The following is a 72,089-nucleotide window of genomic DNA, read 5'->3' as shown; positions in this document are numbered from 1 at the left end:
AAAATTTTTACCTTGAAATCTTGCCTAAAATCAAACGGCGAACCTTAAATGTGCCCAGATGGGGCTCACCGATAATCTAGGACAACTGAGAGTCAGTATTCTTTGTTTCTCCGCATCTCTCAGTTCATTGACAACAAGGCTCCTTTCAGCACTCTTTTTGAAGCTCTATTCAATCAGTGTGCCACTTTTTGCACACCCACAGAATTAAAACGATAAGTGCTATCTTCACAAAATTTTACTTGTGTACTCCGCTAGGCCTAATTAGACTGCCTACCTTTTTTTTTTTTTTTTTTATCAAAACTCCGACTTTAAAAGGTAGCGTGCCGGAAAGGGTTAAAGTGGAGTAACAGCTATTACTTTGCTGCCACTAGACTTCGACGGGGTTTAGATAACAAGAGTATCTGAGCCCTGTAGAAGGATTCTACTGCTTGCGAATATTTAAATGTTTAGTTCAGTTCTTGTTAGTTGAGTTACAGTTCGAGCGAGGCGTAGTTTGTTAGCGGCAAGTCGACGCATTTTGAATTTTTAAAGAATTTTAGTAAAGAGTTATTTTAACCCTTCCCCTGACTGGTTCCTGCACATACTTCAGCTGTCACACCAAAAACTAACAAGTAGATATTACACTGTAACTACTTTTTTTTCTCTGAAAGACATTCTCATCTCTTCATTAAGTCCGCCACAAAATGTTACATTTTTCTGATTACTGGTTTCGCTTGTAGGCAGCTTTGAAATAGGGTATAAAAGTAGGATTTATTCCCATATTTTTTAGCTAGAATGTTGTTTCTTTTGTAGGAAAAGTTAACCGTACACTGAAGAACTAATAAAAACGTGTATATATATCTCCAGTGATATGTGGACATCACAAAAAATTATCATGACCTATAAAATACCATACCTGGCAGTTATAGGGGAAGAAGGATAAATAATTTTCCTTTACTGCAGATCACGTCACTCTGTCTAAATTATAATGATATCAGATAGAATTTGATGAGAAAAGCGAGTCGATATCCAGTGCTGAGAAACCCGCAGGTGGCTTTTGTGTCATCAGAAGGAATTCGAGAGGGAATATATGAGGGCTTGCTTGCTCAGAGACTGAAATTGAATTACTGAAGTTTAAGTTAGCTTTCACTTGAGCTAGATTAAGATGGCAAAATAAACAACACGCAGAATCGTGTCAGTGATTCTTTTGAAAATTAAAAAGAGAACCATCATAAATGAAGAGTGTAAAAAGCTTACATTTTGGTACGAAATTAGAAAAACACTGATATGTTTTTCAAAATGATACGGAGAGTGTGTATTGGTATTTCAAAGTACTCTGTCTATGCAGCTTTTTTAAAATAGGTTACCCTGGTAATGGTAGTAGATATGTGTTTAAACAGTTTTTAACGTTGTGTTTTTATATCCAGAATAGCTACATTTTATTATTCTTGAATTATTCAGGGACGTTAAAAATCTGGAAATAAGGGAATTTCCTTTCTAACGCAAACATGATCAGAATTATTATAAGTACATTCCAGTACCATAAAGCCAAGATGGTTGACAATTTATGTAAATTAAACGAATAAATGTTATCAACAAATAGATGTTAATGCATGGTTTCGAACCGGTCATTTAAGTTTCTTTCTATTTCACGTTTTGGGAGACATATTTACAAAAAATATCAATTATGATAAATATTACGGTTTTATTATATGTTTAAAGAAAATATTTCTCCCTTTGTATGTATAGCATATAAACAGAACAAAAAATACGAATTGTACAGGACAGTTGTCAAAATACTAGACTTATGTATTTTCACAGATTAAGAAAAATAGTCAAAGAATATTTCTTTATTCATATGTAAAGTTAACGCATATGAAAAATAAGTAAGAAAGTTATTGAAGAATTGAAGAAAATAATATAATGTTAAGAAAAACTGAAATCCTGAGAGCTATGTATATCACAATACCTGTTTTACACGACACGTACAATTTACTGTAAAGGATTCTAATGAACACAAGCAAACTTCAAAGAAATGTATAAATCATGGCATATTATTAAGAACTTTTAGAATATCAACTTGGCTGTCTTTAGGTTAAACATTTTTTCTTCCAATGCATTAAACTGAAATAAAGGAAATGTATCGCAACTAGGCATTCACAGTTTTAAGTAGCAAATATACCCACCCCCGGTAGATTAATACCAGAGGTCCATGGTTCGATTCCCGGCGAGAGCGTTGCTTATTTTTCATCTCTCCTGCTTCCAAAATACGTAATGTCTCTACTGTGGCGCCCGAACTAAAAGGGTTGTGTATGATGAATCTCCACAACCAGGATTTGGCGAGTGCTTCTCCTGAAAACGCCAGTCGCCCTTTAAAAGGGGGAGTATATAAGATATTTCTTCCGCCTTCTTAGCATGCATTCGTAGTGTAGTGGTCTGCACGCAGGGCGCGTATTCAAGAGATCCGTGCTTCGATTCCCGGCGAGGACGTTGGTCATTTTTCATATGTTCTGCTTCCAAAATACCTAATATCTCTACAAATGAATTAACTTTAAAATGCTATATCCCTTAACATGGCTCATCAGCGGATGTGCGGTAAAAGCCGCTGAACACAGGTACTTCGTTTCGGGTTTCGAGTCCCTTCGAACGGGTTGGCTGCATGGGCGTTTCTGTGATTTTCCGCATGTGTAACGTAGTGGGTAGGAGCCAGTTTCCCTTAAAAAGACCCCCACGGGGCATCTCTCCCTATCTGTGTAGTGCCTAAGGGCGGAGCACATAATAAGTAAAAAATAATAATAATAAAGAAATCCCTTACCAAAATATAATTCTCCTAAATAGTACTCATATATTTTTATGCATTACGTTAAGGATATGTGTCTTAGAACATGAAACGTCTGATCTTCGAGCTGTATTTAACAGTTCGTGAAGTGTAGATCCGATAACTTTCTTGCTGAAAAATTCTTCTGATTTTTCTGCCATAATATTTCTGAAGTGTATCAAAATATCATTTAGTACTGGTAGATAAATTTCATATTTTATTTTTTCTTTAGAAATATTCACTCACAATTCTTTTTGGAACCGGTGACTCCCCACATCATTACCGATCCTTCTGCATTCAGGCTTTTGGATAAAATATCGTTTGATTTTTTCTTTTGAATGATAGGAGGAATCATTAGCAAAGCTATCTATCCCTTATGATAAGATTTCTTCTCATCTGCAATTCTTTTTCCCTTGGGTTACTCCTTATTTTCTTTTCCAAATCAAATTTTGTGTATTGGTATTTTTATGCAATGGAGATTTGCATGTGAAATATTTTATAGGGATATATTATTTGCTATACTATGTAATACGCTGAGCAATATTTGTTCGTGAATTTGTTTTTAAAATAAGAATGTCTCTTATTTCAGCCACAATTTAACTGAGATTGGCAATTGACATCAAATAACTCGAGAGTTCCTCTTTATTCAAAAGAATGTACCTCTTTAAAATAAGTATGAATGCGAGATGTTTTGAATTTGAAACTAATTATAATGTGATTTTCAATACAATATTCAAGTACGGAATAGTTACACACTGAAAAAATTTGATATTTTTGTAAGATTAAACATAATTAGCTATTAAACTACATTGGAATCCCGGAGAAGGCATGGATGTTTGTAAATGTATAGTGTCTTTGCGGCCTGGGGGCACTCCAAGTATGCAGCGAGCCGAAAATCCTCTCGGGAGTCTGATGGTAGAGGAAGAGAGGTGGAAGACTGTCGGACCCTCCCCGCCCAGGGTGCTCTTCATCAAAATTGGGGGGCGGAGGGAAAACTGAGCCGTCACCTATATGGTACCCAAGGTTTTGCCAACGACAAGTGCAATTGTGACTCCTTGCCACAATGAATTTCGTGCGCTTGATCTGATTCAGACATGCGAGGTCAGTAACAACAGCAACATGCTTTGTTTAACCTTCATGCGCTTCCGATGAATTTTCAGCTTCGCGTTTGATTAGATATTAAATCTGCAATAACAAACATTTTTGAAAGCTACATTTTGCGTTACAATTAAAAAATAATAACCCATCACTTCATGCGAGGTAACAGAAATACAGACCAGTTAATACACGCTGTGACCGAGGGTAATTCTCATTATAAACATGGTCAAGAGCTAACAAATACAAAAACTCATCAAAATTAGATCGGCACTCAAGTGGTTGACTCAGGAAATAAACTGCTTTCTGGTGTTTGTCACAGCTGTCTCTCTAAACTGAAAATTAACTCGCTATTTATTGTAAATCAACTTAAATTGCATTCTGTTGAAGGTTGAGCTAATAACAGAAATCACAGGAAAGAATTAACTTAAAAATAGCGTATTCCTAAAATAAATTTGCAATTTATTTTATCTGCGCGTTCTTTACCATTGACTTATAAGAGTATTTTCTCCATCCTTTTAGCATGCTTTCGTGGTGTAGCGGTAGCACACTCGGCGCGTATCGAGAGTCCAGGATTCGAGTCCTGGCAAGGGCATTGCACATTTTGCATATCCCCAGCATAAAAAAATCCTAATGACTCTACGAATTTTTCGAAGAAAATTAGATAAAACTTTAAAATTAATCAATAACTGAAAACTCAACTTGATGAAGTGAGATATAGAGCATTTAAACTATTTCATTCCAAGTTGTTAAATTTGCAGTATTTGTATTTTTAAAATTATAACAGGTAAATTTAATGAATCCAAAGTGACAAAAACTTACATCATGTTTTAAAATATTTTCTCTTCGAAAGTGCAGTGAATATTTTTACAGTTATGAAAGATACTTGTAAAGTATGCAAAGTGTGTTATCTTAGAGTTTATAATTTAGTTTCCCTTATTTTATCCTTAACGTGTTATAGAAGTAAGCCAATTAATGTGCAATAAGAGAATTAAACAGTAATATAATAACAGTTAGATTGGAGAGTAGGGTATGACCGATGTAGGCATATTTAATCAAATTTAATTATATTTGGAAATATTTGTTATATGAGATGGTTAATTATATTTTTTCAGAATTTGAGGGAAAGATTAGCAAAAATAGCAAACGTGAAAACTATATTGTAAATAGTTTTGTCAAATTGCAGTTAAAGAAAGCATTTAAATCTTATAAATATAAGCTAGTAATTATCAAAAAACAGTTTAATTACATCATAACGAACTATGAAATATTTTTCAAATTGATATCTGTGAATCTGTGATAGAAAATATTCGTATGATATGGTCGAAAACTTAATTAAAAAAATCTGATGTGGTTGATAGACCATATGATTTCCTTGCACGGCATGTATTATTATGCACATTTTTGCTGCATTTCGTTTAAACGTATTTACCCGAATTTCATTAGAAATATATTTCTCATTCAATCAATTCAGTTCTCACTTCGCGCCAGGCAGAAATGCTTAAAATGTCAAACATCTTCATTTAAAATTGTAAAATATAGAAAAACATAAAACACCAAATAGAGTTAAAAAAACCGATAAAAAACATTTTCTACATTTAAAATTAGAGTTTAAATTAATTAAAATTAGACAGAAAGACAGATTTTTCGGTGCACAAAACGTTTGGTCCCTCTCGGCAAAAAGATACTGAAGTTGGTGAAAAAACTGAATTCATTATAGTACTAAGTTTCAAACGTTAATAAATGGTGGCGGCGTTGGGCTTAGTAGAACTTAGAGAACTTTTAAATTATTTATAATTCTACAACTATTGCATGCATATTAACTAAAGGGATAAAAATTTTCACCGAAATATAAGAACAATATAATTCAATCATTTTTAAAGCAAAAAGTGCATAATTTACCAACTTATAAGAATAAAAATAACTTCGCTCAGAGCGCCGTGTAATAGAGTGGATATTCCAGTCCCCGTTCAAACATTTTTAACATTTTACTGTCAAGTTACTTCAAAACATCTTTCACAATATAACTTACTAGTATGGATTACTCTTTTAAGATAATCCTACTATAATTAAACTTAGGAGATAATATAATCAATTCATCAATATTTTTTAGTAAATAAATTATATATATATGTATAAATTATATATATAAATTATATATATATATATATATATATATATGTACTAGCTTTTGTCAGCAATAAATAGATTTTTGAAGAATCATAAATGTAGTCGTAGCTTAAATTATCAGACGATAAGTTTAAAAAACAGGATCCATTTATTATTGGACAGGAGAAATAGCAGTTACAAAATCAGATATCCTGAGTAAATATAAAAGAACTACTAATAATATTTTGTATGAAGGGTTTACTGCGTCGTGATATTTAAGAAAAAGCCCCGATATTCCTTTTGCGAGTCCTTTTATAGCCTCTGAAAAGGCGGAGCTGCCAAGAAATGACGTCAGCCTCGTCAGCCAAACCACTTCGCTTTAAATATTTCCAGAACATTCTATAACTGTACGTGTAGAAAAGGCGGGAAAAACAACTTGACTACGGGGCTGTAGATTTAATGCCACGTACTTTCAAATAAGAGAACGTCGCCATTAAAAATGAAAAGAACATACAGTTAGAATTTTAAGTGTATTCTTGATTGTGGAATTTTATTATTACATATATATATATATATATATATATATATATATATAATGTACATATATATATATACATAAATTTACATACTTTTGATGCGGCTGACTGCACAGGAAGTACACACCTAGATGTCATAGCAGTCCTAAACATAAAATTTCAACTTTCTCAGTGTAATCGTTCTTGAGTTATGCGAGATACATGCATACCAACGCGTGTACATATGCACGTGCACACAGATGTCACGGAAACTTCTATTCTGAATCTATTTTAAACCCATTTCGCAATTTATTTTGTGAGTCCTTTATTCTGTCCCTACGTGCAGATGTAACGCAAAAACACTGTTCAAACTGGATCAGAGCTCTCAAAAATGGATATTTTCGTTGAAATACCCGGAATTTTTCGTAATTGCAATACTTTCTTTACTTCTTACAAGGAAGTAAAAGAGAAATATTTGATAAAACAGTCAATTAGACTCATGTGTTAAATCTTATAACCATCAGCATCTTATAATATTAACCATCAGCATCTTATAATATTAATCACTTTTGCTGTTCATTCTACACAACAAGAAAGCTAAATTAATGAAACAGAACTTTCCTCACAGTTTGCCATAACGCAATTACATTCATGCTAAAGATTAGAGAAAAGACGTCAATTCAAATTAATTCTGAATATTTGTAGTGTAAAGCAGCAGCTTGAAATGAAATATATGCAATTTAAGCTACAGAAAATGCATTGTTTACTGAAATTACCGATAACGAATCACTATTAAGGTCTGTCACGTACAATTAATGAGCAGTTATCCCAATCGCGCCTTTTTGTTCACAAATAGCGTAGTGTTTGTGTTTTTGATTATATATTAACGGCTGAAACATTCTTTTCAATCGCAGAAGAGGTTTTACATTACTATATAATTTCAGATAGAGAAAATGAGCAGATTTTGAAGCTTGGGGCTTCAGTTTCGTCATGTACTATGAAGATACATATCTTGATACAAAACAAATAACTAAAGAACATAATTTCGAAGCCAAAGAAATTAACAAAAAGAAAAATGTGCAGCTGGGATTTTCATGAAATCTGAATTATATGTTCATGCTATAATAGGAAAGAATCATGATCATTAGTTTTCACTAACTGTGTGATCTGATTGAAAATTAAATATATATATGTAAGAAAAATAAAGAATATATAAATGATTAAATTAGCAACGTAACTTTTCCTTCTCTATTCTAAAAATAGTAACATCTATTTGCACTGCGTCATTTCGAGAAAAGTCTATGTCATATGATTCTTACGGAATTATGATGATGTAAATGGAACTAAAACTCAACCAGCCAATAGCTATTTTAGAACAATATTAACTGTCCAATCAAAATGCTTTGAAAATTGAAACTAAGTTTGATTTAATATTTCATCCTGAACATTAAGCACTTGCTTTCCACGCTTTGGACTAGCTAGACTGCTGTCTGTCTGCTGCTGCTTTCTTGCTACAAAGTTATCAAAAATGTAAGCCTTTTGGAACAGTCACATTTAATCTGCCGACTTGTGTGTAGCCCTAACATGTTGCTGAAAATAAAACTGAAGATTTAATCTGCCTTTGCCTCCAATTTCCTGGTCATTGCTTCTAAGCCTGAATATATTACACACACACACACACACACACACACACACATATATATATATATATATATATATATATATATATTAATTTTCAGTGATGCAATTTACAATGGAAAATGTGGCCCACGTATTTGAAAAAATTCCATTTATAATTCTTGACCTGAATGTAAGAAGAATTTAAATATACCTTTTCATTGCAAAAACGTTTGGTTTAAAATATTCTAAAAAAATTCGTTATCTTTTATCATTCCGGGAATTTATATCTCGTTTTTTCATTAATATTTCGTAATGTTCAAGGAAATTAAAGATTACCTTCCCCGCTTTTCTTCTTCTCTCCTGCCTCTCAATGAATGCCATTTTTGGGGTTGCATCTGGGAATTCATTATGTCACGTATCTTAAATGGGACTTTCGTATTGCATATATGCATCTTTTCCTAAATGAATGGATATTTTCACTAATCTTTGATAGTTCCAAACTTAATTGCTGAAGTTTTTACCTATAAAAATTTCCACTTTTATAAAAGGTCACGTGTTTAAGAAGAATTTAGACAAAAAACGAAGGGTTAATATAGTGCATTGTTTCGATCAATAATAGGCCTTTTTTTGTTTTACTTCAAATAAGTACAATTCTCACAAAAAAGTGACTTGAATGTAAAATAAATTAAGCCACAGGACCGGTATAGTGGTTAGCGTCGTTGAGTGCTGTGTCAAAGGGCCCGGGTTTAAATCCCGGAGAAGGTATGGATGCTTGTAAATGTACAGTGTCCGTGCGATAAGGGGACAGTCTAAATATGCGGCGAGCCGTAAGTCATCGCGAGAGATTAATGGTAGGGAAAGAGGGGTGGAAGACCCTCGTACCCGAACCCTCGGGGTGCTGTCCATCAAAATCGGGGGCAGAACTGAGCTAAATCGCATTATCACCTGTAAGTTGCTCAAGGCTGGTTGCCAACGACAGTCGTAAACTTGCTCTCCTTGCCACGAGACATTTCGTGGGCTTGGTCTGACTGTAGGTTAGACAAGTGAGCATTAGTAACAACAACAGCAAAATAAATTATATATTTCACCAAAAGCTGGTAAATGCTGTAAAGTATTGCTTATAAAGAAGAACACAAAGAAATTTCTAGCCATTTATCTCCAAATTGTTCGCAAATTTTGAAGAATTTGCTAATGTGATTTTGCCACCAATTAAAGAATTCGTTGTTTTGCTTAAAGTTAGCTTACATACCTTCATATTTTACAGGACGGATAATCGCATTTTGAAGATATTCCAAACACTATACTAGTTGATCGCCACTTGTTATGGACAGGAAATGTGTTTGCAAAATGCTGTATCACTTTGAAGGTTAGTCAGCATAACAGGGGAGTAGCCAAATACCCGTATGAAGAGATTATCTTTTCAACCATTAATGATCCATCAGTTTAATGCTATGCACCTATTACAGATAATCTCTGTTTTCGGTAAATGAAGCACCTGTATGCATTAATTAATCATAAGTTTCTAATCATGATACTACTGCCACTTTTGATGTCTGTTCATAACACAAGAGTTTCATGTAAGGCCTCTAAACCTGGGTTCATTATTCCGCTATATCAAGCTATTTCATGAGGTTGCAATCTATGTAGTGCCATTCTGCCTATAGGCGTTTGATTATAAGCTTTAATTCGAAACAAATAAATTCATTACTTTTCTCATAGGATAATTTTAATGCCACATTTATTGAGATGGTTTTGAATTCAAACACTTTTATCGCTTGTGAAGCCCCTTTAAAACTACAATATTGGCTTATATGTGTGGCCATGTTGCATTCTGTTCAGAAATAGATTTAACTTAAAAGAAGCAAATCATTTTTTTATGAATTTGATTGGATTAGATTATGTTGAACTGTGAGAAATGTTGCATTGGAAAAAATAAAGGTAGTGCAACAATCATATACAAAAAGTGATAAAATGCATAAATTTTAATCTTACTTCCAAATGAAATTTAGGCAATCAAGCAATTCCGAAGACATTTTACATTTTAATTAGTGCAATTAAGCAATCGCAAAATATTTAGAATGTATTCTAAAATCAGAATCACTATATAACAATTATTTAGATACCGCGTGCCTCACGGAATGGATACCTTCATGGGGATATTTTTAAGGAAACTGCTTCGGACTAAACCCGAGGAAAATTATGAGCGTTTTAATGCAGCTAGTCCGTAGCTTCAGGATTTTAATCCGACTCGAGTTACCAGTATCCAACGATTTTATCACTTCATTGATAGGCTTGTGTTTGTGAAAATTATGTGTTAATTTATGAATGATATTCTGATAATTTTAATTAATAATATTTAAATTTAAACGATTCATAGCCACGCCTGTTCTTCATAATATGCTCTTTCCGCATACGTTTTCCTCACGCAAAAACATAATTTTGAAATATATTAACTATTTAATTAACGGACAGGCCATCACTTATTAGTTAATTTTCTGAAAGCTTTCATTTTTCCGTTGTCATAAATATGAATCAAATCAATTCAGACAAGTATAACGTACTGCATTATAACTAAATATATTTTCAAATTAATAGTAGTACGAACATGTTTCTCCGAATAACAAAATGTAGTTCAGTAAATACATATTCTATCATATGAGAGAATAGTTCTGTAAAATGCGCATAAATTATTCAAACTTGTTATAAATAACATAAAATATTCGAATCTAATTGTCTGATATCGAAGCACAAAAAAATAACACAACACAAAGGAGCAATCAAATGAGACGTATAAATGCTTTCTTCAGCGAAATATTCATTAGAAAATGTGAATGAAATAAAAAGTAATTTTTTGATTAACTCAAAGTAAAAAACTACATTTTCATTAGTGTTTAGTATGTTGTAATACCGTTATATTCTTTAAAACGTTTTCTTATAATTCGCCATTGTATTCCAATAAAAATAAAAATCTGATATGTACACCACATGACTTCCTTGTACCGAATATTAAATTATGCGCATTTTTGCTAAATTTCATTTGAACTCGTTTCGTTGAATTTCATTAGAGATATATTTCTCATTTAATTCATTTAGTTCTCACTTCACGGCAAGGCGAAAATACGTAAAACCTCAAAATAACTTTATTAAAAATTGATAAATATAGAAAATTATAAAACACCAAATACAGTTAAAATAATTAAAAACAATGTTTACAGTTAAAATTAGAATGTCTACACAAAAACAAGCTATTTGGCTTAGAACTAGAATGCAGATTTTTTGCTCCGCAGAACTGAAAGTTTGCTTTTGGTCTCATTCGACAAAAAGACACTGACTTAACTCACTATTCTGCTAAGTTTCAAATTTTAAAAAATACGGCTGTAGTAGTAAAAAAACATTAGACTTAGCTACACTTAAACAACTGTTAAATTGTAGATAATTCTAGAACTGTTGCATGCAGATTAACTAAATGCATAAGAACCTTAACCTGAAGATATGAACAACATATTTCAATCAATTGTAAAGCAAAAAAAAAAAAAAGGCACCATTTACACAATATATGAGAATAAAAAAACCTAGCACGCAGAGCCGAGTAGCAAAGTGGGTATATATATATATATACTTTTGACGCAGCCGATTGCAACCAAGCCGGAAGTGCACAAGTATAGATGGTATAACAATCTTATATACAAAATTTCAATGTTCTGAGACAAGTCGTTTTCGAACTGCACTGTATGTAATACAGTTCGTACCTACATAGAGACGTCACGAAAAAATCTCTTCTGAATCTATTTTAAATACCTTTTGCAACCCGATTTGAGGAAAAAGAGTCCTTTATTCTGTCCTTACGTACAGATGTCACGCAAAAACATCGTTAAATTGCATTTGATAGCAGTCAAAATGGATATTTTCGTTGAAATACGATGCCCGAAAATTTTCGCAATTACATTACTTCCTTTACTTCGCGCAAGGAAGTAAAAATATTTCTAAATTCAAAATTTAAAATTCGATATATACATCTCTTTGATTTCGAATCAAAAGCAGATTGCAAAGAATATAAAAATATCTAGCATTCAACTATTTTATACAAAATATTTATTACTAATTTAAGTAAAATATAAAAGTTTAATAATTGCGACTATAACCTACTTTTTCATTCTTCATTTCAAATGATCAATGCTGATTTCGTTGAAATTTATTTATAACTTACGTGCAGCTTGTTACTTCATTTTACATTTCCTGACTTCAAGATAAAAATAACATATTTTACATTTTCTGACTTCAAGATAAAAATAACATTTTACATTTTCTGACTTCAAGATAAAAATAACATATTTTACATTTTCTGACTTCAAGATAAAAATAAAATATTTTCAATCTAAGAAAAAGGTCATGGAATCATCTCTCTCCCTTTTTCATATTTCGAAATAATCTAATTGGTTATCACTAAATTCAAAGTTTTGATAGCGGAACTCCTCCGAGAATTGAGTTTTACTACAAAGTCTGGATAAATATTTACTCTGATAAAATTGTGTGTTGAAACACTCCCTTTTCTAGCTAATCAATAACTTAGTTCTACAAACATAATACATAAACTCTAAGTCTTCCAAACTAATGGATGCCTTTAGGATACACTGTAAACACATTTTATTAAACCGATTTCAAATGTAAGTGAAACGAAAGCTGTGCATTATCATGCAGTTTGATACATTTAGAAGAGTTAACTTAATAGATTTACATAGGTATATCAGTTTATACCTAGCTCAAGACATTCAGACATTTCGCTTCTACTGAATTTAAATATGTAGGACTCTTAGAAGACGACAGATGTCTGGCTTGTTTTAGCATGCGTCATTAATTGTATAAGTTGTTTCTGTTGAACAACTCATTTTAATAAACATTGTGATTATTATTAGCTTAAAGCAGGGGTGCCAAACCTTTTTGTGAATAAGGCCACATTCTGGAATATCTGTTGGACGGCGCGCACCATTTACTTTTTCAAGGTGAATTGATAGTTGGATAGAGTGAACTATCCAACGATAAATTCACCTATAAATTTACTAAATAACTATAAATTTATAGTTGGAGGATACATGCACATGAATAAATAGATCGGTCGCATTTCGCTTTGTGCTGGTATCTGTATTGGAAGCAATTTATTTTTTATTAAAAATGAGAAAACATTCACATAGAATTAATTTTTTGAAAATTAAAACATTTTCATTGTGATTTTCATTGGCGTTGTGGTGCCCGCGGGCATAGGGTGGGAAACCCTGGCTTAGAGTATTCATGAAAATAAATCTGTTATTCCAAATTTTTGCAAACTGTCATTCTTTAAGTGAATATTATATGTAAAAGGTTGTAGGGTTTATATTTATTTTAACAACCATTTATTTTAAGTTTAAACTATCTTTCCTGTCAAGCCTTACTTTCCCCTGGAATTGCCAATGCCAGAGTATGTAAATTTTAGTAGAACGCGCAAGGATTCAAATTATCAGCGGAAGTATTCTGCGTTAAATAGAAGGGAAACGAGTTCGAAAGTGTGCTTTCTTGCTTCACGAGCGTGGAGGTAGCTAGTTAGAAATTGAAGAACCACGCGTTTCGGCTTGGGTGCTTGCCTCGGCAGATTGTTAAATCGTTCAACGTAATATTCAGAAGTTTGCTGAATTATCAGCGGTATCTTAGAACGCGGTGAGGTTAGTTACGTTTAGAGAGCCTCGTAGTTAGTGACTTGTTATTATTCTCTTTTTAGTTTCTTATTTTTATTTTACCACCGGGTCGGCGTAGTTTGTGAGCATCAAGAGCACGCATTTGTAATTTCTAAAGTTGAATAAAAAGGGATTTAAACCCTTCTCAAGACTTTGTGTACTTTCCAGTTCTTAGCAGTCACCACTATTGTTGCGTGCAGGTTGGAAGCGCGCAACATTACAAGGTATTAATTGCAAGTAAGATAATATTCTGAAAATTCATTCTAACGATAATCTAGGCTCAAAATTTGTAACGCTTTCTATCTAGTTGAAGTAATGGTTGGAGTTTCTATCTAGTTCTATCTAGTTGAAGTAAAGCTTTCATTTAAATCCAAAGTATTAATTATAATTTCTGTGTGAGCTAACTGTAGAAAACAGTCATGAATGTGATTGCTAAATAACTGTAATCATAGGAGCGTTCAAGAAAAAAGTAGACATTCTAATTTTGCACATTGATAGCGGTACACTTGGATGGAGAATGAAAAGCCTATCCAACGGACTGTAAGAAAGAAGATAAAAGTAGCAGCTTCGGTAGTAAAGCGTTACTTTATTTTCTGGCAGTATCTCATTCGTTCCTACAAGTCTTCAGATACGTCAAGATCCTGAAATATTCCTCTTGAAAATACTAGAGAAGTATAGCTGGGGCGTGAACATTTCACAGAATGAATTGACAATAAGTGTATCATTCAAATTGTAAGGATTATGTTAAGTTTATTAACACTTAAATTTTAAGTTAAAGTTCCTTTACTGTCAAATTCTTAACTTCACCTTACTACTTCCAGCCAGAACGTAGTTTTGGAGTCACTCTGAATACTTAATGAGGAGGAGCGGTATTTAAACTTCGAAGTCTATTTGCTGAGTTAGAGAGAATCAGAGTTTCTGATTTGCACGCGTCTGCTTTTTGGCTACACTCTCTCAAAGCTGCTATTACGCTCGGCCATACTGAGGCCCTTGATAAGCTTCGTAGTCAAATAGAGTTAAGGGGCCAACTCGATTAGAATCTTGATAGCTTCGGCTATATCCCTTTAGTTAATCTTAGTTTTATTTTATTTCTTAGTCTCTTAAGTTCAAGCCCAAGTGTCGGCTTTTATTGTACACTCCAAGACGGAGTTTTGTTAAATCTTATTGGAATAATAAGGGGTTAGTTACCCTTCGATCTTGTTGTTTCTTGTCACACGAACTTAAGCGATTATTCGCTAACTAGTTCTTAAGGTTACTCACTTTTGACTGCAATTACACAGTTGTAAACCTCACAAAGTAAAACCAGAAATGCTAACTTCCGAAGTTTTTATTGAATCAATAAATTTTTTCAGTAACTTCAGGACCGAAAATAAGGAGTAATAATTTAAAATTTAAATAAAAGTCTAAAAGGAGAATTAACTCATAACTTAAATGAGTATGAAATATATTTTGATTGTATTAATTATTAATACATAAGTTGATTTGTAAATCTTGCATCAGTTATAAATAGTAACATTGTATCATAGGCTCAACGTCTTCTACTGAAAGTTCTCCATTCCTATTAATGATAACTTAAAAATCATAGGGGAGAAAAAATTAAATTGCATTCACCAGTTTTTGAAAAAAGTTGCATTTTATTTGGAACATAAAATTACTTTTATCTAACAATTACATTTCATCCAAAATACGCTTTAGACAATTACTTTTCTTATTTAGAATAACAATTAAGCGGACCAATTACTTTTTATCTAGAACATAAAAAAAAATACTTTTATCTAAGAACTACATTTCATCTAGAATACGGTTTAGACAGTTGAATTTTATCTAAAATAACTGTTTCCTTTATCTAGAATACGTTTAAGCCTTTAAGTTGAACATTTACTTTTTGAACACAAAGAAAATTACTTTTATCGAAGAATTAATTTTTATCTAGAATACGTTTTAGACAATTAAATTTTATCTAAAATGACAAATAATTTTTATCTAGAATACATTTTAGAAATTTTTTAACTAAACTAACATTTAATTTTATATAGAATTAATTAATTAATTTTATCTAGAATTAATTAATTAATTTTATCTAGAATTAATTAATTAATTTTATCTAGAATTAATTAATTAATTTTTATCTAGAATAATACATAAAATTTATCTAAACGGCAAAAGAATGTGAAGTAAGAAAATCTTAAAAGTGTCTTCCGAAATGTTTCATTGATTTCTTGCCATTTTTATGAATGGAAGATTCTTTTAGCAACATTCCAGTTGATAACTGAGGCAAGAGTTCAGCATGCTTGACGAATGAAAATTCACAAACATTATAGCTTCCTTTGCATTGATTTTTAATTAAATAAATTCAGCTTTTTTATTTGTAAATAACAAATTAAATTTTCATTCATAGTTAGCGAATTACATTTTACTAACTATTATTTAATTAATTAATTCAATCTTTTTATGATAATTAAATTGCTTTTAAATAAAATGTGCATAATGCATGAAAATAATAAATAATAATTTTATTTGAGTTAAAAGTTAAGATATAAATATTTATATTTTAAGATTTTTACAACAATTTGATATATAATTATAAGATAAATTTTAAAATTTAAGAAAATATTTTTTAAGTTCACTTCATAAGGTAATTCACTCGCCTTCTTAGAATGCCTTCGTGGTGTAGTGGTCAGCACGCTCGGCGAGTATTGGAGAGGTCCGTGGTTCGAGTCCCAGCGAGGGCATAATTCAGCTCATTTTTCATTCTCTTGCTTCGAAATAAACTAATATCTCTGCAACTTTTGTACTATGTTTCGGCTTACTAAAATCGGAATTTTCAAGTTTGCGAGTACGAATCTGTAATTAAAATTTTGATATTTTTCACTAGAGAACCATTACCAAACTAAAAGAATTCACGGCACGAGATACATCCGTCAAAAAGTACTTTTCGCATTTGAAACAAATCAGTTTATCATTTAGGGAAATAGTATTACTTCCCTGATTTTTTATTTAGTTATTCTTGTACCTAATTCTTTTTTCTCATTCTCTGTACATGAGACCCGTTTGAATATTTAATGATTATAATGAGTTGTCGGGTCCTGTTTGGACGATGTCGCAGATTAACTACGCTTTTGATGCCTATTTAATTACGAAATCATAGATATTTCATTATGAAGACGAAAACAGATTCAGAAAAATTCAATCTTCTGAGATTTTGCACAATCGCTCTGAACAGGATTTTAGAGAGGATGCTAATCTGAACTGCAATTAGGTTTTAAAATGTCTAAAATTGATGAGTTTCGTAATTTTTAATTAACTTGTCCAGAACTGTCCTTTAATGATTCCGTACTTTTTGTTTTCTTTTCTACTAGCTGATAATTTTTTTAGCTTGAAAGATTCTTTCAATGTCAAGAATGGACAATGGTGACTTAAAAGGGAGCCTATGTTAAATTTGTCTTTAATTTACGAGGCGCATGTTCTTTGCATTTGCTTTTTTATTTATTCTAAGAAATACCCACGGCTTGACTGTCATTAAACGTGCTGCGCACTATTCGTGTATAGATTTTTCCAAGGCTCCAGGCTAAACTTACTGGTCAGCATCTGCTTGAGAGTTGTTGATCTTTATCGAGATATGTATATAATACGAGTATTGTAAACCTCAACTATTTAGGGAAAAAAATTCATTCCAGGATTTCGTAGCGAAACTTCTGACTATATGCACAATTACATTCTTCGGCAACGTTTTACTGGATTTATTATTAATTTTGACGAAATCAAGGACTTCAATTATAACAATGAGGTAACTCATTAAATTTAAGGTACTAAATTATTTCCTGTATTTAACTGTTTCTGGAATTATTGCAAAAAGAAGCTTCATGATTTTTGTCATTGTATTATTTGAAAAAATCTTCTTCAGATTCTGTTAGGTTCTTGTTTGATAAGTTATTATCAAAATTTAGTATAGCCTGATGTTGTCTGGAAATGTTCTGTGGCTTGTAGAGAATTCAGTAAAAGAACTTTTTCATATTTCTGCATTGAGTTTCTATTTTTGTCGACTTTATCATTATGAATGCTTTATGATTCATCGTTATATGCGAGAATAAGTTTAAAAAAATTCTCGTCTCATTGCTTACTCTGCATTTTTCATCTTAGGTCCAAAGTATTCATCCATGCTTATATAATTTGTTTCTTTCATTATTTTTCCTTTTGGTGCTATACGAAAGATTAAAAGTGTTTCATTTTCTTAGATTGACTGATGGTACAGTCTTTGTCCGTTATGGAATTGTAAATGCTTTTGCTCTGACATCATAAAAACTCTGTAAATGTTATGATATATAAAATCTCTGAAAATATATGATGTTTTATGCATGCCACGGAAGTTACAAGTATGGAATTTGACCTAAAGATTTAGGTGGATTTAATTTAGGCATGTAACTAACAACATAATGTTTACTAATAAAATTTCAATCTTCATTACGACTCCATTGGCATTAAAACGTAGTGTTTGGATAATAATTAATTGTCTTAATTGTAATAGGTTTAGTATTCAAGGCAATTTCCGATTAAATCTTTAAGGATTTTCATAAGACAGCTAACCGTTTCCAATGCCAACATAAAGGTCGTATCACACATTCAAAACATTTCGAAAGCAAACTCTTTAGAGCAATTTTTATGCTTTGACACACTAAATGAAACAGCCAGTCACGGCGATTCGCTTTAGGGTTGCCATGTAAGCGAGGAACTAGCGAGGAAGAAAGGTTGTTTTAACCAATTTTTTATCTGAAATAAATGGATATGTGGTACCGGCTTAGTGACCTTTAATGCAACTTTATATCACTGAACCACTCGAGAACGTTTTCATGTGTGTTTTCATGCTTCCTGTTCTAATATTCAGCAATCGTATACACTCTTCGTGTTATTTTGTTTCATATTTTATCTTGATTATCTGCTATTTTAATTTTTTTCCCAGTGAGATAAGACGTATGTTTAGATTACAATTATATTCATTTAGTAGATTTTGGATTGACTCTGTATTTTCTTACCTTTGGGTCATTTGTAAACATATCCTTTTAGAATTTTCTTATTTTCATCTTATGTATTGTGTCTTCTGAGTTTAACTGGAGTCAAATTTTACTGCATCTTTATGGGGAATTTTTTACGCTGTTTGTAAACTGACTTAAGTCTTTGACACCAGATACGGCAGATTAAATTTGCCTGTTTGTTTATTCTACAGGCTCTTGTGAGGGTATGCACATTTCATACACATAGTGGGATTTTAATTATGAATATTATTTTAATTATAAATATGAGATTTGAGATATTCGCAGGGTAAAATAATTTCATTTCTTAGCATAACTTACGTAATTACTGTGACTTTTTGTTTAATATAGCGAGCGCCATCTGTTGATCCTGGTTGTTACTAAATATTCAAACACTGAATTCTTAAAACAACATAATTGCATGCATTTTTACACTAATCATGCAAATTCCCCAAAATGTAATTTTTGAGTATTTACTGACTTTTGGATTATACTGCATTTAGTGTTATGAATCTGAAAAATTATTTTGCAGTTTATTAGCTTGTAGTATTACTTTTAGCTTGCAGTTTATTACTTGTAAATTTCAGCCCTTTTCTCTCCACTCGTTTCTTTTTTTAGGCTGTGTAATTAAGCAGTATTCAAAAACTTTTATAATAGATGTTCAGATACAATATGTTGCTTTTGTGACTTAGCTCATTTGCCTGACAGTGACATCAGAACAAGCCCATGAAATTGATCGCGGCAAGGAGGGCAAGATTGCGTCTGTCATTGGCAAAACCTTGAGCACTATACAGGTGATAGTACGACTTCCTCGTTTCGGTCCCCAATTTTGAAGGAGAGCACGCCGGCGGAACAGATCCGAGAGTCTTCCACCCCTCTTTCCCTACTACCAAACTCTCGAGAGGACTTTCGGCTCGCCGAATATTTAAAGTGCCGCCATTACCGCACAGACACTGTACACTTACAAATATCCATGCCTTCTCCGATATTCAAACCTGGGCCCTTCGGTAGCGCAATAGGCTCCCTTAGCCACTACACCGTCTGGGCAGCTTAGATACATTATAAAAAATGTTATCAATACGAAATGTAAAAAGCTGTCGTTTTGCCATTTAAATTGAATTAAGAAGTTTGAGGGAACTAAAGGCTAACTTGCATATTACATTAAAATAACTTTATGATTGATGTTTTTAAGTACTTTGACGGGAAGCAAGAAATAAGGAAAAAATAACCATTTTAATATAATTTCATTAAAAATTCTCAGTGTAAATTTTTATGTTTCTTATTTAACGAGGATATATTACTCCAAATGCCTTATAAACTAATTTCAGTAATAAAGAGTAAATGTTAAAGATCCTAAAGAAGGTATAGCAAATATTTTGTAAAAAAAGTGCGGTATGAAAGCTTTAGTTTGGAAATTTATTCTCCAAAGTAGCAGTTTTTGTTGAAATGTAGTGATGTGTTTATTACCTCACGTTCTCGAGAAAATGCAGGTGATCCATTTTCACTTGAGTATATGACAAATTGATTCTACTCAATATTAATATTCTGAATGAGACATGACTGTTTCCATGGTACCAATTATGTTGTACCATTGCAGAAATATGTATAGAAAACAAATATTTCACCCTATTCCATTTTCATTAATATTTAAAACAACCAATAATATTACTATGGACAAAAAAATTAGACATCATTTATCAAGAAAAATATCGAAATAATAGTAGACAAAATATAAATTGGCATAACTTCGATGAGATGTTATGGTTGCGTTCGAATAGTGGTAAAGTACTGCAAAAAAGTTAACATTTTCAATCACATTTTCCCTTTTAATGGCAGGATAAGATCACGAAGCCTCATAATTAGATAACAAATAAATAGACGAAGACAGTTACTAAGAATGATTAGAAAATTGGAAATATTAAACATAATAATTTACGAAATTGATGCAGTCACTAAATATGCAGCAGAAACTAAACCAGGATTCAGACAGTTTTGAATATCTGATTAGTTTGTCGGTATCTGTGATGTTCAAAGCCATTATTTAATTATTTTCCTAAAGCTCTGTTCTGGACGCCTTTAAAGACTTCATTGTACGTGTACTACCCGTGTCAACACTAAGAACTGAATACTTTAAATATTAGTGTATTTTAAGATTGTAAGAAAATTTTGGAAGACTCTCTGCTGATACAAGCTTGTATTTTTCCTGAATGTAAATCTGTCCTTCTAGCAGTCCAATGACTAAAGCGACCTAACATTTGGAATATCACCCACCCAGCGGATAGCGGATCCGACTGCGGGACCAAAGGATCCGGGTTCGAAACTGTCCACGTTTCATGTATAGGAGGTGTATTATGTATGCTGTATATAAGACATCAAGTCACATATACTGTTCTGAATTTTGATGTTCTAGCTATGTATGTCCACGTCTTATCTGTAATGAATCATCACATAGGGTGGTAGTATAACCTTAAGCATTAGCACCACACTCGTGTAACATATAAGGTGTGTGGTGCATGTGAATTACGTGTTATATTTTCACCTTATATGAATGACATACCGTGTTTATGTATAATGAAGTTGCGTATAATTAATAGTATATAGAGAGAGAGTAATAATATTAGCATATAGGCATTAGGTAACATATACAGTGGTGGCCAAAATTGTGGATACTTTTGGAAATTTTTATGTTTTTGAACTTTGTACGCTTACAGAAAACGTTACGTTTCACAAAATGCAAACTTGTATATATCATTTTAAAGAGAATTTATTACTGAATTCAATACAAAACACAAAATTCAATTATTTGTAATACAAAAAAAAAGCTAAACGATAATAGTTATCGATATACATTAGCTAGTGATGATTGCAGTGAGTTATCAGTACTTATTAGGGTACCCTTTATTTTTAATTACAGCTTCACTTCGACGTTTCATTGAGCTGACAAGAGTTTTAAGCTCTTCTTGCGTTATTACATGATGCCAGGAAACAATTATAGCCTCAATTAGTTCCCTTTTATTTGATGCGCGCCTCATTCGGACAAGCGTTTTCAAAAGGTGCCACAAATTTTCGATAGGATTGAGGTCAGGACTGTTTCCTGGCCATGACAACAATTTAATGCTCTTTGTACGAAACCACTCTTTCGATATTTTCCCCGTGTGGCAAGGAGCAGAATCCTGCTGAAAAATAAACGAAGCATTGTTGGAAAAGAGATCTCTGATGGAAGGTAGAAGTCTTGGTTCTAGAATAGTGTCAATGTATTTTCTGGCATTCAGTGTCCCATCGATGACATGAAGGCGACCCATACCATCTGCTGACATGCATGACCAAATCATAACACTAACTGAGTTCTTCACAGTTGCTTGAATGCAGTCAGGATGCAGCTCTTCTACATCTTACATATTTTCGCCCATCACTACCGAATAACGATATCTTAGTTTCATCACTCCATATAACTTGTGACCACTGATCATCTGTCCAATTAATGTGTTCCTTTGCCCACTGTAGTCTTTTTTTTTTTTTTTTTTTTTTGTTGCTGAAAATTAAGATAAGGCTTTTTTCGTGGAACTCTACCTCTCAGTCCAACATCTGTTAATCTTCTCTTGATTGTTCTTGAACTGACAGAAACACCAGCATCATTCAGATCACTTCTGATGGCCGCTGATGACATTTTTCTATCTTGGAGACATAGTCTTTTTATTCTTCGGTCATCAATAGATGTGGTGCACCTTCTTCGGCCTTTTCCTTCTTTGTTTTTTATTGAATGTGTCTCCTGATATCGTAAACAAAACTTTCGAACTCCAGGTGTAGTCACTGAACCACCCACCTGTCTTGCAATTTCAGCATAGGAAAGACCACCTTCTCCTAACACCACAATATTACATCTCTTTCTAGGTGTCCAATCTACTCTTTTTTTGATGTTATTGCTTCTTGACTAAATATTAAAAATTTTTACAAAAATTCCCACTTGTAATTCCAGTGTATAAAAAACAGGACCTCCTTCTACAGAACAAAGCAAAATAATTAATTGTTTCAAATGGAAACATGATGTCAGCTTCTACTGGCAGTTACTAACATTTGATTGGTTCTCAGAACAAGAACAGTGATCGGCCAGGAAAGCTAGACATTACAAACCACTTCATAACTGTGTTTTTTATTTATATTAAAGTACATATACCTTTTTTTTTGTATTGCAAATAATTGAATTTTGTGTTTTGTATTGAATTCAGTAATAAATTCTCTTTAAAATGATATATACAAGTTTGCATATTGCGAAACGTAACATTTTCTATAAGCACACAAAGTTCAAAAACATAAAAATTTTCAAAAGTGTCCACAATTTTGGCCACCACGGTATTGTTATGTACGTATTACGTATTTTTGTGTTTCATGTATAAGAGTTGTATTATGTATACTATGTGTAAGATATCAAGTAACGCATATATTCTTGTGTACATCGTTGTAAATTATTATGTTCCAGCTGTGTATTTTCACGTCTTATCAGTCATTATCTAGGGTTGTAGCATTACCTTAAGTATTAGTATCGCCATTGTGTAACACATGTGAGAAATGTGTAATGTCAAAACTCCATAATGCCACTGTATTATGTCGTCTTATCATTACAAAATAAACTCTTGATGCGGTCTTTGTGGGGCGCAGGGAGAGTTCCACTCCAAACAGTTTCAGGATTCCGACGGTACCCGAATAGTCTATGAAAGCGCCTCCTGCGTGTCCGGACCCTGCTCTTACCTATTCGCCTGCCCGTTTCTTCATAGGAGAGGCAAAGGTGGCCCACCTATTAGGTGCTTCCATAATAACCACTACTCAGGTTCGGGCCGGAGTAGTGGCCAACGTCTATGCTGACATGAGCCCGCCATTACTTGTGACCGGGTGGGGAAATATATTAAAATCATTGCACATTCAGTATTTTGGAAACCAAACTAACTGTCTAGCTTCCATACATGAAGACATCCTTCTTAAGCAAATATATTTCGAGTATTTTTGTTTACCATGTAGTGTTCTGCTGTTGTTGTTGTTGCTGATCCTCACTTGTCTGACGTATAATCAACCCAATCCTACGAAATTGCTCGTGGCAAAAAGTGTAAGATTACGCCTGTCGTTGGCAACAGCTTTGAGCACTTTACAGGTGACAGTGCGATTTAACTTACTACCGCCCCCAATTTTGATGGAGAGCACCTCGGAGGAGACGCTCTCTTCCCCTGATACCAACCTCTCGAGAAGACTTTCTGCACGCCGCATACTTAGGGTGCCCCCATGCTGACGGACACAACACATTTACGAGCATCCATGCCTTCTCCGAGATTCGAGTCGGGGCCTTCGGCACGATGCTGACGGACACAACACATTTACGAACATCTATGCCTTCTCCGAGATTCGAGTCGGGGCCTTCGGCACGATGCTGACGGACACAACACATTTACGAACATCTATGCCTTCTCCGAGATTCGAGTCGGGGCCTTCGGCACGGCAGTCAGAGACGCTAACTACTATACCGATTGGGCGGCATGTGGTGTTTTATAAACACTAATAAAAATGTCATGCATAATTAAATAAACTAGTTCTTACAGAAGTATGCTGATGAAATTTAGACGTTTATTAACAAAAATTAACAGTTAGTGTTTTAAAAAATCATAACATTTAAAATACCAATGTATGAATTTATAACGAAATAGAAAATAATTATTATAATTAATGTTTTAGCTGTGCAAAGCCTATATTAATTTTTTAATAAATATGGTAATAATCTCGCATAATATCTAAACATCCCAAGGTATATGAAAGTAGGTATCTGCTAGCCAAATCACGTTGGCTTGATAGCTATCGAAATCTAAATGGAAATATTTTGTCTACTACCTAAAGGGTATATTCAAAGTGCGAGGATATTTTTATGACGTAAATATTTCGTTACCATTTTTAGTACATGATCTTTAGATTTTACGAGCTTAAATGCATTCGGTTAATGACTTTTTTGTAAGATCTTCAAATTCCTCCATAATAACTACTAATCAATAATGTTAAAGGGAATGACTACAAATTAAGGTTTTTAAAATTCTGGGAGACTTTATTTTTCAACTGCTTCTTTTCGTGTTGTGTCATTTTATGTGCAAAAATAGTTCCTGATTTAGCCATGTTAATGATAATAATAATGATGATTGTACTTATTCGGAAATCAATGGGATAGCTATCTTTTCAATGAGGATATTTAAGCAGGATACGTTGTACACAGTACAGATCAGAATTAATAAAACCAAAATTAAAAGTAGCTTGGATGCTTTCGTCGTCAGGGCTTAACAAATAGGAAAGTAATGCAGAGGCGGTTCGCAAGTTTTTTAGACAAAATTCATTTAATTACAGAAATATTTTACCTCAAATATTTATGTTTTAAATGCTCAGTTTGATAAACCGTCTTTTCCACTATCTTTATACACTACAATTTCGAAAACCATAAATACTTTTGTAATATCGGAAGATGTATTTTATCCATTGCTCTCTTCCAAATTCTAAGGAGGTTGTAGATCGACGTTTGGACAACCAGCTTGTTAAAATTCAAAATACTATATTGGTGATAGATCAGGAGATTTAGTAGGGATGTGATTGAAGTGTATGGACCTTGGATACGGGTTTCTTACTCGAGGGGTAAAGTCGCTGAACAATGATAGTTAAGGCAGGAGTTTCGAGTTCTGACGAACCGGCTGGATGCATGGCCGCTTTCGTGATTTTCTTCATGTGAAACGTGTATGTGAGGCAGTTTTTCTTAGAAGGTCCACCATGAAGGCATTCGTTTCCTCAAGCAAATAGCCCTCAATTGCTTTGCCATAATCAAATAAACCAAACCTTATCTCAGTGGCGTAACAGGCCTAATGGGCCGAGGCTTGCAGTGCCCGAAATCTGCTTTCTTGACCGTGGGCCCCGGGGTGCGTAAAATACTCCCTGAACAAGTGGTCAGCTTGTCGCAGGACCCCCAGTGTTTAGTCCCCAAGCGAACTTGGTACTCATTTTAGCGACCCAGGTGATGGAAATCAAGGGGTGAAAGGTTGAGTCGACCTTGCCCAGCCCGGGAATTGAACCCCGGACCTGTGGTGCTGCTGCGCGATACGCTAGCCACTCCGCCACAGAGTCTCAAACCTTATTTACTTATACAAGTATTTCACTGCTTCTGTGTCATTGTGAAGCAGGGTTCACACGTTAAACACTTGTGAAAGTTCACACTTTATATGTCAAAGACTGAAAAGAAAATTTCCTTCAGAGAATATTTGAGTCAAATTTTATTTCATTCGTAATTCGTAAAGTGTGATTTCTAATGATTTGAAATTTATTAGCCCAAAGAGGCTGTAACTCAGAGGGGCTATTAGTCTCAAAACGGCATTTTGTGGCGATTCACTATAAAGGGTGATAAACGTTTGAAATTGTTACCACCAAATATTATCGCCCTATATTATATTAAAAAAATTAAATAATGAAGAATTGGCCTGGATGTATGTATGTTTCGCTCATTGTGAAAAAAAAAAAAAAAAAAAAAAACGACGGAGCCATCAAATTTTGAATAACGTAATCATCCACCCGAGTAAGGGCACCTGAACACCCGAATATTGTTTTATTATCTGTTTCATATTTTGTAAAATTTTAACTAACTTTTGATTAAAAAACTCAACGATTTCAGGGCGAACACTGGAAACACTGCACGAAAAAAAACATTTTTATCTCCAGAGTTCCAGTGGCTATCGGAAAAATCTAAAGATATGCTGTTTTTAAATATTTCGTGATATTGCTTTTGAATGATGCTTTTGAATATTTTTGAATGTTTTATGTGGTTTAAGTGCGAAGAACATGATATTTTTTAACGTTTTGTGCTACTTTTAAAGGTAGCAAAAACCGTTAAAAAATATCATGTTCTACTTTCAAAGGTAGCACAAACGCTGCTTTAAAGGGAAAAAAAAAACGCTCCTTTATGCGTAATATAAAACCTAAAATTTTTCAGAAGTTTTTATTTTCTTTGTTTTTAATTATGTATTCTCTTAATCTGCATAAAATAATTGGGAACGTTGTTAGACTGATGATTACAAATAAAATGATGATAAAACAAACGCCTACTGAGCAAAATTGAAGTTTTCAGTACTGTTTAATTTTTATTTAATTACAATCAAAGATTTTTCTATTTTACAAATATTACAAACTATTAATCCTTGTACTTTCATAGTAGATACAGTAACGGGATGACATATAAGTAAACATTCGAAGTTCCTATTTAAAAATTTCGAGAATCTGAATTATCGAAATTTCTTACTTAAAAATAAACTAACTATATTTCGGTCAATGAATTTATCATAGAAATAGTTTAATATACGCTGGCATCTGTAGATAAAACTCTCATTTACGCGACCAGGCTTTGACAGATGCGTATATAGTTAACAATAACCAGATAAAACCGCTTCATCCTTCAACAAATATTGACCCATCCCGTTCAAAATTATAGCTCCCCAGGCATCCTTTCAAACAAACGTTTGGCTGGCAGCCCAGTCGGCTATTCGGACACGAAAACTCTTTCACCGTTTAAATAAATAGCAGCGAGAGTATGAACAGTGTCTGCATAACAGCGCGTCTGGGAAATCAGAGCAATTCCAACAGCATTTCGAAGCGAATGCTTAGCACTGCGATTGTAATGTTAGCGAGAAGAGAAAGCTAGATGAAAACTAAAACTGAGAATATATTATATTGATTTGATCATACATAGGTATTTCAAGGGGAGAGAAACAAATTGGCTAATCGCCCACGAAATCAATAGGGATTTATTTAAAATCTGCGCCAAGCTAATGCTGCTTTATTGCCTAAATTTAAAATTTACCTTTGCGTATTTCTCTAGCAGTTTTACTTACTTAGTTTATAAATTTTGATTTTCGGCTGAATGGCATGGAACTTTATCGCTACTAAATTAGATTTTGTAAGCAAAATCGCATCCGCTTGTGTCTGCGTTTGTCGCATAAATGGTTATCACGTCCAGTTAAGAAATCTTAAGATATGTGGTTTGAATCCCTGTTAGGATACAATCAAATTTTAATGTTTAATGCTTTCAAAAATTCCGATGTTTGTACAATTATAATGTATCGAAATAAATTAGTATAAAATCTCTTTAATTAATTTTTATTGTTTCGAAATTATTGACAGTATTTATCGCATTGTCTTAAAAAAAGAATACAATAGCACAAAAAACTCTGTAATTTTTTAAAAGAGTTATGTAGTACTTAGCTTAATTGGGCTCAATACAATGCTGGTTTTACTTATAATAAGTAGTAATAATAAGTAGTTATAATAAGTAGTAATTCTGTTTTGTGAACTAGTGAACAGTATTTGGTTGATCTTTACATCATGGTAACTTGGCGATTTTTTGGCGAAAATCTGGCGACCAACTCTCCTACAGCAACCCTCTATTTTTTTTTCCCCGCCGCCATTTTGTCTTCACGAAGTAAAGACATGTTTCTTTTCTTTTTATCTACTGAACACTTCTTCCAACAATCTACTAGCCGAATTATACTTATGCTAGAAATTTTATCTAACAAAACTGCTTAATCATGACAAATATTCACTGCAAAATTTGGAAAAAGTGCACAATACCATACTCCTTACGCGTTTCTCAAAATAACACATACACATAAACCATGTAGACGTCAACTTATTTTTACTTAAAAAAAACATCCCAGAATTACACAAAAATGGCATTGCGCACACTCTTCACTATATCCATGTACATTGCTTTTTTCTCATAAATTAGAAAAATTTCACGAAAATACATGACAATTTTCTGAATCTGTAAACCCGGTAAAAAGAACATATATGAAATTACCTAATAACGAAAAAGTATATACTATTTCCAAATATGAACATTTCCACGTATAAAATAAATAAAATATCCAAAAACTTTTACCTCTAAATCATCTATTATATTATAAACGTCACCAACGAATTCATACCGCAAACATTACAAATACTTAGTGTCAAATATTTAAATTATTTCCATGCACGTTTACTTCAACTAAAACGTATACCAAATTCCTACAAACATAAAATTCAAAAAATAACTATCATTTAATTAAAATATAATTAAATTCAAAAACACTACTTAAAATATAAATAAGCACATACATTAAATTAATAAAAATTAGCTTACAATCCTAATTACTTTAAACTAAATCATTGCTAATAACAATTTTCCCAATATTACCAAATTACTTTACTTCCACCTTACATTTAGAACAATGCATAAAAATAATATCCTGAAATAATTAAAAATACTAACTTACTTAATCTTCTTCAGAATCTTGCTTACATGGTGGATACACTTTTATTATGGATTCAATAAAAGTATTGAACGATTTTTTTCTGCGAATTTTTCCTCCACACTTCCTCCGCTAAATAAAAAGCAAAATTCTCTTTATCACATCTAGAATTCACTTTAGACAGCGCCATACAATCCCAAAATTATTCAACCCTACTTCACACAACACACAATGAAGCTTAATACAAAATAATATACAGCCACTGATATTTTTCCAAATTCCCCCCTTTTCCGATTAAAGAACCGTAATTCGTCCATTAATATCACATGACATATCCCATGATCTCTCATTTCCCTCACACAAAATAATGCGTAATCGGAACTGAGTACTGCTCACATTATTACCAAAGTCCCAGGTAGTAACCTTTATCGCCTCCAAAATGTCGCCAAACTACCAGTTACCATATTCTAAAGATCAGCCCAGTATTTATTTCATATCAAACATGAATCAAATTCAGAATTATATTGTTGCGTTCTATGGATTCGTGGACTAAGACTGATTGCCGACAAAACTTGATGAAGAATCGACACACAGTTTATTTAGCAGTATCCCACAGGAAAGTTCCAAAGAGACGTTTACACTCGTCGAAAAACTAGGATAAACACGCTGAAACAATCAGAAAAACAGCCTTCGCGCAATCAGGTTAAAACGATAAAGACAGCTTCACGGGGGAAAAAAAAAATACAGCTCCCGACTCGGTCGATCGCTCTCGGAACTCAGCACACTCAAGATACTCTTCACGATAAACCTCACGATACATTCGACGATGCACACTGCTACTCCGCGTACAGCAGGGTTTATATAGCCTTCGAGAACATTCTTTGGTCTGCCTTCGAGAACATTCTGGGGCAAACCGGAAAGAATTCGTTCCAGAATGTTCTCGATCCGTCTATGGCATATCCCCAATTTTGTCGCCAAATTTGGCTCATGTGCTAAATCTGGTAACGCTCCATTTCTTTTCCATTTTCTGGCAACCCTAAACGCGATTTGCAGGGAGCCGATCTTACCGTCAGCTGGGCATTTCTTAACAATATACTCAGTTGTGAGCTAAAAAGGATACTCATGTACTTTGAACCCTTTATGCCAATTTTTCAAACCCCTTGTTCTTTTTGTTTACTTGTTTGCATATAATAAGAAAAACGCATATTGCATATCATAATCATACTTTCGTAAGTTTTTCTTCAATTGAGAATTAGAATCTCAACTGGTTTACTTTAAGAAGTTTGGTTAAACATGTTATAGACAAATTAAAATTCTAACAGGTACTGTGAAATGTTGTTTGTTTTTAATAAATTTATTGTTGGGTAACAGTAGGATGATAACATGAAGTTTTACTGTTCAGTTTTCCATTAACATTCAGTTGTTTAGTTTCAACTGGAAAATTTAATCTTAAATTTTACATAAAAATATTTTTGAAAAATACCCAACAGCTGCTAGAAATTCCTAGAACAACCGAGTGAAAATCGAGAAAATATTGGCGGCCTCTGGCACGAATATTGCCATATAATTAAATTTACTCGTTATTTTATGTAATTTCTGTGGCATTTTGTGATTTTTGAAAAAAAAAATCAGTAAAATTTTGAAATGCTTTATTTTGTACAATATTGTTTCTTGTAAAAAAATCTTTACTTCTTGTATTTGTATAACGTTTAATAAGATTCTGGTATTTTGTTATTAGATAAAATGCGAAATATGTGTTAATTGTTTCTATACTTACGCATTATTCCATCGACTGTGAAATTCTCGCCAGGCAGCATGACTTAGCTACAATTATGGGTAAACATTACGTAACAACACACTCACAATATCTTCGCTTTCGTTTGATGTAACCGGATTGGTTCCCGAATAAAACACCTCTTGTATTTTTTATTTTTTTATTTTTATTTATTTATTTATTTTTTTTTATTTTTTTTTTTCCAGTTGCCCTTTTTATACAAAAATATTTTTTTTCTTCTACGTATCCATTCATTATAAAAAATCTCATTTATAAGTTGTTTTTTAAGCCCTAAGATGCAATAGCCCAGAAGGGCTACTAGTCTCAAAACAGCATTTTATGGCGTTTACTCTAAACGGCAAATCACTTTTTGAATTGTTGCCACCAAATATTATCGCCATGTATTATATTTAAAGAAATAATGAAGAATCTGCATGGATGTATGAATGTTTCTCCAATTGTGAAGAAAGATGGCGCATAGTGCCATCAAATGTTTAATAACATAGTCCTCCACTTGAACATAGGCACCTGGATACCCGATTTTTTAATTTGGAATTTGTTTTATTACCTATTTCATATTTTGTAAAACTTTAGCGAATTTTTTATCAACAAACTCAACGGTTTCATACCGAGTAATGGCAAAACTGTACGGAAAAAATCATTTTTATCTCCAAAGCGCGAGATTGCCTATCGGAAATTCTAAAGATATGCTGTTCTTAAATATTGTGTGACACTGCTGTTGAAGTGAATTTTATGTTGTTTAAGTGCGAAGAACATCATATTTAATAAATAAAGTTCAACATACAAATCGTTAAAAAACACTCCTTCGGGCGTAATAGCGGAAACAGAAGGAAAACTAGTGAAATTCGAGGTACTATGTCGTAATCTTTCATTTTTTGTCGTTAAAGACAGTGAACAGTTTGGGATTGAAAGTGTTGGAGATTAATATGCGTATAACAGCAGCAAAACAGAAATATTTTTCTTAAAAAGGTTTTTCATTGGAATACTACTTCTACAGTTTTTGACGTGCTTTATTCCCGAAGGAAATAATAATCAAATTTTGCATTAAACATAATTAATTAGATTTAAAATCTGTACATGTTAACTCTTTGTATTAAGCAAGTATAGAAATCTTCATTTTTTAATCGCTGAACTGAAACTTTATCATTCTAGTAAATATACACTTATTCATCAGAAAATGTTCTCAAATTCTTACGGATGAAGAACATGCCAGTTTGGAAAGATAAACTACTTTATAAATATTTATACTTTTAACACATCTGCAAAAATTATTTTTCATTTAAAAGAAAACTGTTAGCTTTATTATTAACAGTAAATGCTGCCCAGACGGTATAGTAGTTAGAGAAGCCTACTGCGGTCCTGTTTCGAATTCCGTAGAAGGCTTGCTTGGATGCTTGTAAATGTATAGTGTCTTTGCGGCATGGGGTCATTCTAAATATATGTCAAGCCGAAAGTCCTCTCATGTTGTTTGGTGGTATGTGAGAGTGGTGGAAAACTCCCTTTCTTGGGTGATCTCCCTCAAAATTGGGGTGGACCTAGAAGCCCAAACTCCTCTAACAACCATTCTTCCGTGAATTGCATGGACAAGGCATCAACAAAAACATTAACCGTATATCATTTTATTATGGAGTAATTAAAATCACGAGAAACATGCAATTTATCTTTATATTTTAGCAATGGAAATTAAAGTCTAACTCAAGTCTGAAACAACACCATCTTCTTCTGTGGATGGTCAGAGAGTAAAAACTTCAGTCACTATACTGGCATTAAAAAATTAAAGCATTTCAATCTGTCACTTGAAAAGTACATTTTGTTTCTTACTAAGCAATTGATTATACATGCTCTTGCTAAAACTGACCATAAAGAATTTTACAGTAAATACGCAACTCATTGCAAGCAAAAAATTAATATGATTCACATGATATATTTATTTATAAAACTTTAGAAATGGCAGCGATACAAATCCCAAAAGGGAAATTAAGAAGCTGAAACACAAATACACTCACTTAACTTGCGTGGGTAAAATAGCGCATCGTAGAGCACAAGGAATAAGCGCAAATATGGATTGAAAAAGCAATTTAACTAAGACAAAAAAAGAGGCGCGTTAAATGAACTAAATATTCACTTACGATATAAATGCCTTTTTTTTCCTTCCAGGTTCCATAATATTAACAGAGGCTTCCCACTTTGTGCTCGCTTTCATAAAATTTGCTGCGCAATCATTTTCTTCCGTGTCTTCTTATTTCATTATCAACTTGTCTCGGACACTTCATGCATATATTCTTTATTTATTTTTGCACATATAATGAGGGGTGAACTAAAAACTGCATTATTGAAAATAAAGTTTCTTTTTTTGAGATATGGTTTAACAGGTTATTGTGAAGCAGTTACAGAAAACTTAAAACAGCGAAAAAAAACAGCGACCTGGAAAAGTTTTAGGTGATTCTTCAATCAAATTTCAACTCATTTTGTGCTTAATTCTCTCCCACTCAATTTTTAGTAACTTTTAACTAAAAGTTAACTGTTAGGGACTTAGGATAAACCTTACAAGTTTCAAAAATGCAGTCTTCTTGATTTTCGTTTTCAACAATTCCAAATGTTTTAATTGCCCTCTAAAATATGAATTAGAGAATTAACAATGCACACTTGCTACGCAGATGATATTTTTACCGTGTTTGACGGTAATAAAGATGAAGTAAATAAAGTTCTTTTAATAATGAATTTTATTGATCCTGGTATTCAGTTCACTTTTGAATATGAGAGATCCAATTCTCTTCCGTTTACCGATATTTTGGTCACACGTAGGATATCTAATTTCAGTTCTACGGTTTACAGTAAACTTTCATCGGTTTGCCTTCCACCACACTGCAGATCTTGCCATCCGACTAGCAGAAGTTAACTTAATTTTATTCCTTTGTTTTCCCTGCATTTCAAGTTTGCTTCTCAAATTGGCTCTTAATCAAGAACTAAATTATTTAAAAGGAATTTCTGTTGATAGGGGCTTTTCATTCAACATTAATAACCAAGCAGTTAAAAAATATCTCATCTCAATACATAAAATGGCACACTCTGTTTTAGGGGATTGTAAGAATTCTGTTATAATTCCTTTATTTCCGTCGATTCGCTATACAATTGCAAGTATTTTACAAAAATTAACCTTCGGGTCGTTTTTTTTCTCCTGACAATAAAATTCCAAGTTCCATACTTAACCCTTTCCGGCGCGCTACCTTTTAAAATAGGAGTTTTGATTAAAAAAAAAAAAAAAAAAAAAAAAAAAAGGTAGGTAGTCTTACTAGGCCTAGAGGAGTACACAAATAAAATTTTGTGAAGATAGCACTTATCTTTTAAGTCCGTGGGTGTGCCCAAAGTGGGCACACTGATTGAATAGAGCTTCGGAAAGACTGCTGAAATGAGCATTGTTGTCAATGAACTGACCGATGAGATGCAGAGAAACAAAGAATACAGACTCTAAGTTGTCCTAGATTATCGGTGAGCCCCGACTGGGCACACCTAGGGTACGCCGTTTGATTTTAGGCAATATTTCAAGATAAAAATTTAAAACTAATATAGAATAAGGAGATTAGCATACAGCCAAAAAAATAACATAGAAATTTCTTTTCAAACAATTCCTTTTGTACCCTAAAAAAATCTGGAAGATTTCTTTGAAAAATGAGGGTCTTAAGAAACTAAACATGGCTAAAATATATGGCCTGGTTTGGTTTGAGCTGCCATCTACTATAAATAAAGAAGGTTCAGAGTAACCTTTCGTAACCTACAAATCTTTTTTCATTCAATTTTTCTGTGCGTACAGAAGGAAAAGTTTTAGGTGTGTCGACACCGGACACACTGTGCCGCAAAGGATTAAGAACCCCATTCAGGATATGAATTTCGGGATATTTACAGGATTCCTTACTAGTTTGATTTAATTCACAGTTGTCAAACTTACAGAGCCTTAAATTTTCGCGTTAAAAAAACATGAGGCTTATGTTAGGAAAAAGGAAACACAAAATCCTCTGTTACCGAGCCGAGTTGGTCAGAAAATCACACTTCCTATTTTTTTGTCGCCAAAGTTATTTAAAAAAATCATGTTCCATTGGTGAATTAGATTTTCTAGATGCGTAATGATATTAAAAAAATCTCTGTTCTAGTTAGCGACCCTAATCCCAATCCTCCTTTACCTTCAGCCTTTAAGGAAATTATGTTTTAGTTGTCTTATTTTATCAATAGATGGCGCCATGAGCTTATCTTCTTTCTAGCCATTTTTATCTTATCTTATCACCATAGCTTATCTTGTTCATTTCCCCTTAGGCAGCCGAAGTAGGCAGTTCTGTACTTAAACCACGGAAGTTCTGAAACATTTACAAATATTACGCTAATTCGTGTTGTTTGGTTCTCCAACAATGCAAACTTTATAAACTGACAGAAGAATGTCAAACAAAGATGAAATTTCCTAGGTTCATACCTGGCTTGTTTCAAATCATTAATACGAAAATTAGAGTAAGTTCTAATTTTTTTTTTTTTTTCAAACTTATGGCATAAAATAAAAATAATGTTATTTATACAACGTTAATAACAGATTATACAACAATAATGTTATTTATATAATGCAATTTATACAACTTCTCCAGGTAAAGAAATAATACAGCATTTCTTCAGTTTGTACTGTGCTGAAATGTACGGTAGATCTGCTATTCTACTATACGGTAGTCAATCAGCGCGTATTCGAGTGTTCCAGATTCGAGTCCCGACAACGGCATTACTCATTTTTCGTGTCTCCTGCTTCAAACCACCTAATAAGTATATAATGGCGCCCGAGCTAAAAGGTGGTGGACAATAATTCGTCATCACCGGGATTTTACGATTGGTTGCCCTCTTTCCCATTCACCCTTTAAAAGAGGAAGTGCTTAATGGTATTTTTCCCTCCTTCCAACATGCCATGGAGTAATATACGAGAATTAGAATAACTCGTACATATAATTCAGTATTATTTATAGTTTTATGTAGTCGTGATAAATCTTGGAATGTATTATCTTTCGATATAGTATAGTTATTGTTTTGTGTAACTGAAAGTAGCTCCATTATTGGTAAATTTATTGCACTTTAACTAAAAAAATTCCAGTGGATTATAAACTACTTGAAAATAAATTATTATTTTTTTTCTTTTCTGTGAAAACTGGCGAAATTTAAGGTGAGGTCAATAATGCGTTATTCATATTTCATATCGATATACATATATTTTTCCTTTTTTTACGCTACTTAAAAAAAAGATTTCAGCTACTACTCTGTTCTGTATTTTTTATTACCTCCAATTAATATAGATGATCTATTCTACAAAATTTGAGTGCTATAGTTGATTTAGTGAATCATATATAAGTGATGTATCAGCTTTAGTCATAGCTTAAATAATCAGACGATAAGTTTAAAAATCAGGATCCATTTATTATTATTCAGGAGAAATAGCAGTTACAAAATCAGATATCCAGAGTAAATAAAAAAAATTTTAAAAAAATCTGAAATTTTTCAGATTTTAAATTACGTCCAAAGGGGCGTTTTTTTAACGTTTTGAGTGTTACCTTTATTTATTAAGTATCATGTTCTTTGCACTTAAACCACAAAATTCAGTTCAAGAGCAATATCGCAAAATAATGTTAAATTAAGCATATCTTTAGAATTTCCGATATACACAGTCTCGCGAGCTGGAGATAAAAGTATTTTTTTTTTCTATATAACGTTGCCATTTCTCGCTTTTAAAGCATTGAGTTTGTAAATCAAAAATTTGTTAAAGTTTTACAAAATATAAAATCTATAATAAAACAAATTCCAAATTTGGGATTTCAGATGCCCATATTCGCAGTAGGATTTCGTCATTCAAAATTCGATGGCTCTATGTACCATTGTTTTATCACAATGCGAGAAATAGACAATCATTTATGCAGATTTTTCATTATTTAATTTCTTCAAATATAATGCAGGACTCTAACATTTTGTGGCAACAGTTTGAAAAATGAACCGACGTTTATGAGTCCGACGCAAAATGCCAAAACGAAAGCAATAGTCCTTCGGGACTGAAATCCCTTTGGACTAATAATTACTAATAACTTTTTGTATGAAGTTTACTGCATCGTAACATTTAAGAAAAAGCTCCGATATTCTTTTGCGAGTCCTTTTATAGCCTCTGGAAAGGCGGAGCTTCCAAGAAATGACGTCAGCCATTCCAGTTCGCTTTAAATATCTCCAGAACATTCTAAAACTGTACGTGTAGAAAAGGCGGGAAAAACAACTTGGGGCTGTGAATTTAATTCCACGTACTTTCAAATAAGAGAACGTCGCCATTAAAAACGAAAAGAACATACAGTTAGAATTTTAAGTGTTTATTTAAGTGTTTATTTTAAGTGTTAGAATTTTAAGTTAATTCTTGACTATGGAATTTTATTATTACAAATATATATATATATATATATATATATATATATATGTACATGGAAATTTAACTACATAGCATAAACGATAAAAAAATAAACTTCGATTTCATCGATATTTTTTCACCGTCTTCTTTATGCAGTCTTACCTATACCGCAGAAATTTGTTACCTCATTATAACAGAATCGTATTTCCATGGCGTCCTGTATATTTCGAACATTATTTTTCTTCCCTCCTCTTGGTCATCCTCACGCATAATTAATTTTAACAAGCAACCGAACTTCTTTCATCTAACCATACGCGCGCCTTCATATTGATTCCAAAACTGTCACTCTCAGCTGCGTTAATGATCGTTTTTTTAACCGCATTTTATACCAATAATTTTTATGGCATAGTCAAGCATTTTAAGAGAAAGTTTTATTATTTATCTATAAATTTTATGGCATATAACTCTTAGACTTACGCCGATCGTTTTTTTAAATCTTTCTCGAATATACAAATCACTGGCAGCTACGGACAATATAAAGCAGATATTATCTCTTGGTTTTTATGGTAGTTAAAAAAAAAGATGGCTACCATACTAATGTCTTCGATTTAAATCTTAAATGTTTTTATAGTCATCCCGTTAATGCGGAACACTGGGATTTTAAATCCATATGCCTGAACCTTTCGTCACGTAAAACATGACTCTGGAAGGTAATAACACAGAATATTTCACCTAAAATCGTCTTCCGGATGTTCTGAATCAAACAGGGAGAACATCTCGCGTGGAAACTATTATCTCTCTTTACTGGAAGTTTAAGTTTTAGACGCATTAAAGACAGAAGGAGTAGTTTATTCTGCAGAATAATAAATCAAAAATTTCGCGATCATCTAAATCATTTCTCAGTATAACTGATTTTGCGTTGACTCACTATAAACGGTGTATTTTCAGATTTTTACCTCCAAATATTATTGCCCAGTTTTATAATTAAAGAAATGAAATCATGAGTAATCTATTTGAACGTATGTATGTTTCTCGCTATATGAAATAACAGCAGTGCGTAGAACCATCCAATTTTGAATAACGTAATCCTCTACTCGAACATGGGCGCCTAGATGATCCAATTCCGAATTTGTTTTATTATCTATTTCAGATTTTTTACACCTTTAGCGAATTTTTTATTAACAAACTTAACGATTTCAAAGCGAGCAGTGGCAACACTGTTAGGAAAAAAAAATTTTTTTGATCTCCAGTGCGCGAGACTTTCTGTCGAAAATTCTAAAGATATGCTGTTTTTAAATATTTTGTGATTTTCCTGTTCAATCGAATTTTGTGCAGCGTCATTGTAAAGAACATGATATTTAATAACACAATTTAACGCGCAAAACTTTGATAATAAAAAGACAAAAAAACGTTTTGTAAAGCTGTCTTAGAAAATTGAACATTAATAAGATGAACTGAGAAGGCTGTGTGTGTGTGTGATTATGGCAAAGCCTCGAGGGCTATCTTCCTAAGGAGAGGGATGCCTTCGTGGAGGACTTTCTAAGGGAAACTGGCTCGTATACACGTTACACATGGGGAAAACCACGAAAACACCCATGCAGCCAGTCCGTTCGCGGGATTCGAACCTCAGACCGAACTACCAGTGTTCAGCGACTTTACCGCTCGGCCGCTGGTGGGCCTGAGAAGGCTGAAAAAAGCAGATAATGCTGTGCCAACACTTAACGCTGCATCTGTAATTATAATCCTATATTGCTATGCTGCTTTTAAATTTTTTTAATTTTGGTGTTGAACTGTATATTGCGTAAGTACGAAAAATAATTCTTAATCATAAAGCTGAAAAGAAAAAAGAATGGGTTAATAGAAATGAGTGTTAACAGCAGACGGCTAGACAGTGAGCTCAGCGGGAGCTTAAAAAAACATTTACAAACTCTTTGAGTGACCTATAAAATCTGAAACCTTTGAGATATTTTATATTAGTTACTGTATATACACTATGCGTTTTTACTTCCTTGTACGAGGCAAAAATAAAGTATTGTAATCGCGAAAAGTTTCAGCCAGCATATTTCAACGAAAATATCCATTTTGACCGCTATCAGATGCAATTTAACAATGTTTATCCGTGACATCTGTACGTAAGGACAGAATAAAATACTCATTTCCTTCAAAAAAATTATAAAACTGCTTTAAAATGAATTCTGAAGAGAATTTTTCGTGGTGTCCGTACGTACGTATATATGTATCTCACATAAATCATAAACGAGTAGCCTCAGAACGTTGAAATTTTGTATATAGAACTGCTATAACATGTAGATGTGCACCTCGTATTTTGGTTGCAATCGGCCGCACCAAACGTATATAAATATATTTTTATATGTATCCACTTTGTTACCCGGCTCAGCGATCTCAGTTTCTTTACTGTGTATGTTTGAAAATTGTGCATTTTTTGCTTTAAAATGATTGAATTATGTTGATCTTATCTTCCAGTTAAGGTTTTTATGCCTTTAGGAAATCTGCAAGCAATATTTGTAGAATTATCAACAATTTAAAAGCTGTTTAAGTGCGGTTAAGCCTAAATTTTAAATAACATGGTGGATATGTTTGTTTACATTTGAAACAGCAGAATAGTAGATTTCTTCTAATCTAGAGAGACTAAGCTTCTCAACAACAAAGATAAAGCCTTCATTTATTATTGCGAATTAAATCATGCTTAATCCTTTCTGAGTTTTTTCGAGGAAATAAGAGTTTACGATATAATTCGTGATTTTTTAATATAGATATTTTGACTTTTTATGTATTTTTGGCCTTGTCGCGAAGTGAGAACTGAATTAATTGAATGAGAAATACTGAATCGTCTGTGGAAAACTATTTCTTTTTGTTTTGTTTGCTTAATTTCTTTTATACATCGTTCTTTGTTTATTATAGTATTTGAGTAGAACATGTGGCAACGATTAGATAATTTTTCAAATGATATAGATTTTGTGAATTATAAGTTATAATATGAATGAAATGTAACGCTGTTAAGTGAACCTAGCGCTAGATTGTCGCTATGGTAAACAAATATAATGAATTTTAATGAGCGCATTTATTCTATTGTGATTTATGCGCTATCGATGAAGTATATTTAATTCACTCCAATAAGTTTAAATGAAATGCAAAAAAAAATGCGTTTAATTTAATATTCCGTACAAGGAAGTCATATGGTGTACACATCAGATTTTTTAAATTACCAATACCAAAAGTTATATTGGTAAAAATTCTAACATAAAATTCCAATTTCCAAAAGCTATTAGAATGATTTATATTTATATTCATTACAACGTAATTAAAGCCTCTTTCAGTTATTTGAGCTTAAGGATAAAAAAATTAACGTACTAACTTAATTAAAAAAACTAACTAAATTAACTTTTTACTTCGTACAAAGAAGTAAAAAGTGTTATTTATAACAAATAAAAATATCTTTTAATCTAGGTATACAGTACATAAAAAAGTAAGTTGCTAGTTACAGAAAATTAAAGGCCCTTTCATTCTCGATATATAAGTTTTTCTAAAAGAATTCTGTATTAAGCTGATTGTCATTCATGTGCGTCCGTGGTTCTTGTCACGTGCCGGAACCGTCGTATATTTAATTTGCACGCACCACAAGAACTTCCGTATTCTCCAAGATTCTTTTGCACTTCTCCTACATTTTTAAACGTAGTTATGCTCACTGCACGCAACTTGCAATGCACACAGCTGCTTAGTGAGGATTTCTGCTATGTTTACTTATTTACATTACATTTACTGCATTGTACTGTTATGCATTTTGAAGAGGTTCTTAAAGCTAATCATGAGAACGTTTAATAAATGCGATATACGCATTACGTTTCATAAAGGCTTAATAATATCGTCACTTGTGTTCATAAACTCAATGATTTAGTAAGCAATACTTAATTAAAAATTCTGATATGTACCCCACATGACGTCCTTGTACGGAATATTAAATTATACGCATTTTTTCTTGCATTTCATTTAAACTTATTAGATTGAATTAAACCTACTTCGCCGACACCGCATAAAACACAATAGAATAAATGCATTCTTTAAAACTCACTTTGTTTACCATAGCGACACTCTGGCGCCAGTTTCACTTAACAATATTATATTTCGTTCATATTATAACTCAGAATGCACAAAATTTATATCATTTCAAGAATTATCTAATCGTTGCCACATGTTCTATTCAAATACTATAATAAAGCTAGAACGATGTATAAAAGAAATTAAGCAGACAAAACAAAAAAGAAACAGTTTTAACAGACGATTGAGTATTTCTCATTCAATTAATTCAGTTTTCACTTCGCGACAAGGCCAAAATACATAAAAAATCAAAGTATATGTATTAAAAATTACGAAGTAAATCTTAAACGCTTATTTCCTCGAAAAAATTTCAGAAAGGATTAAGCATGATTTAAATAATAAATGAAGGCGTTATCTATGTTGTTGTGAAGATAAGTTTCTCTAGATTGGCAACAAATCCGCTATCCTGCTGTTTCAAATGTAAACAAGAGCAATAGCCGCCATCGAAAACATTATTAGGCTAAGCGGCACTTAAACAATTTCAAAATTGTTGATAATTCTAAAAATATAGCATAAAGATTTACTAAAGGCAGAAAACCCTTAACCGGAAGATAAGAACAACAGAATTGAATCATTTTTAAAGCAAAAAATATACAATTTACAAACATATAAGAGTAAAGAGACTGAGATCACTGAGCCGGGTAACAGAGTGGATATATATATAAATATATTTATATACGCTTGGTGCGGCCGATTGAAACCAAAATACTATGTGCACATCTACATGTTATGGCAGTCCTATATACAAAATTTCAACGTTCTGAGTCTACTCGTCTTTGAGTTATGCGAGATACGTATGTACGCACGTACGTACATACGTTCGTACAGACGCCATGAAAAATTCTCTTCAGAATTCATTTTAAAGCAATTTTATAACTTTTTGGTGGAAAAGAGTGTTTTATTCTGTCGTTACGTACACATATCACGGAAATACATCGCTAAATGGAATTTGAAAGAGGTCAAAATGGAATATTTTCGTTGAAATATGCTGACTGAAACTTTTCGCGATTACAATACTTCCTTTTTACTTCGTACAAGGCAGTAATAAAAAGAAACAGATTTCCACAGACGATTCAGTATTTCTCATTCAATTAATTCAGTTCTCACTTCGCGACAAGGCAAAAATACATAAAATCTCATAATATATGTATTAAAAATTACAAAGTACATCTTAAACACTTACTTCCTCGAAAAAATTCCAGAAAGGATTAAGCATGATTTAAGTCGCAATAATAAATGAAGGGGTTATCTTTGTTGTTGCGAAGCTTAGTCTCTCTAGATTGGCAACAAATTTACTATTCAGCTGTTTCAAATGTAAACAAACATATCCGCCATGTTATTTAAAATTTTGGCTTAACTGCACTTAAACGGCTTTTAAATTGTTGATAATTCTACAAATATTGCTTGCAGATTTCCTAAAGGCATAAAAATATTAACCGGAAGATAAGGACAACATAATTCAGTCATTTTTAAAGCAAAAAATGCACAATTTACAAACATATAAGAGTAAAGAAACTGAGATCGCTAACAGAGTAACAGAGTGGATATAGATACATAAATATATTTATATACGTTTGGTGCGGCCGATTGCTAACAAAATACGAGGTGCACATCTATATGTTATAGCAGTCTTAGATACAAAATTTCGACGTTCTGCCGCTACTCGTTTTTGAGTTATGCGAGATACATACGTACGTACAGACACCACGAAAAATTCTCTTCAGAATTCATTTTAAAGCAGTTTTATAAATTTTTTGGAGGAAAAGAGTCTTTTATTCCGTAATTACGTACAAATGTCACGCAAAAATATTATTAAATTGCATTGGATTGCGGTCAAAATGGATATTTTCGTTGAAATATGCTGCCTGAAGCTTTTCACGATTACATTACTTCCTAAGGAAGTAATACATAACGCAGATGTTTATTTATGATCTTAGCAACAAACATTTATGCGAATAATTGCCTACTATCGTAAACAGAAGAGAAACATAAAATTATGAAACCTACAAGTGTTTAGCGTAGATTTAGTCAAGTTCTCATTCGATTTCGAGAGCAAACAGGTGCAGATCCCTCTTCATCAGGAGCAGTGAAATCTCCAATACCCAGTATCATGCCTAATAAACTGCATGAATATTGCTGAGGGAATTTCTATGAGCAGTATGTATCTCAGCGTAACGTGTCAATAAGGATCCGCTGCAACTTATTATACAGAACGTTGCAAAATTATGAATAAGTATGTCAGACTGATCACAAACAATAAAAAACAAAGTTCATTATTATTATTATTTACGTGTTCCGCCTTAAGGCACTACACGGAAGGGAGGGATAACTTCGTAGCGGACTTTCTATGGAAAACTGACTCGTATTAACACGTTGCATACGGGGAAAACCACGAGAACACCCATGCGGCCAGTCCGTTCGCGGGATTCGCACCTCGGTCTGAACTACCAGTGTTCAGGGACTTAACCACTCGACTACTGTTGGGTAACGTTTATTATTAGCCTTTTATATTCTATTCCTTCCTTGCCTTCGTAGCATATTCTTGGCGCCAGATAGCGATTCTATTTGCAAAGAAAAACCGTTAGTCATATTCAATACGTCTCGTCTGCTGTTCTTACAGATGAATTTATCTATAAATATAGGATATTTTATCTCTTTATTCAAACATATAAAAATAATTTTGAACAAGACATAAAATTTAATGAAGGAAAGTTTTATTTTTCCTTCTATGGAATTCCATTTAAAGAGAATTATTTGAGTCCCTTTTATTTTCCAAACCAGAGGTAATTTAGTATAACAGGAATGAAATTCTATATGCTTGTATTTCGGAAAGAAGTAGGAAAAACATTTCATTTGAAGCAGAAAATGAAGATTATCGGAAGGAGAACTTTCTAAATAAGGAAATATTATTCAGACTAATATCTAAGTTTCTGAGAAATGCAACGTGGGAAGATTGATTAGTTGTGGGATTTGCATCAAACTTTTGAGAAATCTATATATGCCAGTACTTCAGAGTCGTATTGGTGCAGAGATCATTTGAAAAATTATTTTGAGTATTTAGTTACTTTTATCGCAAAAATTATTTTACAATATTTAAATTTATAATATCTTGTTAAGGTACTGGTAGCTGAAGCCACACACAAAACAAAACAAAAAAAAAATCAACCATAGCTTTTAAAAGTTTCTTAATATACTTTTGTTGAGTGACGAATTTTATAACAGACTAGCGGGCAAGCCCGCCAGCTGAGCGGGCTGAAGCCCGCTTTTAATTGTTGGTGTGCATAAGAGTTCTTATGTTGAATTTTGCCTATATTCGAAAGCTGGACCGAACTACCAGTTTCCGGCGGTTTAAACCGGTTTATTCCCGTATGCATCCATACGGTACTGCATACACTTTACACATGCAGAAAATTAACATCACAAAGCGCGTGAGGGTTATCTGCCTAAGGGAAACAATGGCTTCGTTGAAAACGTTTTGAGGGAAAGTGCTTCATATTCACATTACACATGGGAAAAGTTATGGAAACCCACCATTTAACCAGGTCGTTCGTCTGAGGTTTAACTCTCAACATTCAGCTGTCTTAACCACCTATCACTGGCTAGATTAGGTTAAGTTAATTCATTAAGGCAAAGCTACTCAAGGGCTAACTGGGTATTGGAAGGAATGCCTTCGTGGAGAGCGTTTTAAAGGAAACTGCCTCGTATCTGCGTTACACATGTTTACAACTCATATTTTTCACTATGTGTAAAAACCTCGGTGGAAACGACGAAAGGAACTTGCAATTCGACGCTGTGGAGTATCTGAGCAATTCTGAAATTAATTTAATTGAAGACATATAACAACAGGATTACTACGATTTTATTTAATCGGAAATAAATTTTGCTTATAATCGTAAAAAGAAAGTGTGTTGTCACTAACAGCAAAACACGAACAGATTTCAAATGGATGCATGTTTGAGTAACAAAGTAACAGACGAATAAAAATAAGAAACTGCGATGGCCAAAAATCCTAAGAGAGGAAAATAGCCGTTTTATTTTAGAAGAGTAAGGAAATCGTTAGAAAATTACAAATATAGAAAAAAGTTTGTTTGCTTTCACGCTAAATGGCCTCTCATAATTAGTTTATATTTATTCATTGCACTGCGTTGGCAACAGAATTAGCGTTGTCGTTGCCATGGAATTTGTCACTAGAAGGTAACTAAGCTATAACTGCTTTAATATTTGAAGTACAAGTATTTAATTATATTAAAGTTACAGCAAAACGAAACTTTGCACTCGTATGTCGGTGCCATTTTATTTATTGGCCATTAAATAGTGCTTATGATAAAATATGAGGCTGAAATTAAATTAGTGGAGTATTATTAAAATCCCAATGAAGTTAATAGTGTTAAGAGATATCGAGAAAAGGCAGAATAGTGATATATGTAAAATCCAACATTAATAACATACTTTCTAAATATTTCATGCCACTAAAATGTAAAAAGGTGTCTTCAATAAGGCCTCTAAAATGTAAAAAGCAGAAAAGGAATGCAATGATAAGTGTTTTTAAATACTATATAATAATAAATATTATCAATAAACTGACTAAAAAGGCTTCTTGTTTTTAATTTTTCTGTCTAGTTGTAATTATTTTACTGAAAATACGTGATTGTGTAGAGAAAATTTAGTAACTGTTAATTTAGCACAATTAACTTATTTATTCCAGAAACGTAAGGCCATTTTCTGCGTATGAGGTTGAGCGAAAATTATTCACATCTTGCTTGATCTCTCCAACTCCAATACCCTCAAATTTTAGCATGTTAATAATTATCTTCATGAACATTTTGTCGGCTATTTTTATCTTAATAATTCTCACTGATCGTTTGTAAATAAAATCTAATTTGCTATTCAATTAAAAAGGAAATTCTATAAACAAAAGTTCAAAATTTTAGAATATATTTTATTAGGTGTAATTGGCCATGAGTTAAAACTTGTCATTCTAAATTTATATCAACCAAATCAAATGTTTGCCCTTTAATTTATTTTTTCACTTATTTTTTAATGTTTACCCTTTCATAATTTTTTAATTTAAATTAAATAATAATTTCATTTATTATTTAATTTATTTTTTAATTATTTTTCATTTATTTTTTAATATAACTATATTTTACTATGCAGTTGAATAACATATAATTTAATTGTTTTTTGATTTAAAAAAATCAGAAGTAAATACACTGGTGTGCAAATATTAAGGACGAGACGGTTTTTTCAATATAACTTTGTACAAAAGCTTTCCAAATCAACACATTTAATACCGTAAGATCCCCAGTACGTAAGGACATGAGTAATGTAAGCAACATTTACTAAAAGAGAAATCAGAGGGATAAAAAGAAGCTTTATTGAAAAAGTAGCATGGAGCGCAATGCGACTGAAGGCCGAAACATCCCTGTGATGAGTGTCCAGCAAGAAACATACGGTCTTTAAAAGGGGATATGATCTCCCCTGACAGCTAGGCAGGTTTCACAGCGTCTGCCCATGCTGAGAATGAGTGTGTCAATGAGTTGTTGAGGCATTTCTGCCCATTCGTCTTGAAGCGCCAATCGAAGCTCCGGAATCGTTACTGGTGGTAAGGTACGAGCTGCCAAGCGTCTGCCTAGAAAATCCCGTACATGCTAGATGGGGTTGAGATCCGGAGATCGTGCCGGCCAATCCATACGTTCAATATCCTAACTTTCTAAGAGCTGTTCAGCAGCTACTGTGGATGACATGGTGCATTGTCGTCCATGAAAAGGAACTGCGGACCCATAGCGCCTCTAAAAAGACGCACATATGGAAGAAGAATCTCGTTACAATAACGGATCCCGTTGACTGAACCTGCGTCGAAGATGTGAAGGTCTGTACGACTACCAAGCATGATGCCTCCCCAAACGAGAACACCGCCGCCTCCATACCTGTCCCTTTCAATGATGTTTGAGGGATGATTGCGGCTTCCCCGCTCTCTCCAGATGAGTATGCGATGAGAATCGCTACTCAGACTGAATCTGCTCTCATCTGTAAAAAGTACTCGTCCCCATTCATTGTCTCTCCGATTCCGGTGTTCCCGGCACCACAGAGAACGCCTTCTCCGATGGGCAGGCGTTAGAGGTACACACCGTACAGGGCGTCGTGCAAACAGACCACCACCGTGCAGTCTTCTGGCCACGGTAAAACGCGATATCGGTCGTCCAGTCGCTTGTGTCGTGTGTCTAGCGATTTCTGCCGCTGTCTGCCGCCTGTTTCTTCTGGCCTGTAAGGCCATATACCGGTCATCTGTGGGTGTGTTTCCTCGTGGACTACCACTACTAAACCCCCGGATAGCTGTTCCTGTAGTTTGAAATTGTCTCCAAAGTCGTGAAACGATGCTGTGAGCAATTCCGAACTCTGCAGCCACACTTGTCACACTGCGGCCTTCCTCCAACTTCGCAATGATTCGACCTCGGGTAAAAGCATCCAGATGTCATCTAACAGATTGATTATTCGCCATTTCTCGCTGAGGCAGCAACTCGGTGTGATTTTAACTGCTATACGGCGTGCAATCTCTTTGCCAGAAATACTGATCTTACACCGACAACAGGCTTTATACTACTCAGACACTCCCCCATTACGTCTACCTGCATATCTGCGCATGTGCTACCGTACATCACCTTACTTAATCTCCTGATTGGTCTTTCTGTCCGCTCTGCCTCTTCGTTCAGCTGATATGCTAATTTTTCGACTTCGTCCTTAATTTTTGCACACCAGTGTATGTTTGAACAGATATTTAGAATCTGATACCTTAATTTAATTTTCTTCTATGTTTTTTCTACAGTATCAAAAACCCAAATTTATTCTGATTAGTCGTTATATCCACGTTATATTCAGGTACTAGCCGCTACGTGACTAGTCTTCGTCTGGCTTTTAAACGTACCGGGAAAATGAAAAAAGAAAAACCCATAAATTTCAATAAAAATGTATTATATATATATAAACATACAATAAGCAGTATCTCTTAATACAAATATTTATTATATTAATAAATAAATTAACCAACTCATAATTAAAATTATATATAATTAAAACGTAATATAAAAAATTACAATGAAATAAGTAATAAATATCATATTTTCAATAGAAAACAGTCAGCAGTCCAGTATCCAAAGCAATGAGTGAAAAGCTGTTGCCAAAGACACATTTCTAAAAGAATGAAGCTATCATAAGAATGCAATAACCAATCAAAATTGTGCTTTGTGGATGTCAGAGTTCAAAATATACAAACTTCTTTGCGATTAGCTAAAAAAAAGAGAGGGGGGCAAAAAAAAGTGAATTTCTTTCTGTTGCGTCTCGCGAGACACATGCACGTCAGTATACGAAAATTGTGATGTGCGTGTTGCGTGTATAATTAATAATGTTTTATGTCATATTTTCAGCAGTCAGCAGTCCAGCTTACAAAGCATTGAATGAAAAACTGTTACCAAAACCACATTTCTAAAAGCATGAAACTAATTAAAATGATGCGATTTGATCAAAAAAGATAAAATAAAATAAAAAAAAAGCTATTTCTAATTTTGAAAAAATCCCTGAGGTGCACTGGCTCTTGCATAGATGCACCTATATACCAAATTTCATAGCCTTGAGTCTATTAGCTTACGCGCAGCACAAACGAAAGTCAACACACAAACTCTTTCTTTTATTATATGTAGAGATTATTAAGCAATAGTCGTAATATTCAGGTAATGATGTATTCCATAAAACTACACAAGATGCATTTAAAATGCCATAGTTTGATCATCGCTTCATTTCGGCATTTTCGACGTAATGGATGACCCCAAGCTCAAAACGCAATTAATTTTTATAATTTCTTTAAGGCGAGGCAGATCTCAGATTGCAGAAAGAATTTAGAGGCAGTAAAAATTTAGTACTGAAATACGTAAATATTTCGCAAAATAAAATCTAAGAATTCTCATTAAGCAACAGGAAAATTACCTGAAGACAACATTTTATGGATATAAACTTTTAGTTTATACCCATATAAGTTTTTTGTTAGCCCAAAGGGCAATTTTGCCAAGAAAGGCTATTAATTTTGTTTTGGTATTTTCTGTTGATTCACTATAAACGGAGAATCACTTTCTAAATTGTTGCCACCAAATAAGAGAGCGAGCCCTGTAAAATATATTTAAAAAAATTAATGAAGAATCTACATAAACGAATGCATGTTTCTCACATTGTGATAAAACAACGGTACCTAGAGCCATCTAGTTTTGAATAACATATGTCTTCACCCGAATATGGGTATCTGGAAGCCCAAACTTGGAATTTGTTTTATTATTGATTTCATATTTTGTAAAGCATTTATGAGTTATTAAGAAAATCAACGATTTGAAAGCTAGCAACGGCAAAACTCTACGCGAAAAAAATTATCTCCAGCTTGCGACACTCTGTATCGGAAATTCTAAAGATATGCTCTTTTAAATATTTTGCGATATTGCTGTTGAATTGAATTTTATGGTTTCAGTGAGAAGAACATGATATTTAATAAATAAAAGTATAAATAAAGATATAAATAAATAACACACAAAACGTTAAAAAACGCCCCTTTGGGCGTAATATCCAAAAACGATCAGATTTTTAAATTTAATGTTAAGTTAATTTTTATTTATTTTTCTTTTTTTGTAAGTATCCTCCTGAAAACCATATGTGTCTTATATTCAATGCTATAAAACGCGTCCAATATAGTGAAGCTTACATGTGTGATACCACTGCTTCATAAATATATCTGTTTTTGTGTCACGGATCATATGAAAACGATAGTCGTCTTACATACGAGCCCATTCTAAAAGCAATATTATTTGTGTACATTAAAAGTGTTAGAATGTTAATTTTAAAACTAATGATTAGGAATAAAAGTATGATGTTTTAAGAGACGCAGTGGTTAGTGTTAAAATATCCTCAAATAAATCCTCTTTCTTAAATAAAACATTTTTATTACAGTTAAAATAATTAATCATATTTGGACAAATACACTATGTTTAATAGGCTTTCAAAGACCTAGCGTTCTTTCACACGAAATATGAAACCAGTACCTTTTTACAGTAATGCATAAGTTATGTCTAGTACGTATATTCAACCAGTTACACGAAATAAACTCCTTTTAAAAATTTAATGGTCACCAATATATTTAATGAGTCAGTGAAAATTATCTAAAACCTTTTGTTAGGATATCAAAAATTTCGTATCTTCTTTAAGATGTGATTCATTAATTCATTGGAATTCAAATCGCAATTTAAAGGAAGAATAAATAAACAGAAGCTGTGAATGTGTTAAAAAAGCTCGTTCTTGATGGGTGGAAAAAATGTAAAGTCAGATTATTTCCAAGTGTGTAATAAAAGTACATATCTTACCATCGATTTTGATTTTAATATTGTGAAAGGAAGAGCGAAAAAATATTATTTATTTAATAAAGGAAAACTGACTGATGATTTTGAAATTCAAGGCACGACTAATAAAAGTGCGTTTACTGGCCCGCCGTACATATAAAAGGTGATGGGGAGTAAGATAGAGCTCATTAAACATTTTAAAGCCTTAAAATTCTAATAATGACCATCCATAAAAATTTAAGACTGAATCAGTCACCAGCTATTAAATAACGTGGAAAGAATAAAAATGAAATTTGATGTGGGTGAGATCTATATTTAGTAAGTTTTCATTCGAGGAACATATTATTTTGAACATAAATTGTATCTATAAAATGGAAATGATTATCACGATATTAAAAGCATTACAAATCATGATGAATTCAATATAGATACCTAGTCTTGAAAGCTTATACATGTTTCGTACTCAATGATGTAGTTAAAAAGTACACTCATGTACATAAATTAAGGATAATGCAAAATCAGGCAAAGGAAGAGTTAGAAGCAAAACAAATTTGACTTATTTGTAAAGCTTGTTTATTAAAGAAAAGGTAAAGAGCCAAAAAAGATGCTATATGTTTGATATTATTAAAAGAATTAGCGATTTTTTCTCCCTGGAGCAAATTACAAAAAAAAAACTTATTTACAAAAAACCAATATTACATGGTTGGTATGATTGTTAATACATTATATGTCTCCCAGACGATGCAATACAGTCCGTACAACGCTATCAAATTATCGATCTGATCTTGGGAGCTATTACACCACTCAAAACGTAACGCTCTCCGAAGTTCCGGTAGACATGTAGGAGGAGGTTGACGGGCTGCAACTCGCCGGCCAAGCATGTCCCACACGTGCTCTACTGGATTCAAGTCCGGTGAGAATGCTGGCCAGTCCATACGGGTGATATCCTCCGATTGAAGGCACGATGTTTGCACGGTGAGGACGGGCGTTGTCATCCATAAACACAAATTGCGCGCCCATGGCGCCCCGAAACAAACGTACATGTTGTTCTAGAATGACGTCCCGATAGATTTGGCTTGTCATGGTTCCAATTTAAACATGCAGGTCAGTTCTGGAACCCAGAATAATTCCACCCCAAACGAGCACTCCTGCACCGCCGGAACGGTGTCGTTCAGTGATGTTTTCTTGGTGGTAACGGGTACCTGGAGCTCTCCATATGAACGTCCAGCGAGAATCACACTGCAAGCTAAACCTGGATTCGTCGGAAAACATCAAACAATTCCACTGTTGCGGTCTTCACAATGCATGCTCTCTACTCCAGGCTAACCGCAAGCGACAGTGAGTTGCAGTAAGTGGAAAGCATCTGACAAGTCTACGAGCATATAGACCAATCTGCCCTAAGCGTCTGTACACGGTCTGCCTTGAAATTGTCGTACCAGTGGCTGAAGAGAGCTGACGAGACAGGTCTGAGGCTGTGCTCCGCCTGTTTCTTTTGGCAGTAACTGCCAAATACCGGTCCTCATTCGGCGTTGTAACTCTGGGGCGACCTGTGCTGTAACGTCTACTCACATTACCATCATCTTGGAATCGTTGCCAAAGTCTGGAGATGACACTCTGAGCAATTCCAAGTTCGTCTGATCCTTCCAGCTTGGTACGCCCACATTCCAGACGGCCGATAACTCTACCACGTAAAAAATTATCCAAATGAGTCCTTTGTGTCATAACTATTCGGTTATTGCACTGAAAAACTTATAAAGCGCCTGCGAACAATTTTACTTCTTTGCCTGTATTCCTTATATATTACACTCTCGTCATTTTGACGTACCATTGGTGTCATCTGGTTACTTCCTGAAATTTGCATATGATTCATTAAGATGTGTGTAGTGATTTTACAGGTGATATATTTATTTTAGAGTTCTATTTCCGCGTGACTCCGAATTATCCTTAATTTATGGACATGAGGTAATTCACTGATCAAAATTTAATTTCCCTAATTGCACTTCGCTTTAACATGATATTTAAGAAAGCATTGATTATGATTAAATATTATTATAGCTAATGAAATTATTGACGAAGTAATAAAGAGAATATTACAAGGAGATCGTACTGCCGAGTAGTTTTTAGCTTGAGTTCATCTATCAAAGGACAGGTGAAAAATAATTTACTCGCTAATCACGTTTTTGTTACACATAATTCCTAACTCAATGTGAAAAAATATCGCTGAAATAATTTTCTTTTTCGTACGGCACGCACTTTTCTGTCCATAAGGACTATTGTTTTCGTTTTGCGATTTCGCGTTTGTGCACTGTAAATGTCCGTTTCACTTTTCAAACTGTCGCCACCAAATGTTAGTCCTGCATTATATTTGAAGAAATTAAATAATGAAAAATCTGCATAAATGTATGTATATTTCCTCGCATTGTGATAAAACAACGGTACATAGAGCCATCGAATTTTGAATGACGTAATCCTACTGCGAATAGGGGCATGTGGAAGCCCACATTTGAAATTTGTAATTTGTTTTATTATCGATTTCCTCTTTTGTAAAACTTTAACGAATTTTTGATTAATAAACTCAAGGATTTCAAAGCGAGCAATGGCAGCGTTGTACAGAAAACACATTTTTATCTCCAGCGCGCGAGACTATGTATCGGAAATTCTAAAGATATGCTGAATTTAAAACTGTTTCGCGATATTGCTCTTTAACTGCATTTTAAGTGCGAAGAACGTGATATTTAATAAATAAAGGGTAACAGACTAAATGTTAAAAAAACGACCTTTTGGATGTGATTTAAAATCTGAGAACTTTCAGATTTTCTTCTTTTTTTAATTTGTATTTTCTTTTTCGATATTAACCACTGCTGGAGGGTCCAGGTTCGAATTCCGGAGAAAGCACGAATGTTTGTAAATGTATAGTGCCGGTGCGGCATGGTGGCACTCTAAATATGAGTCGAGCCGAAAGTCCTGTCGTGTGGTTTGGTGGAAGGGGAGAGGGGTGAGAGACCCTCGGGCCCATCCCCCGGGGTGCTCTCCATCAAAATTAAGGCGGAACTGAGCAAAATTGCACTCTCACTTGAATGGTGCTCAAGGCTGTTGCCAACGATAGATGTAATTTTGCGCTCCTTGCCACGAGGAATTTCGTGGGCTTGGCCTGATGTTACTGCCAGACAAGTGAGCATAAGTAGCAACAGCAAAAGAAAATATGTGATGTGGATACCACATTACTTCCTTGTATAGCCTATTAAAATTATACACATTTTTTGCTGCATTTTATTTAAACGTATTTCCTCGAATCTCATTAGTGATGTGTTTCTCAGTCCGTTAATTCAGTTCTCACTTCGCGACAAGGTAAAAATACATGAAAACTCGAAGTATCTTCATTAAAAATTGTATAATACAGAAGAACCTTAAAAACCAAGTTTAAAACTGTAAAAAAAGGAAAAAAAGGCTAATCTTTGGAATATGGTAACAGGTAGTTTGGCGACATTTTGGTAAGGCGATAAAGGTTACTAGCTAGGACTTTAGCAGTGTACATGGATAAAGTCAAGAGTGTGCGAAATGCCTTTTTTGTGCAATTCTGGGATATTTTTTTAAGTGAAAATAGGTCGACGTGTACATGGATATCGTGAATGTGCAGTTCTTAAAAACGCGGCAAGCAGTGGGCGAGTCTGCACTTTCTCTCAATTTCGCACCTAATCTTCGTGATGATTAAGCACTTTTGTTCCATAAAAGTTCTAGCATAAGCGTAATTCGGCTAGCAGATTGTTGGAAAAAAATGTTGAGTAAAAAAAAAAAAAAAAGCGCCTTTACTTCGTGTAAACAAAATGGCGTCCAAAACAAAACTAGCAGCATGCTGTAGCAGGGTTGGTCCCCAAAGTTTCGCATTTTCTTTAATTAATTTCCTATCTGGTTCATTTCCTATCTGGTTCATTTGCGGTTTTGCAGCTGAAGATGGTGGTTCGGTAAAACCATCGGAACTAGTCCTGTGAAAATTTTGTAAATATAATGCTGATTTTTGTTGTTTGACTTCTGAATGAGTATTTGTTCGGCGTGTTATTGTGTCTTAATTAAACAAAGCCAAGTTACCATAATCCAAGGATTAACCGAAAAAAATGTAATTAAAAGTAAATTTTCTAAGCAGAAACAGGCAATTCGACCAGCGGGTACGGAAGCAATTTTTTTGGTGCAAAAAACTTAATGTTTACTTTTTTAGTCCCTCTCGGCAAAAAGACTTTGAAGCTACAGAAAGTGACTTCATTCACTATTCTACTAAGAGTTTCAAATGCTAACTAATGACGGCTTCATTAGGCATACTAGCACTTAAACAACCCTCAAATTGTTGATAATTCTACGATTGTTGCATATAGGTTAATTAAAGGCATAAAAACCTTAACCAGAACATAAGCGCAACATCATTCAATCACTTTTAAATAAAAAAATGCAATTTACCAACACATAAAAATAAAAAAATAAAAAATTTAAAAAAAAACTTAAAAAACTGAGCTCATCGAGCTAAATAACAAACGGAATATATATTTATATATATTTATTTGTATGTAGATTGTGTGCGGTCGATTGCAAACAAAGAGTAAGGAGCACAATTACATGTTATATCAGTCTTCTGAGGCTACCCTTGAGCTATGCGAGACTGTATACATACGTACGTACAGACTTCACCAAAAAAATCTCTTCTGAATCTATTTTAAATCCATTTTTTAATCCGTTTTGAAAACCAGAGTCCTTTATTTTGTCCGTAGGTACAAATGTTACTCAAAATGATCGTTCATATGGCTTCGATAGCAGATGAAATGGATATTTTCTTTGAAATATAATCCCCGAAATTTGTCGTGATTACAATGCTTCCTTTACTTCGTATAAGGAAATAAAAATAAACTACATATTTACTCTTTTAATAAATATCACCTGACTTCCTAGATAGATAAATATTCTTCGCATGGTATAACCCACTAGCGGGCGAGCCATACGAACGGTGAACTCTGGTAGTTCGACACGGAATTGTGTCCCGGGTGCGTAATGGCAAATAATTGAGTTGATCAATATTAACGAATTTCGCTTACTGCGCATGCTCAGTGGTGTACCGTTGGAGCGGGAGGAAATACTGGCGACTAAGGGCAAAGGCAACCCTATACAAGCCAGTTAGTCATGTTCGTTTTACTGTTTTAAAAAAATTACAAATCTACGAAAATTTGTTGCGTGCTTATTGCACGTGCTTGTGTTTCATTTCATTTTGGTTTATTTTGTTCAAAAACATTACATTTAATATCAGCTACTTGACTTATTCAGTAATTAAAACTAGATTTATTCCTTAATTTGTGAAAGTATATACGAATGGCATATATTGTATCATTTAACTAATATATCTTGTAAAGTTTCCTGTTTTGTAATCCTTCTTAAACGAAAATTTGCATAGTTTACAATCGACATTTTCACTCTAAGTAATGTAGCAACTTACAACCTAACAAGTTTTAAAACCCCGAACTGTATACGCCCAGATAAACACAATATCAACCATATGTCGTAATCTTCATCTAAACTTGCGCCAAAGTTCTAATTGCCCCAAATTCTATTCTGGGCATGCGCAGTAAGAGAAATTCGTTTAACATTAATCAACTCCATGTGCAGTTTGCCATTACGCGTCCCGGGTAAGGGCTAGCTTTATGGCGATATACCCATGTTTAAAGTAAACACGAACCAGTTTCCTTGAGAACGACCTGATGGAAGGTAACCTTCCCCTTAGGCAGATAACCCTTGTTTGCTTTGTCATAACTTAAATAACCCTTTCTTTCGCCGGGTATAGGATCAGAATTTCATATAATCGCGTGTTTAATTTTATTCCGGCAAATGTGAACCTTGAATACGTAGAATTCATCATCCATGTGCAAAAGAGTTATATTTTTCAAATGTATACCTGTGATAATCTTTCATTTTGATTGCACATATATGCCAATTTAAACACAATTTTATATGCAGTATTAAAGACATGAAATTCTCTTAGGAAATTATATTCATCATTCAAGTAACACATGTGGTTTTAGATGCATTAAAAATGACGAAAAGCGGAAGGTTGGAGGATTATTCGTTAACCAGGCGAAAATCTCCAAGTAAACCTCACGAGAAGCATTTATTTAATAAAACTTTTCATTAACTTAATTTGTTAACTTTGTGTCAACATATAACCAACACACTAACATGCATTCCATTTCTGTTGATTGGTGCTGCAGCTTTCCATAATCGAATTCCATCGCGCGAAGTGTATAACCTCGGGAAATGATGTTTTTTAATAAATGCTTTTACGGACAAACATTACTCAGAGTTATCGAGAATTATTTCGCTTTTGTTCATTTATAAATATTTATAAACCTTAATTAAGCACTTACCAAACAAGGACTAATGCATCTTTAATAATACTTTCATCAACGTTAATTAACAATTTTGTCAAGCAAATAAATATAACTTCCACCAGGATTATTAAATTTCATAATATAAATATCATTCTTTTTTAAATATTAGGTGAGAAAAGCGCCTGTCCCTGATTTAAAAAATTTCGCACGAAATAATCGCTGAAGGTGGAAATTTAAAATTTCATTATTATGATTTTTTACTGTGTACTTGATAACACCAAGGAATAAATAGTAACAAAATGGCGTCTATGAAAGAAAACATTAAATGCTATTTGCGATAGTATGAATTTAATCACTCATCCTTGGCCTGTGTAGTTGATAAAACCAAAACATAAATAGTGATAAAATGGCGTCGATGAAAGAAAAAACTAAGTGCTATATGCGGTAGTATGAAACTGAACCATTCATCAGTGTCTTGTGTACTTGATAACACCAAGGCATAAATAGTAACAAAATGGCGTCAATGAAAGAAAAAAACTCGATAGTATGAAACTATATCATTCATAATTGGCCTGTTTAGTTGATAACACTAAGGATTAAATAGTAACAATATGGCGTCGATGAAACAAAAAATTAAATGCTATTTGCGATAGTATGAAATTAAATCACTCAATCAGTGGCATGTGTAGTTGATAACACCAAGCCATAAATAGTAATAAAATGGCGTCGATGAAAAAAAAAAAACTAACTGCTATTTGCGGTAGTTTGAAACTAAATCACTAATCAGTCGCCTGTGTTCTTGATAACACCAAGGAATAAATAGTAACAAAATGGCGTCCATGAAATAAAAAAAGTAATACGATTTGGGATAGTATGAATTTAAATCACTCATCAGTGGCAGTTTAGAAAATCGTATGGACACAATGCTCTACATATTAAGAGCATCAGTATTTGGTGTAAAATGTTTTAAAGGCTGCCCATTCAGGATAGTAGTTATTCAGGATAGTGGATAGGGTTCGAATCCTGGAGAAGGCATGGATGTTTCTAAATGTATAGTGTCTGTGCGGCATCTATAGTGTGTGTGCGGCTAAATATGCGATGAGCTGAAAGTCCTCTTGATAGGTTGTGGTAGGAGAAGATGGATCGGAGATCCTCGCACCCGTCTCCCAGGGGGCGGAACTGAGCAAAGTCGTACTGTCATCTGTATGGTGTTCAAAGTTCTTGCCAACGACAGGCCTGATGTTGCACCCCTTGCCATGATGAATTCCGTGGCTTGTGCTGATGTTACTGTCAGACAATTGAGATAAGTCACAACAACAAGTATTAAAGAAATTCTTAACATCGGTTACCTTCAAAGGAGTGGCACACCTACAATGAGTGATGAGATTCTTGAGTCTGTTCTGATTCGCGCAGAAGACGTACGAAGAACCAAATCTTCGTCAACCCAAATTCGCGATATTGATAATTTGAAAACCAGAATAAACCCTGCCGTGTTAATTTATACGGAGAAAGGTTAAAGCTGGCAAAAGCTGGAATACCATTTTGATCTTCTTAATGCTACGAAGCTATCACATGTTGAAATTTACTATTTGCTCTTCATATAAGACCTAATTAGTATAGTTACTTTCAAAAACTAAATATGTCTAATTATGAATGCAGAACATCTTTTTATATCCCCAGAACTAGATAAAGAGTCTCAGAAACGTGGTGAGATAAATAAACTGTATTGGAATGCCAGAGCGATCATGATCTCCTTTTAAAGACTACATCTCTTATTTTCCTTTTCTTGTTGTTTAAATGTTTACTTTTTAGTTTTGTTTCCATGTTCATTATTCTGATTCTTACATTATTCTTTTTGTTCTTTTTTATTCTTTATCATTTTTCTTTTGTGATACTTGATATGTTTGGATTGATCTTACCAATAAAGCCATATGTAACAATAACATAATAGTTTCTGCGTAATAATTTTTTGCTGACCCTGTATTATGATTATGTATAATGCCTTCAGTAATACTTATAATAGCTTGCCCCATTAGTTACGAATATAGAAATGCTGGCTTAGAATTTCTATCGAATTCTACATATTTACATATTACAAGTTTTCAGTGAAGGTCCTCTTTCCTTATAAGTATTTTTAATTATACGTCAACTATGAAAACAATCATCTGAAAGAATGAGATATCTTATTGTAACGTTAATCAGCAAAACTTCAGATCAGTATTTTAGCTTGGGTAAGAATAAAAATATAAAAATCAGCTGTCGTAAATACACTCTTAACCTTCTGCAACTACAATATCTTTGAATGGTTCTTTTAGCACGTACTACGATAATTTTCTCAACATTTACTAGATGCAATCTTAAAACAGCAGTTATAAACTAACTCAGAAGAAGAAAGAAAACAGGAAACAAGAGTTGAGATAAAAATAAGCTTCTAATTTGCTCTTCTGAACTACAGTAAAAAAAAAAAAATCCTTCTCACTACCACCGTAAGGAATGGATCTAGCTAATGGCTGGACATCACCATGGTGATCTTCGTGGTCAAATGAATAGGAACATTTGATCCGGGTTATGCGTCACGAGTTATTTATGTTCGCCTTAGAAGAGCAACGCGTCGACTCTCCCCGTATCTTCCCTTCTCCAGTTGAACAATTTAACCGTACGAAGATTTTCTAAAAGAGGCAAAGAATTCCTTACATGATGACTCTCTTATGTAATGGCCTTCAATGTCCTCGTTTGATATGGTATTTGTGAATATTCTTATCAGAAAAGAGATTAAAAAATGTATCCCATTTAAACAAAACTTTTCTGTCGTAAACCATTATAGCCATTTTAAAAAAGAGTGAATTTTAATTTATAATTCACAAAACATATTTAAAATGTATTTAACTGCATTCAAAAAGGTACTTAATGTCTTATTTTGCAACTGACCATCCGCTTTTAATACACTGAATCTTTTACAGTAGCTTAACAAGCTGTTAGCTTTAACTAATCTTAAGTCAAATATTTCTGCAATTGTAGCTTTAAAACCGCCCTCAGTCTTAACACCAGAAGTTTTTAAATGAGCTCAAGGGATAAAATCGGTGGAAAAAATCAATGGATTAATCATGGATTCAATTATCAATGGATCTTAGGGAATGAAATCAGTGGAAAATCAATCAAATCAATGTTGAAACTCGAAATCGATGGAGCTGCAAACTGATTACAAGTTTTTCTACTTTAATAAAATGTACAGAAAGAATGAAATTTTTAAATGCAGCTTAATTGGCAGCTACGTAGCACTTATTTCGTTCCTTAGAACACGATTTTGTTTCCATAAATATATACGTGAAGTGCAATAGAAAGTTAATCTTTATCTACTTTTTTTAATTCGCAGTTTAAAAAGGAAAATTGTTTGTACTGTTGATTGCTTACATTATTCTTCAATCGTTGCGTTGCAGTTTACCCTATTCACTAAAATGTATCGCGGATGTGCATTAAAAAACTGGTTTCATTTATTAGAATTTTTATTATTTCCGTTTATTGTAATAATAAATAATTGAAAATCAATGTACATATATTGCAACTATTAGAATAACTAATAATTAATTTCCATTTGTTAAAATTATTAGAATAATAATTAATTAATAATGCTCATTTGATAGAATTATTAGAATAATAATTAATTAATAATGTTCATTTGTTAGAAATATTAGAATAATAATTAATCAATAATTAATTTCCATTTGTTAGAATTATTATATTAATAATTAATTTCCATTTATTAGAATATAATTAATTTCGATTTATTAGAATAATGATTAATTTCCATGTATCAGAATTATTCGAATAATAATTAATTAATAATTAATTTCCTTTATTAGAATTATTCGAATAATAACTAATTTCCATTTATTAAAATTAGAATAATAATTTATTAATAATTAATTTCCATTTAGAAGAATTATTATAATTTTTGTTTTCCAGAAAGTTTTTCAACTTTCGATATAAACACGTGCGCTTGCAGTCCGGACAAAACCAACTGTGATATTATCACATGTCACTTCCAGTACATAATATTCAGTTCTGCTCACAATATCTAATATGAGGCAAAAGAGCAGAACTATAATACATAGATTACCTTTTAAGCCGATTGCTTAAGGTCTTACAAAGCGAAGTTCAGATTTATATTGTGTCAGCCGAATAACGTAGAATAGTTCCGTTTTATATATTTTAATATTTATACCGTTCATAACAAAAATCATGAAGTAGAAATAATTCATAATTGGCAAAATAGCACACACATGAAAGCACAGTTTAACATTATCTAAATTTATGAAGCGTTTTCATCCCCCTTTCGGCATGCTTTCGTGGTTTAATTGGAAGCATACTCGACGGGTATTCCGAGAGGTCCAGGATTCGAGTCTCAGTGAAGTCACTGCACATTTTTTAAATCTCCAGTACTAAAAAACCTAATAACCCTAAAGTGGCACTCGAACTAAAAGATGGTGGACGATAATTCGTCATCACCAGGATTTGGAAATTGCTTCCTTTAATCCCAAGTCGCCTGTTAAAAGGGCGTAGTATATAAGATATTTTTTCCCTCCTTTCCGCTTGCCTTCGTGGTGTAATTGGAAGCATACTAGACGCGTATTCGAGAGGGACAGCGTTCGAGTCCCGATGAGTGCATTGCACATTTTTCATTCCGTCTGCGCCAAAAAACACCTCAAGACTCTACAAGTGAAAATGCAGTTAATTACTTTATTATTTAATTACTACAAACAAGAGACCATTCTTACATAACTCAAGAAGTTCGGGACTTAATTATGTAAGAAGAATGTCCAAAGCGCTCTTGGCTATGGAACGTGCTCTCTAATTGCAGAAAAAGTGTATCTAAGAAACAAATATCTAAGCAGTTGAACATACTTTTCCCTGACGAATTTTATTCTTGACATCGTAAGAAGAGTAAAAGTATTAGGAGTAGTTTTTCTTTACCTGAGATACTCTTGACAGTGACAACGATCTCTGAATCATGGTTATCTGGTCGCAATTTTGTAACTCTAACTAATAGGTATATTCCGGAACGTGTGCTATTTACTGGAAGATAAACACCTACAACTAAATTATGATGCGGTTTTAGCCCATTAGATCATTTTTTACAGGAATCATCGTCAGGGAAAACAGTGTATTCAAACACATCTTGTGTTACCTTCTTCAGAAAAATCTTTTTATTCCTAAAGTGACTCCCGTCTAGAAAACAAACTTAAACTGTTTGGATTCTTTTTATCTGGTATTCTTGTAATCATTATTTGTATCTGGTACTCTTGTAATTATATCCCCGTTAAGAAAATATGACGAGATTAAAATTACGTCTAAGCTAATTGCATCTGTACGGTAAGAGGACGAGAATTTAACTAAGCTTCAGCTTGGTTAAACAAGGTTTGATAGTTCCTGAAAAGACAAAACTGTTTCTGCAATTACTTCTTTTCGAATCACATTTAATTTTTTTAACTCCGGCATCCTAAATTTTACTAAACTGTGGGGGAATAATTATCTCGGTAAATTGAAGTCTACGAAAAATTCAAAATTTCTGTATTGGTTGGGATAAATCTTTAAATATTCTGCTACTCTGAATGTTTTCGTTCGTAATTTCTGGCCTAAAAATGAAAAAAAAAAGGTTTATATTCGAAATTTTAAAAGCAAAATGTCAAAACGAAATACTAGACAAATTGCTCCTTTGGGCTAATAGTGGTATAAAGTGAGGTTTTTGAGTGATTTAAGTGAGGTTTTGAGATTGTTTAGACCTTTACGTAGAGCGTGTTCTGCCTGATGAACGCCATGTTACTAGTTTTTATTCTATGATAAGTGGTGATGACATATCGGCGGCGTTGCTTTATTCTTGCCGACATTATTTTCACGCCAGTCAAAGCTTAAGGTCCAACTCTGCATTTAAATTACTCTACGTAGCGTTTGGTAAATAGATACTCAGATTTAGTTTTAAATTTAAGATTCTGTCTTGAGTCAATCCCGTAAATGGTGGCTGATTTGTCAGCATCAGGGATGTCTTCTGTTCAACTTAGTTAGTTTTTAAATAGAAAAGTCTTTTACCTCTTTGTTACGTTTCCTTTTCATATTAGGTATAGCAATAAGTCGCTTGGATTCGTCACAAGTTATATTTAGTAAAAGGTATATTATGTGTAAGTTTAAGGTGTATAAAAGTTAAGGACACAATGCTGTACTTATATTTACAATGCCATATCACATCAAAGATGATGAATGTAACTGCATTATGTTGTGATCACAAATGCATTGAAATAGGGTCATTCATTAAAATAGGGCATGTAGTTAAACCTCATTTTCCGAAAATTTAACAAATGAAATTAAAATAAATATTTTCAGTTTAACTGCATTCTCATTAAACATTGTCTGCCTACACCACGACTGCCTACATTTTATGTTCATAGTATCTTGGAAGAAGTTTTGGGATCACGACAGATAATGCGGTTTGTGCCAAACCTCTTTTGCAAAGTTTCATGGGCAAGCTTGGACTTGGTACTTTAATAGAAGGACTTTGAAAACTTTGATGCGAATCTAAAATTAAGAAGCATACTTTTAGTAGAGAACGTGCAGAATATTGTAAATATATTCTTGAACTAAAAGAAACATTAAATGTATTTTTTTATAATTGTTGAGAAACTTCTAAAATTCTAGTTGAACTCTGCCTTTTTAAATGAAATCAAACTAATCTCTGCATAGAAATAGCCTTATGTTGTATGTTATTAAGAAATGCTGCAATAATGTTATAAGATTCCAGTTAAATTGTCCTTGCAACTAGAATCCTTGGAGAAGTGTAGCGAATTTTCGCCGGTCTTCTGACAACTACAAATATAAAGTCCACAGAAGAGTTAAATTACCCTTTTGTTTTAACTTGAGAAGACTCAGTCGGCCTCTCTCAGGCGTACAGGAAAGCCTCCACTTGAAATTTAACTTAAACTAGAAAATGGCAAATTCAACTAATGTTAACTAATTAAAACTTAGCCGAAGCTGTACAGAAATAACTAACCGAGTTGGCCCTTATTTAAAATTCACCGTGAATACTGATAGGCTCATAAGTATACGGCCGAACATAGTAAGTTTGGCTTAAATCAACAACGTGGCCAAAAGGCAGAAGACGCTCTACTGAGAACCTCTCAGCTCTTCTACTGAAGACTCAGGTATTTGAAACACTTGTTCACAGGCGCCCGGGCCAGAAGCCACATCCTGTATGGAGCTCGTGGGAAGAAGCATAACTTTCCTACCGTAACGTGGAAAATGTCCATAGATGAGATGAAATCTCGTGAAAGTGCTATGAATGAGTCTTCGTATATATGTACAAGTTAGTTACTCCTCCTAAGTCGATACCTCGGTGCAAGGGGTGGAGCTACTCGTTAGCTTGTCCAGTGGTGATCCTGTAAAGGAAGTGTATCTATTTGCAAATCAGGCATTGGTGGGGGGGGGCAAGGATACATTGAAATAAGCATAAGAGAAAAATGTTAAAGTTAATTGTTAATAATTAAAGTTAATGTTAAAGTTAATTAAAATGTTAAAGAGAAAAATGTAAAGTGTATTTTAAAGTAAAAAGATCATGGGATGGAATAATAGGTAGCCTAAACGTCTAATAATTTAAGATAAAACAAAATAAGTGGGGAGGTGCTTAAAATTCGCAAAAAATTGGCAAAACACAGATTTTAACTGAAGGAGAATTACAATTTACGTTTACAATTACCTTGTTGTTATTGGGGCGAGCGTTGATTACATCGATACATTATTGATTTCATTAATTATTAAAAAAAATATGAACATTTTATCTACTGGATCGGTTAACTCTTTCAATTTAGGCATGAAAGCTTTAAATACATTATTCATAGTTCTTATTTTGTGAATTCCAAAAATATTGTTAAATTCAGTTACATTCTTAACAAAGCTTAGAAATTCGGAGCATTGATTATTCTCCTGTGAGGAATTGGAGGCATTATTCCCTTGAATATTTTTCTTAACTGGTTGGATTTATACAACAGTAGCCGAACTAGGGGACTGAACCTTAGATTTATTGCTAGAATTTTGAATTTGATTTTTCGCCATATCCGCGAAGGAGATTGCACTTTTTACTGAACTGTCTTTTTACTGTAAGTTACTTCTATTTGTGAGGAATTTTTTGCATCCACGATACGACGCGACGTGATTTTTTTGGCAGTTACTGCATTTGGGTTCATTGATTCTTCCTTCAGTTGGGCAGTCCATCGTCTTATGTTTGAGAGAACATTTAACACATCTAGGCGTGAAGAAGCAGTTCTTCGAAGAATGGTGCCACTTTTGGCAATTATAGCACTGTGGCACCTGGTTCTTGGATACGTACTTCTCCACCGTAACAGCAAACAATAATAAATCCGTGACATAGAAAATTTCATCAGATACTTCATTTTTCATAATCTGCACTAAGAAACGTGGCATAGGGGCCTTCGTTCTACGTCTAGTTAGTTGAGTCACTTTACTTATAGCGAAATCTTTAGCGGCTAACGCACTGGCTATGTCATCAGTCTTAGCAGTATAGGATAAGCCTCTAAAAACTACTTTTATGGGCCTAGCATAATTTGCATTTATAACATAGTGTTCAATCTTTTTTTCCTGCAACAGAGCACTCAATATTCGATGGTCGTCAGAAGTCCGTGGTAGGATTTTCAACAATACCCCATTCACTTTCCCGAGGAATTTGGCTTCCGTCTTAAAAGATAGATCTTTTAAAAATTCCTCATGCTTAAGTTTTCCCGGATTCACTATTATTGGGGGAATAGCCTGTGCTTGGCTGTTTGTCGGCTCCTGCTGTACTGTCTGTTGGCTGGGGGTAGCATTATTAGCATTTTCAACATTAACCTCACTATTTTCATTTAATAAATTAAATTTATTATTAGATTCAATATTCAGAGGTACTTTTTCTAAACTTTGCTGTTTTGCAGTTTTAGTAGGGAGCTTAAATCCTTCATCATCAGCTTTACTAGATTTACTAGTTAATTTACGCTTAGACTTAGCATCACTATTTTTACATTTTGGGGACCCTGCTAAAAATGCCCCGTAGAAACCCATAAATTTTTTTACGGGGAATTGGCCTACGGGTACCCGTACAGCTCTGCGGGTACCCGTAGGCCAAATCCCCGTAAAAACCCATAGACAAAAACCCGTACAACTGTACGGGTACCCGTAGGCCAAATCCCCGTAAAAACCCATAGAAAGAAACCCGTACGGTTGTACTGGTACCCGTAGGCCAAATACCCGTAAAAACCCATAAAAAGAAACCCGTACGTTTGTACGGGTACCCGTAGGCCAAATTCCCGTAAAAACCCATAGAAAGAAACCTGCACGGCTGTATAGGTACCTGTAGGCCAAATACCCGTAAAAAAACCTGTAAACAGAAACCCGTACGACTGTACGGATACGAGTAGGCCAAATCTCTGTAGAAACCTGTAGAACTGTAGGCACTATAAACAAAATCCCAGTAAAAACCCATAGCCAAAAATCAAAACTTTATATGCATATCCATTGGCCAAATTTCCATAAAAAAAAATGGATATTCCGTAGGTCTATGCCTTGTAAAAACCAGTAAACAAAAGCATGTACACCTATACAGGCACCCATATGCCAAATCCTGTAAAAACCACTACACAAAAATCCACAGACCAATAAAGGTACCTCTTGGAAAAATCGCTGCACAAAACCCATAAACAGAACCAATAGCATTATACTATAGTGGAGTATCCATATACAGAATCCCTATAAAAAAACAATACACCAAAATAGAACTGTAAATCAAATTTCCATAAAAACATAAACCAGCAGAAGTACATAATTAACATTGAACAGAACTAAATTGCGGAGAAAGCATGTAAAGTAATTTTAAATAAAACTCAATGCGAATAAATAAAAATTTTAAAATATCTAGAAGCCTACGAGCCTGTCCTTAATGCACGTCAATATCTATAAACATATTACAAAATTTTAAACTACCTTTATATAATTCTGAAAATAAAATGAATAGAAAGATAATAACCAAAGTCATGATTCACAACCATCGAATGATATATGTACATGTATATATGTAAGAAAAATAAGGAATATGCAAAAGATTAAATTAGCAGCGTAAAATTAATTTTCCTTCTCTATTCTAAAAACAGTTTCTTTCTGCACTGCATCATTTCGAGATTAATTCATGTCATATGACTCTTACATAATTTGATGTTGTAAAAGAAACTAAAACTCAAACAGCCAATTGTAATTTTAGAGCAGTATTAACTATCAAATACGAGTAAAAATGCATCGAAAACCAAAATTAACTCGGTCTTAATTAAGATTTCACCCTTAACATAACGCATTTGCTTTTTACACTTTGTATTTGCTGGATTGCAGTCATTGTTTCTTACTACACATTTATCAAAAATGTTAATTTTTGGAATAGGCATAAATAATGTGCCAACTTGTTTGTGGCTGCAACATATTTGCTGAAAGAAAAGTTGAATTAAATCTACCTCAACTGCCAAATTTCTTATTCATTGTGGATTAGAGTTTCAACATCTCTAAGCCATCAAAATTCTTGCTGTTCATTACGGATTCAGCTGCTTGTATTCGACTACAGAATCCATTACATATATATATAATATCATTTCATTTGATGGTTGCGAATCATTACTTTGACTGTATATATATTATTCATTTCATTATAAATATATACATATAGTACTGTACCTCACTGCATATATTTGTATTTCAGTTCTTTAATTGGGAAATTAAACAATTGTATTTAATCACATCAGCTTGTTTAACAATTTGATACCTAATGAGAAATGTATTGCCAAAGGATGGTACTTTCTAGCATCTGCTTAAATTTTAAGTTACCTACAATGCACTAAACCAAATTAAAAAACAAAACTAGAAGAAACCCAAATTTTCAGGAAGAGAAACATTATTAACAAGCAAGCAAAAAAAATACGGGACTTGCAAATTAGAAACTTAACATAGATTTCAAATTTAGCATACTTGCTATCCCCTTAAAGCTCACTTACCAATGATAGTAACACCCTGCAGCTTATTATGACATGCATACACATAGATGTTTTGCGTGGAAAGGATGAATCCAAGAATATAATGTAGTGAAGAACTAATAATATACAAACACTGTGTCGACCCCTTATTACAATACTTTGAATGTTACCTGTATCTCTCAAAAAATAAATGAAACATGAAGATAACATATAATAAACTTAATAGTACCCAAAATACAATAAATTATATTGTAACAAAATGAATTTTAAAAAATTTACAAGTTTCAACAAATACCAATTCTTAACGCACAGTTCGGGAATTAAGAAAATATCTCATAGCGTATAATGTTTTATTCCGTATCTCACTTTTAGTGCTATATAATCTTCCACAAATTTTATATAAATAAAATCTATAACATAATGGGTATTTATAGTATATATAGTTCTTGATGTAAAAAAGATTAACTTTCGTACTGTAAAAATTCCATCTATGCGAATAAGTGTGAATATACTCATATACACATAATTATACTAAATAACTAATTTAATGAAACTAAATTCCTATAGAAAAATGGAGAAAGTGTAGAATCGCCCACTGCTTGGAGTGTTTTTAAGAATTGCACATACTCGGTATCCATGTACACATCGACATATTTTCACTTAAAAAAACATCCCAGAATTGCACAAAAATGCCATTGTGCACTCCTTTGACTTTATTCATGTACACATCGACCTATTTTCACTTAAAAAGTCAAAAGAAAATTGACAAAAATCCAATTCCTTTTACTTTTGTACAAAGTGCCAAATAAATAAGTGGGCGATTCTGCACTTTACCCGGAAAAATATATAAAAATACCATTTACCTATATATATTAATAATTTATTATTACACAAGGTTTTTTATATATCATCTCAAAGGAACATAAATTTAATTAAAGTGATGCATTATTGGAATAAATTTGAGTCAGTGTTTTAGGTGCAAGTTATTTAGATTTCTATTGTAGAAAGAATACTTGAAATAATGTATAGAAATATTATTTTGAACCATAAAAATTCTCAATAGTAAAATTTAAAGTACTGAAAAGGTAGCTATTGTTTTTGACAGTAGATTATATAATATAAAAATACCTCATGCTGAGCATTTTCTGAAATTACAATGCCAAATGAAATTGATATAGTGCAGTATTTAGCAATAACTTTTTGTAAACAAATGTAGCTATATTCGCTTAATTGTAATGACAGTAAGTTTAACTGCATTTGTATAAGGCTGTACAGAAGATTTATTTATATGGGTTTTTCATACGCAGAGAACAAACGGATTTCCTGTGGAAGTGCTTCCGAAAAAAATGTTTAAATATTACTCTAACTATATTTGAAAGCAATGCTATAACAGCGCCTTTATAAGACTCATGATCCGAAAAGCTTTGGTTTTAAATGTCTCGTAAAAACGTTCAATTACTTCTGCAAAATTCATACCCACGTAAACATTACTACACCGAAGTCAATTGATTATACAGCAAAACGTTCTTAAAACAATCAACTCCACAATTCGAGATAATGCCAGTTTCCTGTAGCCTGAAAAAACTATGAATGATTTTTTAAGTTCTGTTATTTAATTATTGTCCTGACAAATGTGCCATTATCAGAGGTGGTCATTTAAGAAAATAACCACTATATGAGGTTTCAACTTAATGTAATTTTTTTCAAATAAATAATTCACTTTTTATACTCCCAAGACTAGTACATTTAATATTACATAAATCTTATTCACAAATCTATTTCTATTTCAAAAGCAATTTATGAAAAACACATTTGAAATTTTCTTCATCAAACTAATAATAATGAAAATTAAAGTATGCATAAAAATGATTATATGTGTTTTAACAAAATAGCACAAAATATTTAATGTAAAAATGTGGTTCTAGTCTCATACTTGTAAAGAAAAATAGACCAAAAAGAAAAAACAATGTAAGCTACTATGATCATCTAAATTTTCACATAATTTTAGTAGTGGAAAAAAGATTCCTTAAGCTTGTATGTCTTGTCTACCCCATTCAGTAAGTAATATACACATTAAATATTTCAATGTTTATTTCATTAATAAAACTTACCTTTTTTGCTCGCGAAATATAATTAGTACATTTTTTAAAACATAAAAAAACATTCTTTTTGCTCGGCCACATCACATTAGTTGAAAAATTGAATCATGCAAGATCATTTTTAAGTAAGGTATGCTCAAATTTATTAGTACATAATATTCAAATGATAAAGCATCTACATGAACAAGCTTTAAAAAAGTATTTCTAAACTGTAATCAAAAAAAAAAAAATTTTCCAAAATACAGTTTCAGTAGGATGCAAAAACTATATTTCTGCATCTGCACACTGAACCAAATTATCAAGTCTGAAATTATCACTTTTCAGTCTTTAAGCACATTGTTTTTCAGGTTAAAAGTAAAGATGGAAAATCAATTTCACGCACAGAATCTCCATTTCACAACTAGTCAGTTATCAGCAACGTTCTCTCAAACATTAGACACGATTACACGTGCATGGCTTTAGTTGTATATTCATAGTCAGTGCTGGTATTTTATTATTTATTACTAATTTCTAAACAGTAAAACATAGTAAAATTTGTAATACAGTAAATCCTAGTAAATAATATATTGCATTACTACAACCACGAAGAAAATAACACCACCATCGCACAACAATAACTAGAGCGGCGCCATATTGCTTGTTTGGGAAACTTCTGAGAGTGGGGGAGGGCGGGCGAATTTTTTTTTTCACGTCAGCGTTAACAGGGAGAAAAGTTTTGCGATTCTGAATGAACTTGTTCGCGTTAAAGAGATGTTGGTTGATACCGGTGTTTATTTGTAATATCAGAAATGTAAGTGCTTATGTGTGTGTATTCAGAGAACCAACTCGTAGCAAAAACCACCTCCCTAAGACGACCGCCTCTGAAAGAAACCAGTATTTCTGAAAACATAAGTAGACTTTGGTATTGAATATTCCCTCTGTAAGGCGACCATTCACAAAGAAAATTCTGCAAGAGTGTCTGGTCGCCTTAGAGAGATTCATTCCGTAGATGCAATCTCCCTAAGACGACCACCTCTAAAAGATAAACGTATCTCTGAGAACGTGAGTATCTACTGGTATTGAGCATCACCTCTCTAAGGCGACCACTTGCAAAGATGAATTTTTATTTGCGGCTGGTCGCCTTGGAGAGACCTCGTTGTGTGTGGTGTATATGATTACTGTTATTGTTTCCGAAAAAAAAATTTTTAATCAAATAAATAAGCATATTTAGTAAAAACCCTCTCTAAAACGACCACCTGCGTTTCCAGATTACTCTGGTGGTCTTAAAGAGATCATATTTTCATTCTGTTAATTTTATTGTTTACAAGTATATTAACGTCAGATAAAAAAATAGCATAAATCCATATAAACCAACAGAAGATTTGTTATTATATTGATACCAGTAAGAAAACCAGTAAAAATCAATATAAACCTATACAAACCAGTACAAAGTTCTGCCATTGAATGTTGGTTGTATGGGTGTCAATTGATACCAGTAAGAAAAACCCACAGAGATCAATAGAAACCAGTAAAAGTCAATAGAGACCATCAAAAATTCTATAGGTACCAGTAGAAAGTTTTACTGGTTTCTATGGGTCATTTTGAAACCAGTAAAAAAAACCCACAAAGACCAACAGAAACCAGTAAAAGTCAATAAAAACCCATAAAATCTTATGGGTACCCATAAAAAGTTTTACTGGTTTCTATGGGGCATTTTTAGTAGGGGACCAATTCCTCAAATACAAAGAAGATTACACTT

The sequence above is a fragment of the Stegodyphus dumicola genome, chromosome 12, assembly GCF_044657685.1.
Source record: "Stegodyphus dumicola isolate Sdum_Otavi_A_Nest chromosome 12, ASM4465768v1".
Classification (NCBI taxonomy): Eukaryota; Metazoa; Arthropoda; class Arachnida; order Araneae; family Eresidae; genus Stegodyphus; species Stegodyphus dumicola.
This window is presented reverse-complemented; position numbering follows the sequence as displayed.